This window comes from Equus caballus, chromosome 9 (assembly GCF_041296265.1).
Source record: "Equus caballus isolate H_3958 breed thoroughbred chromosome 9, TB-T2T, whole genome shotgun sequence".
In the NCBI taxonomy this organism is placed as follows: Eukaryota; Metazoa; Chordata; class Mammalia; order Perissodactyla; family Equidae; genus Equus; species Equus caballus.
In genome coordinates, this window is record NC_091692.1 from 2,682,885 (window position 1) to 2,754,973 (window position 72,089).

Here is a 72,089-nt window from a genome sequence, read left to right on the forward strand (position 1 = left end):
CTGTTCCACGTAGTATTATTGCATACAACTACCCCAAACTTAGTAGTTCCAAAACAAGAGCTATTTTATTACACTCTAGGATTCTGTGGGTCAGGAATGTAGAAAGGACTTGTCTAGACAGTTCTCACCTCGGTGTCATGCAGCTGTGGTCAGCTACTGGGCTTGGCCTTCAGTCTCTGACGGCTTAGAGGGGCCAGCCTTCCAAGATGGCGCTCTCACATGCCTGGTAGCTGATGCTATTGGTTGTAGCTCAGTAGGGACTGTCATATTTGCCTATTCTTGGCTTCTCCATGTGTCTTGGCTTCCTCACAGTATGGGAGTTTCAAGGAAGTTGGACTACATACCTGGTAGCTCAGGACTCCAAAATCCAGCAAGCAAAGGAAACTGCATTGCCTTGGAAGTCATACAGCACCACTTTTTCTGGATTTTGTTGGTTATGAGCAAGTCACTAAGCCCAGCTCAAATTCAAGAAGGAGATCCACACTTGCTAGAATGCAACAATAGTCTCAGGGGCACCAGAAGTCTACTATTGTCATAGAGCTACTCATCTGCTTTTGCAGCTTGTCAATGATCCTAGCTTTTAAATGGCATTTGTGGATCTGGCTGCAGTGGTCATTCTTTGCAGATGATTCTTTTCTAATATATTGATTTACACTAGTCTCTACATGCATCTTCTTAACTTAGTCTCCCTTCTTTCCAGAGAATTCCAACTTGCCTTTCCTTGCATAAGCAGCCAGATATTGTCCGTGTGGAGCGGTGCCATGATGACTGATTTCATTTAGTGGTCCAGCCTTCAGTTGTTGGTGGAAGCTGGCAACTGCGTCACAAGGGGACTGAGGAGAAAGAGGGGCTTGGAAAAGTGACCAATGGGAGGCCAGATGGGATAATGAAAATGGAAAAGAGGAGAAAGAAGATGGGAAATCACTTAGGGCAGGTGGCTTGGCCCTCATTATAGTTTCTATATCCTATTTTCATATTTATAAAGCTCATACATTTTATGACTATGCAGCAATACAAAATGACATCAAGGCTCCCAGTATCAGCTGTTGGGAGACATAAGCGGTGACATCGCTAAGAATGATACACTCTGATAATGTCCCATATATTCCTCAGCAATTCTATTTCACACATATAAGTATTAACGCTTCCATTTGCTGAAGTGAGGGGAAAATGACTCAAAATGACTGAAATGCATCAAACAGCAAGGAGAATGTTGTCTGCTCCTGAAATCCAGACATAACAGAGTGAAACTGTGGTTGTGTCCTCCCCCTACTTATACGTCTTATCTGTGATATCTGACATTCTGAAGAGCGTTAAGGGGTAGACTTAAGAGTTACTACTATGAAACCCCTCGGATCTGACCATCACCAAGGCTTTCTTCATCCTACAAAGATTTATTTAACCTTCTCAATGTCTTATTACATTGCCGACATGCTGAGGGAGGGGGTGGACACTTCCAAACAGTTAACTGAATTCCCTCATTGCCCAACAATAGCCTTGGTCCAAACTCATCCAGGTTCAGAGGGCTCCTTCCCATTTGCCCTCTGTCCATGCACCTCATTCCTAAAGCATCGGAACATGTGAAATGACCTCATTTCTTCTTGAATGTTCTCTAAATATCCTGAGAATTGCAACTGCTACTTTTGAATCCCATAGAGCACCACAAATTCTCCGGACTGCAAAACATTATTAGAGGTCTTACAAGTTCCTGCCCACAGATAGACTGATAAAGCACACGGGAACCTACAAGAGCAATGCCTAAGAGAGTGGGGAACAGGGACGGGTTGGCGTGGCCAGAAGTCTGTCGCAGTGCACAGGCTGCAGACTGCACGCAACGCTGGGTGTAGGATGTGCTGGAACACAATGTTCCGAGACCAGTTGCAGCAGACTACGGAGGTGGGAGTTTTAGATTCAGGGAATACTGCTGGGAGGAGGGTGGGAAAGACGATTGAGAGGTTTCACTTCACCACTTAGAAAAAGAAATAATCTTTTGCCTCATTGTTTTCTGTGTTGTTCTATATACCTGATTTTTTGGCTTCATTTTATAGAATTTAAACATTTTTTAAAGGTCCTTGTTCTCCAGTGTATACCAGTTCCCTGAGCTGTGACAGTGAAGTCAGATCCCAGCTCAGATGCTTACAAGCTATGGAAGTTCAAGGCAAGTTCTTTAACCTGCAGCCAGGGCATCCTCCTCCATGAGGGGCACATTCTGCTTGCCTCGCAGGTTATTGGGAAGTGCCTGTCTCCGCATTCACATGATGGTTAGAATTTGGGGGCTTGAAGTCAACTTCAGCCTGTGGCCCGTGGCCATGAAGGGCCCCACCCTTACACACAGAGGTGAGTGGGAAGGGGTTAGTCTGAGAACCGTCTCGATGGCTTTCTCTAAGCTGCTTCTTTCCTGTTGTCTTCTTTCCTCTCAACCTTTAAAGAAGCCGGAAGTCTTAAGCACCCACTCAAGACAGCATAGGTTAAAATGTAACCATTAGGAGTCTTCTGATCTGGGCCTGTGAGCGAAGGACAGCATTCTCAAGTGGCGCCAGAGCAAGTCAGGGGGGAGTCCTCCAGGCCAGGGGTGTACGTGTGAAGCGGGCTTTTGGGGTCCAGCTGACGAGTCTACACTGTAGCCCTCCATGGCACCGACCCTCAGCTGCCAGCAGGACCCAGGTGTGGGCTGGGCCTCCAGCACAGGTGAGGCACTCTTTTTCCTTAGGCTTAAAAATCCCTATCACTAAAATTACTAAAATATTCTCCAAAAAAGTTGGAGTTTTGCAGAAAATTTTATTTATTCCTTGGTCTATGCACCTAATTCTAGATACCCGTATTCTCTGTAAATATTCTCACTTGAAGCACTTTCAAATATGTATAAATGTTTAATTTTCAAAATATATAGAGCAAATACAGATTTTCTATTTAGGAAGGAATCTCTTTTATTTTTTTTAATTTAATTTAATTTTTTTTGGTGAGGAAGATTGACCTCGAGCTAACATCTGTGCTAATCTTCCTCTATTTTGTATGTGGAAGCCACCTCAGCATGGCTTGATGAGTGGTGTCTAGGTCCATGCCCGGGATCCGAACCTGTGAACCCCGGGCTGCCAAAGCAGAGAACCCGAACTTAATCACTGTGCCACAGGGCCAGCCCCATAATCTCTTTTACTTTTAAAGAAAGGACTTGAGCAGCGTTTGCTGCTTTTTCTTTCTCCTGGCAGTTCTATGCACCAATTCTGCTGAAGTTTTATAGAGAAGCCACATCCTGCAAACCGAATCTGTGATTTACGCTTCTGAATGAATAAAACACAATTACCAGGGTTATTTTCTTCTTGGGCAAAGCAAGAAGGGAGCAGAAGAAAAAGAGATATAGCTTTTATTTAAAGAATGTTGTGAGAAAGCAAGTTGTAAGTGATAACCTCAAGAACAAAGTTAACACTATTTGCATCCAGATCAAAGTGCATTAGAAAAAAAATAGAATATTTCCCAAGACGTGTGGTCCATGTTGGCTACATACAGGTCTGAATTTTTCCTTTGTCCTAGGGAAGGAACAGACGGTTAAAAAGTAAAGCAGACACTCAGTATTTGGGCCTATGGAGAAGTAAGAGCAAAACATATTTATTGGATCTGATTTTTTTTTTTTTTTTTTTTTAAAGATTTTATTTTTTCCTTTTTCTCCCCAAAGCCCCCCAGTACATAGTTGTATATTCTTCGTTGTGGGTCCTTCTAGTTGTGGTATGTGGGACGCTGCCTCAGCGTGGTTTGATGAGCAGTGCCATGTCCGTGCCCAGGATTCGAACCAACGAAACACTGGGCCGCCTGCAGCGGAGCGCACAGACTTAACCACTCGGCCACGGGGCCAGCCCCTATTGGATCTGATTTTTAATACAACCAAAGAGAATAGAAAAAGTACCATAGGGCTAATTAAAATTAATATCTAAGGCCAGGTGAGGAATGAGACATAAATGTGGAAATAAGATCTAAGGCTGCTGGAAGAAAAGCAAACACTTTGTTTCAGGGTTGGTTCACTGTTTCCAGTGGGTCTACAATTCATGAAGGTGCAGTGTGGCTTATTTTGGTATAACCTAGATAATAAAACATAATTCCTTCCATTTTCCTCAATAACTTCTTAACGTTTACGATGTTCTGCACTGGAGGCCCCTCACTGGCTTATAAAATTGGAATGTAATTGTTAATTTTAGTTCGATGCCTTTGTGAAATGCACTCTGCAATCCACACGATGTTTCTCATTTCTTGCTCCTTCAGCTTTGTGTACGCGTAAAACACGCCGTAGTGGAATTGCCTGTTGAAGGCCAGCACATTCATTTGTACCTGAGGAAGAAAGACAAAACAAAACAGCATGGACCACAGCTTATCTGGAGCACACGGTGTTTACGAAATAATATTAGACTGGCTTGTGCTTATTTATATTTAAGTAGACAATGTCCAAATTGGGTCCAATAGAGGAAAACGGTTCAACTCGGTAAGTCAAAAGAGAGAGAGAGTGTCACTCTGCAGATAAAGGCAGACAACAGTAGTGTTAAAAGGAAGCTTGTAGAAAAACAAGACAACAAGACGACAGATCTTAGCAGCACAGCTAGCACTAAGATTCCTGGGACAACTCTGGGGTACGTGTGTAATTTTGTAGCAATATTGATCTGACTTCAGACTAGTGGGCTTGGCTCATTCAGGTAAAGGATTTTTCCTTGGTCACAACTTGAAAAACTTTTAAAGGGTTTTCATGCTACCTAATCGCTTCCCAGGGCAACGGCACAGGCCCCAATTACTTGGAGATATTATGAGCTTTCTTAGGGTGCTCTGCAGCAACTTGACACAGAGTTGAAGGCTTTTTTCCTGCTGAAGGTAGATCATTAAAAGAAAATTAAAAAAAACTTTTTTTAACTGGTGTAAAATCTACAATGGAACTGTTCCTTTATTCTTTTCCATTTTGGAACAAAAAAAAAAGAAAGGTCCTGAGTCCCTCATGCAGGTCTGAAAACCTCGAGCAAAGCAGTCAGGAAGGGTCCCTGCTCGCACAGACACTCACTTTTCCTGCCCAGAGCGCCTTCCTTACCAGCCTCCTTTGCAGCAGTAATGCAATCGTGGGCTTTTTTAAACCATCCCTACTACAGGGATAACTTGCATCATTTTTACTTCTTTCTAGACAGCTGTTGGACCATGTCGAGAGGGGCCTAACAGGAAGACCCCCACTCTGCTTTCTGGAGCCCATGTGACCCTAAAGTTTGGGTAAATTTCACGGTTCTCTGTTAGTTCCAATCAGACTGAGATGGACATGCCAGTGGGTTTAGGGACATGAATGGAATATACTAGAATAATTCTCTAGATTTAGGGGACCTTACCTGGTAACTGAAAAAAAAACTCCTTCTGTTGAATAGTTCAGGAGCCCAGGAATTGGCTATAAATGGATTAAGTACTCTTCTGCCTTTTTAGGGAAAGAGAATAACCTAGAATCTCTGGATGGACTTCCATGCAGGTAATTCCTATCTGCCCATGAGATGTAATATAACCATAGATCATTCCTTCTTGAAGAAGGGATGGATTAGGGAGTGAGATGCACCCAACAGTGAGCACCATGAAGATAGTGAATATGTGATCCTGGGAATGTCCCTGCCCTGTTTCTCTAGTGAATTATGGAACAGCTGCGTTACTCCCACAGCTTCACCGTGCACATGTCTGTCGCATAAGACAATTCCACCAGAAGCCATCAGACGTGAGCCCCAGAGCTGTGGCTCTCCAAGGCGGGATGCTCATACCCCACTGACTGTCAGACTATGTATGTGCCTAATTAACTGGCCTGGTCAACGTGAAAGGAAAACCCAAAGTAAGAAAATATTTAAAACCTAGAGTTAGAAAAAAAGAGGATGCAAGCTAACAGCTTTTCCATTTGTATCATACCTCGTGCTCATAAAACACATCCTCCAAGGTCTTTCCCCCACTGCCGTCACCCACAGCCTCGAACAAAGGCTTGTAAACCTTAAAAGCAAAAGATTGTTTTTTTTTTTTAACAAATTCTTATTTCTTATAAAGATATATGAATCTATTTTCCTAGCAATAGAGAAATTGTACATCTATTTTAAAAAGTCTATCTGGAAGGCCTGAATGTTTTTTATAGGCTCTTTGGCCTCTTGAGGAAATACCAAAAAAAATCCAAATAACGAGACAGCGTGGATGAAATTCTAGCCTATTGGCTTGTTTAGTAGCCTCTTGGCTTATTCTGCCCTACACAGCAAGAAACAAAAGCAATTCCACTCTCAGTGGACACTGTGGGAGCTCATGTCCACATTCAGTTCTCAGGACCAGCTAGGCACAACGCGGGTCTCAACGAATGCTTGTGGTTGGATCAGCAGGGGCTCATGAGATCTTTGAGATGACAACTGATAAAATGCACATGGAATTTCATGTGTGGAGGAGGTGGAAATTGGGGAGAAGCTCAAATGCTAATATTTAATACTGCTCAAGAGCCTCTTGTAATGACATATGAGATGTTATGAAGCTTTATGCATCATTTGCTGACTTTTCTCTTTCCAGGAGGGCTTCAGAAACCCACAGGGAAAGACAAAAGGAGTGCTATTCCAGTCCTGGAAAAGTTATCTGGAGGGAATTACCTTACTGACGGTAAGTCAGGAGGAATGGAATTGGGAATGAGGTGTGTGACCTTGAGATGGGGACCTTCAGGAGCTGCAGTAGCGATCGGATGTGGAGGTAGGGAAGCGCATGGCAGACCCCTCTGCGTTCCCTATTTCTGGTCGCTGAGCACAGGGAGTGCTATAAACCAATAGGTCCATATTCCCCCTGGTAGTTGAAGCAGACATTCTGTCCCCAACCCTGTTTACCCAACAGGCACTTGAAAGGATGGCGGGTCAGGCTATTTTACATAACTTTGGCATGAGCTCACATTTCCAGAACACTGCCCCAGTCCCTCTGGGAGCCGGCTTTATCAAGCGCTTCACAAGAAGTGCTCAAATGACCGCTCCTTGGAGATTTCCACAAGCACTTGCTTGGCAGGAACCTTGAAAAACACCAGCTTGAGTTAGGAACTGGAAGGATTTCTTTGGGAGAGAGAGTTACAGAAAGAGACACTGCTTTCCACCATACAAACTGCTTTAGATAAGTAGTGTACATCTGACTGTGAACTTCCATGGCGTAAGGTGGTCAGGACCACGGTATCTCACGTACCCCGTAGTGCTCAGCCACTCTCTTCATCTGTTCGAAGTCTTCGGCCTGGGCCAGCAGGCGCAGCCCCTCCGGGTGGAGCTTGCCGCAGGTCGGGAAGAGGGTCTCGCGCTCCTCTTTGCTCAGTTCGGTGCCGAATGAGTTCAGAGTGATGATAAAAGCGCGTCTGTCAGCCTCAAACTGAATTTGCAAGACACACCATCAGTGAAAGCCAGCCATCTACCAAATGCTACAAACAGAGCCCTAAGTGGACACACTCATTTCAGAAGTGATTTGCTTTCCTTTCCAGATCTATGCCTAATTATAATACAGATATGTGTTATGAATGTTCCCTCAGTTTCCTCTCGTGACACTAACTTGCTTGCTGGGGAAGGACCATGCAGTGGTGACAATGGCCTCGGACTCTTGAACCCTACTAAACCTTAGCTCCCAGGCACGCTGCAATTAGCTACTCATGAGTCTCCATCATGTAGGCCACTACAGTCTCAAGTGTGTCTTCCACAAAAATGGGAATAAGGCCTCCTCACTGGGGTCCATTCCAGGAGAGAAGAGAAAGGGAGTGGAAGTGCCTGGCGGGGTGTTTGGAACCAAAAGCGAATGTCACACATGTTACATTCCTTTCTGGTGGTTGATGTCAGGATGATGTTTCACATAACGAAACTTTGTGCTACGTACCAGTTATTTGTATGTTCATGGTTTTGGTTTTCTTTTTTAAAGTCCTAGGTTAGATGTCAATAAATCAACTCTGTAGCTAAGAACTACTTGGCTCAGGGCAAGTTATCTTCCTCTCTGGGCCTCAGTTTCTTTACTTCTAAGATGATGGGGTGGGGCCACATGATCCTCCAGGTGGGTCATATACTCACGGCCTGTCTTCTCTGTGCTGAACTCCCCCAGGAACCTGAGTGCCCAGGCGCGGGTCAGGCCTCTCTAGTTCCTCTAACCACTCACTCTTTCTTGAACTTTCTTTCTATTCCTGTGGTCTTCATGTTTCTTTTGCCTCTTGGCTCTCCTCCTACCTGCTCTGACCGTTCCATCTCAGTCTGTCCTTTGTGGGCTCCTCTGCCTGTCATGGGAATCTGCCATGGTGTCCTTGGGCTAGGAAAGTCTTCTCTATCTACCCAAAGCCCCCTTCGCTCAAGGTATTTTAAAATCTGCATGGACTTTTTTCCCCCACTCCACTGTAAAATCTTTGAGGGATCATTTCTCTCTTGTTCATTGTTCATTTTTTAATACCCAGTGCCCAACACATGGGAAAATCTTAACTATTTATTGAATCCAACAGAAAGGTCTGTGATTCTACTACTTTTAAAATTCTCTAATATTCTGTACAATGTTGCTACTCAGGGTGCGTTTCATGGATCAGTAGCTTTGGCATCGCCTGGAAGTTTCTTAGAAATGCAGAGTCTCAGGCCGCAGTCCAGAGCTGCTGAACCAGAATCTGCATTTTAACAAGATGCCAAGGTTATTCGCATGCACGAAAGCTGACATGAATTCCTCTACAATATCCTTTGATCAGCTTATTTTTGACTAATTAATAACAAATCCAGACTTGCAGATTTTACTTCATTGATACAACGGGTCATCTGAACACTCCTCGCGCTTTCTAACTTCCAGTCTGTTAACGCTTCTCCCCTTTGCCTGTCTGCATGTCCTCCGTGCCGCAACTCTCCAGGTGGAAATCCTGCCTGCGCTGGAGGGTCTCATTAAATTTGAGCTTTCTCATAAGAAGCCCTTTTATTTCCTCTGTAACTGGATAGGATTTCCTTTCACCCCCTATCATACTTTAATTTCCCCCTTATTCTAACTCTCTGTATATTTATCTTCCTGCTTTCTTCCAGTCTAGAGACTCCTTGCGCGTGTGCGTATTCTCTTGGTGAAAAGCACTGTAATTTTGGAACTGTGAAACGGCTGTGCCGTCTTTGGCCATCCCCGGGCAGACATTTTGGCATCACCTCTGATTATGGAGGAGAGTGAATGGGGCAGGGTTAGTCTCACAGAAGCCCTGTGTCCTTCACAGAGGCGCATCCTGTCTGCACGGTGGATGCCAGATGTCCCATGTCTTTTCTTTCACTCCTCCTCGCAAACACTCATTCATTATAAAACCACAACTTCCGTTGTTGCAAAGCATAGCAATGTACTGGTGACCTATTCAAAGTCAGTATCATTGCTCACGATAGAGCTGGGCTGATCAGGTCTTGCAGGCTTGCCGGTCCCTTACAGGAGGAAGGGGACACCTGGTGGGAGCAGTGGGTGGAGGGGTGGACGGCGATGGATGAGAGTGGAGCACCCGTGAGTCAAGCCCCGCCTTGTTGGCTCGTGCACTGACTTCGGGAGAGTAAACATTCTGCGCTTATTTGTCACTGTTTCATTAACCTTACAGACGATCAGAAGAGCAGGGATAAAAGGCAAACAGTACACTCTACTGCATTTGCCTGGAACATGAGTCAAGTTTTTTCTTTAGATACAGTTACAACCATGTAGTTAGGTCTCATTTTCACATGCTAGCCTGGATTAATACTCTCTTCCACCATATCAAGTTTTTTGAAGTCTCCCGTGGAATGAGATTAAATGAGAATATACATGGAAGAACTTTAGAAACTGTAAGTGCCCCACAGTTGCTCACATAAAAGGGAGGCAATTACATGATCTGATATAATTACGTAAAACATAAACCTCTTCTGATCCTATCATTAGAAACGTTATAATTACATGCCATGTGTAACTGATATTTCTATACAAACGCAGAAAGATAGTTAAATAGATTTTTATTTTTAACACAGCTTGAAAAAAATCTACTCTGAAATGGCAGCATTGTGGGTATAGGAAGGGGTGATGAGAACACTGGGAATAGAGCAGTTTGAGCAAAACCTCTCGGGACAAGAATTCTTTTAATACTATACTTTCCTTTTTACCTCACCCAGGATTACAAAGACATAATTCTTTTTTTTAAAATTATTTTATTGAGGTCACATTGGTTTATAACGTTGTGTGAATTTCAGGTGTGCATCACGATATTTCAGCTTCTGTATAGACTGCATCGTATTCACCACCAAAAGTCTAGTTTCCATCTGTCACTATATATACGTGCCCCTTTCCCCCTGCCTCCCACCCCCTTCCCCTCTGGTAACCACTGATCTCTTCTCCTTATCTATCAAAGACATAATTCTTACCTGTTTCTGATTTTCATAGCCCATGCAGTACAATCTTGCTTATGAATTAGCACTTACTTTTATACAAGAACTGTGAACGGTGAATTTAATGTAGACGTAATATAACGTAGTGGATAAACATATTGGAACTGGAACCAGGCTGCCTGGGTTCAAATTCTGCAACTACCGTGTACTAGCTGTGTGACATCAGGCAAGTTACTAGCCTTCTCTGTGCCTCACTTGCCCCTTCTGAAAAATAGGTACTAAACTACCTAGCTCATTGTGCTATTTTTGAAGTCCAAGGGAATTCATGTACATAAAGCACTTAGGATGGTCTCTGGCAATAATAAATGCTAGCCATTAATAGTGCCCTTGCATATCTTTTGTAAGGTTACATGTTTTAACATAACTCTTATTTCACATATTTTGTGGACATAAAGCGCAGGAATCACACCATGTAGAAACTATACTTTTGAGCCATAGCTAATGTGGCTTCTGGTACTGTGGCTAGCAGTTAACTTTATGAAAACAAAGGGGAGAGAGCTTCGTAAGGTCCCTAGGTAACTTCTGTTATGTGATCACCATGTCTGACAGAGACCAGCTCAATTTCTGACACTAAGGACACCATGAAAAAAAGCTATTTATTTATCGATGCCCACTTTCTGTTTAATATTGATAAGGACAAAAACCAGTTTTTGGACTTCTCCAAGGGTTAACTTTTTATTTCAAGTATTTCTTTGGCTCTAAGAGTTTCAAGAGGGGACAAGAAAGTATCTTTAACTGTAACATTTTAGTGATTAGCTGTTTTGAGGGGAACTAATTTTATCATATACAGTTTCAAAACTTTCGGTTAAAATATATGCAGATGAAGGGAATCAGGTTGTTTTTTCCCCCTTTTTTGCCCAAATTATAGTTCTTATCAGGCTTTTCTTGAAATTAGAAGTCATTGAACTATTTAAACATCTACTCACCAGTGAAGTTTAATAGATAAACTAATGATTAAAGACAGTCTTTAGATAAAACTTCGTTTCACAGGCCAAAGCAAGGGCTTTTCTGAGCCCAGAATGGTATTTCCTTGAAAAATTCGACTGGACTAGGAAGCCAGCAAGAAAGATCTGTCTATATACAATGCAGTGCAGGGGGCCAGGCTGGTGGCGCAGCGGTTAAGTGCGCACGTTCCACTTCTCGGCGGCCTGGGGTTCGCCAGTTCAGATCCCAGGTGTGGACATGGCACCGCTCGGCAAGCCATGCTGTCGCAGGCGTCCCACATAAAGTGGAGGAAGATGGGCATGGATGTGAGCTCAGGGCCAGTCTTCCTCCAAAACAAAAACAAAACCACGCAGTGCAAAGCACTCCCTCAGATCCTTCGATCTCTGGCCTGAACCTCTCATGTGGAGATCGCAGATCAACATTTACAAGCAAAGGACCTCTGAGCACAGATGAAATCCATGCAGATGAAGAGGAACTAGAAAGAGTGTAACGTCAGTTAGAGTTAGAAACCAACGGTGGCATGTGACACACGATTAAGTGAGCCCACCAGCTACGAATGTCACAACTGAAAGGGTCTTCCCAGAGCTGGCACGCTCAGGGGGTGCTTGGGGCGGCCTTTATTTCAGGACTTATATAGAAAACAATGCCCACTGTGGACCTCAGTGCGAAGTTGTGGGGGCTCCCAGCTGCCCCAGGTTCCTTCCCTCACTGGAGGGAAGTTGAGTGATTATTCTAAGAGTACCTGTGGTCCAGCAGCTGCCCAGTGTCCTACATTGATAACTAACTATGATCTACTGTCTTCACACTGCATCAGAATCAATCACGACCAAACTTTATAAGTGTTATTCTTTCCTCATTCCAAAATAGCTCTTCTATGCAGAAAACACAGAAAATACTGCTCTTAACTGAAGACATTAAATGATACATATAATAAAATATATGGCTTACTTTATTGTTCGATAAAGAAGCTTCTAAGATAAAGAAATCTAAGTAGGATTATATAAATGAAAAGTGTGTAAACACATTATTTGGCATAAAAAAATTCAAAGATTCTTTCTTACCTCAAGAATGGGACACATAATTTCTGCAGTGACATCACCATGATTCTTACAGAACTTATAGAATGCCTCGAGGTAAGACTTAAAAAGAAGAAAGATCACCAAACAATACAATGAGTATATTTTCCTTTTGGAAATTTCTAGATCAGCTTTTCATGGCTTATTAAAGGCTTTAATGGAAATTGAATTACTTCTCCCATAGGAGACATTTTATAATAAATTTGATTCAAAGTTTCACATTGAAGCATGTTGCTCAGCCTAAAAAAAGAACTCCATAAAAGAACAGAATTGTACTTATCCTACCTTATAATTTCTTAATAAGCACTTTTTTGCGTGGTTCTTGGATTATTTCCCATGGTTAATTCTTGCTGTTCTAAGAAGAGTGCCAAACTCTGTCGTGAGCTGAACAAGTAAGTCTAGATTTGGTCCTGTGCTGACATTCAGTCTCTCTTAGTGCTCAGGGGACCCGTCTGGGATAGCTCTGAGCATCGAGGACACATGAGAGAGGCAGAGTCTGGGCTGTGGAGTCAGACTGCCTGTGTTTGAATCCCAACTCTCTTACTTACTAGCTAACTGACTTCCGCCAAGTAAATCTTACCTCTCCGTGCGTTAGTGTTCTCATCTGAGGAATGGGGAGAGCACGTAGGTTTACTGGGTGGTCTAGTGAGTTAATACCTGCAAATGGCTTACAACAGTGCCTTCTGTTAGCTACCTCTCACAGATGCCTCCTCTAAGCCTATAAGTCTCTTTGTAAAAAGGAAAACTGCCTGTGATGCAAAGCTTTTAAGAGGACCATATGTTTCAGCATAGCAGGCTATATAGATGGCGTGGCGGTAGATATTCATTCAGTTACTCTGTGAGATTGTCCAAAGATGCTATGGTTATATGAGTGAAAATGGACTGACTTTGCTCGGCTCATATCACATAGAGCCACTCAAATGGTGACTGCATAATCCAGACAGAGAGTTGGCCAGATTATATGAAGTGGTACCTATGACGTAGTGTCCACAAGTTGGTCATCTTGGAAGGCTGCACAGTGACAACAGATTAAAAGTGTGTGGACAGGCCAGCTGTGAAGTCCAGGGACTCTTAATAGGGTTGAGGGCAGAGATGGACACTGCGTAACAGAAGGGTCACTACGTATGCTGGCTGATAGATTGATAGGGTTCACTTCACTCATCTACCCATCCACCCACCACCCATCCATCCAGGCGACACCTTTTATGTTCCAGGCACCTTGCAAGGAGCTAGTGATACAGAGAAGAAGGAGGTGAGTTACCTCCCCTCAAGAATCTTGCTGGCTGGGGGACGCTGACACACATGTATTTACCTAGAAGACAGCCCAGGACTGTAAGAGTTGTATTCCAAGTATGCGCAACTTCAGAATTGTAGGAGTTAGCCAGCAGGCACAGTAACGTTTAATAAAGAACTCTGGCTATGACGTATTAGGTAATAAAGAAAGCCATAATATTTGGGGAAACAGTTACCTTGTATAGTTTATTGCGCAGTAACTCGATATTCAGTTCATCGAGAATATTTTCAGACATACAGTCTTGAAAGAAAGGAGCTGAAAGCAGAAATTACCATACAAATAAATAAATCAAAAGTGTGATCAGCTGTAGAGAATGCCTCCTGAATGCACCACCTCTGCTCGCCCCAGACGAGGACCCCGTGGGGTGGCCATCCAGACTCGAGAAGGCCAACAGTAACGATGACAACAGGAGTGTGAGCCCTACACCAAACACAGGGTCTACTTCAGTTTATTCAATCCTCACAATAACATCTTGGAACTATTCACTTTACGGCTGAATTTGAAGTCCCTCTCCTTTATCTAACGGTAACATTTATCATTTGCAACCTACTACGTGCCAAGCATTGAGTTGTACTAAAACGGTGTCGTATTTAGTTTTCAAAACTCCATTATAGTAAGATAGTGTTTTTTTAATTTTAATTTTTATTGTGAGGAAGATTGGCCCTCAGCTAACATCTGTTGCCAATCTTCCTCTATTTTATGTGGGATGACACCACAGCATGGCTTGATGACCAGTGCTAGGTCTACACCGGGGATCCAAACTTGTGAGCGTGTGAACTTAACCACTGCACCACTGGGCCAGCCCCAAGATACTATTATTTTTAAAACAAAGATGCTGAGGTGAACTGAATTGCTCCGAGTCAGCCTGTTGGGACCAGGCAGAGCCTGGCTTCGTGTTCATGGATATCTGCTTCCAGACTCACCCTCTTCCCACCATGCTGTACTCCCTTAGCATCGGACACTTAACGATGACACAAAAAAATGTTTTCTTTTTAAAATTTGTTTTAAGCGGCAACTATTTTGACAAATGATCAATGGTGAATTGCTACTATCCAGGTTTCCTGACAATAAGGCATATAAAACTACCTCATTAGCATTTTGAATGCTAGAACTATCGTCAGTGCCAAATTGTAATGAAATTAGCATTCATTTCATCATTGCTCCAGGTCATTTGACAGACACTCCTGAGCATCTCAGAAAAATGGCATTCCTCAACTTCCCCAGACAAAATGCTTCCTATATGTAGCCCTATTTACACAGAAGTTTAAAAGGAAAGGATAAGGAACTAATCATATAAAATCAAACTAGAAAATTAATTTTTTGAGAAATTGCAAGTTCTATCATCTATTTGCTATGACTTGGTACAAAGACAAGGGTTTGGAGGTTGAGAGATGAGCCCCAGTTCCTTCTTGGCTACAGACGGTTCATATGTGACCCAGGGCAGTTACTTCATTTGTCTTGATCTGACAAATGAGGGTGCTGGACTAGATGACTCCTTAAGTCCCTTCCATGTCTAGGAATCTGTGTAGCACGACACTGTCTTCACAGAGAAAATCGTGAACTGAATGGACATGTTCTAATTACTGTGATAACACACACAGAGGCAGCTATACGATTACTTATGCGTTCATACCTAACGGCGTTTCGATCAGAACGGCATTGAAGAGATCGGAGGGGGTCTCTGCAATGTTGACGGCTTCCATCTCTGTGAAACGGCCCAGCGGATGGCACTTCACCAGAATTTCTTTCACGGATTTTTTCTGCAGTGCCCCGTTCATCAGGAGAATCACGTTGTCTATCATGTAACTGCACCTGGTTTGGAAGAAGACCCACTCGTTAGGAAAACCAGCGTCCAAGAACAGGAAGCACGCCACAGACAAAAATGCTTTCGGGGTCACGCTCTTTCATTAAAGAAACGCATGAGTCTCCTTCTGTTTTAAATTCTGGTGTTTGAGAGATGTGGGGGTGGGGGGTAAAATTCCTGACTCTCTGGATGTATCATAGTTTGAAAAACTATGTTCAATGTTATAATAACCAATGATTGTTGGGAATATGCAGAGGCTGACTCCTGCATTGTAACTGTCAAATGGGGTGGGGTGGGGGTGAGGGTGTGAAATTGTTCGGTTTCCCGTAATGGACGATGGGCTTAAAAAATTGAGAAGCATCGACTTAGAATGTTTCATTCTACCTTAAAAACTGACTATTTCAGTCTGCAACGAAGCCCATCACTGAGGAATCAAAGTTTAAAATATTTAAAAATAAAATATTTATTAACTTTAATATTAAAATACTAAATATTTTATTTATTAAAACATTAAAACATTCTGTATTCTTTTCCTCCTACAAGACCAGATAGAGAACTTTCTAGCCCTTCTCCCTCCAGAACTCCCGGAGTCCATGGGTTCATATTTTATGTGGTTTCTTTCCTCAATGTCAGCTCCATCCAGGATATGCTGGGTGTGTGTGCTTGTTCACGCGTGCGCTCAGCACCCAGGATATTCCAAGCAATGAGGTTGGGAAGTAAAAGACACAGTCCCCTCCTTCACAGAGAATACAGTTCAAGGGAGGAACTGGGCAGGGAATCCTTTACAATAAATTGCAATGAAGCACACACGCTGCAAAGGAAATTACAGGCTGGTGTGGGGACCCGGGGCTGGCTTCCCAGGGAGGGACCTTCAAGCTGAAACTTGCAGAATGAGGAGGGGCTGTCCCAGCAAAAGCGCTGAGAACTGGGGGAAAGAGTCTTCAAGGCAGAAGGAAGAGCTTGTGAAAGCCCCAGAGACGAGAGCACAAGACGTTCTTCAGCCTGGGGCTGAGCCAGGGCGGTGGGGCGGAGGCTGGGCCTGCAGGGCCGTGAAAGACGAGACGGGGATGTGGAGGTTGAGGGCGATGGAGGATACCGAATGCCTTTAAGCAGAAGGGGTATTATGATCTATGGATTGAAACAGGAGAACAGGCAAACAAACATTTATATAGTGAGGGGCCTTACAAAAGTTATCGTATTTAATCATAATAACAACACTGTGGTGATTAACAGTAATATCATCATCTCCATTTTATAAATGAGGAAGCAGAGGCCCAGAGAGGTAAAAATCTTGCCCGTGATGACACAGCTAACGAGTGAGAGAGTGGAGAATCAAACTCAGGCCGTCTTCTTCCAGAATCTTTCTCTTAAGCCTCATTAAGAGTTTAGTTGTCAAGGATGACACATAGGTTTCTAGGTTTAACCTTAGATCGTGGAGCCTTTTACGGAGATGAGAGCGTTGGAGGTAGAGCAGGTGCAGTGGGAGCTGATGTTTTGGAGACAGTGAGTTTAAGATGCCTCGGAGATATCCAAGAGGAGATGCCAAGTAGGCCCCAGAAAGCTGAGTCCTGAAGACAACGTGGACCAGAGGCATTGGGAGGTGGGGAAGCGGTGGTTTAAAGGTGGAAGCAGAAGTCTTGGGAATGACTGAAGTCACATCCTAGAGTGTAAGTAGAGAGTTCTGCTCTGAGAACGCAGGGAAACCCCAACATTTAAGAGCCTTGATGGAACCTGAGCAGGAAGAACAGGATGGCAGGAGGAAAACCAAGGGAGAGAATCCTACCAGGTTCTGGAGCGTTCTCAGAAGGCGTGGTCAGAGTGTCAAGGGGCATGGGGAAGTCAAGGCAGATATGAAGTAAGTGTCTGCAGGAAGCAGCAGCTGAGAAGTCGTCTGAGAACAGAGCGAAAGCACTTTAGGTGGAGTTTGTTTGTGGAAGGGAAAGGGGAGAAAAAGGCAGAAACCTGATTACTATGTGTTTAAAATGAATAGGAAGTAAAGAGGTTCAAAAAAAAAGTTCAAACTACAAGTTGACGGTCAAAGAAGGGGATAACTATAAGGAGGATAAGCATAAGGAGGATAAAGGAAGATAACTATAAGGACACCCAGCTGCTGAGGGGGCTTTTGTCTTTCAGCTTTAGTAAGCATGCATGCATGTATGTATTTATGTATACGTGCATGCGTTTATGTATGTATGCATTCATGCATGTATTTACGTATGCATGCATGCATTTATGTGTGTATGCACGCATGTGTGTATGTACGTATTTTGCTGAGGAAGATTCATCCTGAGCTCACATCTGTGCCAGTCTTCCTCTGTTTTATATTTGGGTCACCACCACAGCATGGCCTCTGATGGTGGTGTGGCTCCACTCCTGGGAACTGAACCCAGTCTGTCAAAGCAGAGCAAACCAAACTTAACCACTAGGCCACAGGGCCAGCCCCAGTATTTATTTTTTTAAGATGGGAGTGAAGTGAACATCTTTAAGTGCTGAGGGACAAAGAGGCAGCTGAGAGGGTGAGGTTGCAGATCAGAAGAGCAGAGGGACAGCCCGTTGATGAATCCAGGCCCTTTAGGTTTGCCAGTGATGAGACTCAACCACAGTCACAATCCAGGCTTGAGAAATAACACCTTTCACTGGATAAAAATTAACTTAGCTGCTTAGAAAGCACTGTCACTTGAGTCTGGCCGCGTGGGTTACTGACTTCCTGTGCAAGAACGCATTTCCAGCTGGAGAGGAGACTCGCCCTCATTGTGGAGCTTCTCCAATTCGCCCCAATAAAAATTCTATCTGAAGAAGTTTTGAAGCAGGAAATTATCCCTTTATGAAAAGCACATGTCTATAAAGTTTCTTCACCTCCCAAAGAGCGATACCAAATTTAGACATAATGGAATTTTAGAATCCTTTTTATCTCTTGAAAATGATATTAAAATGGAAGTGCTTATTTAACTGTCCCTTTATGGCTCTAAAGCTATTACCTGAGAGGGGAATTGCCAGCACTTAATAATCCTTAGCAGGCTCCAGACATTTAATTGTTCCCCACAGCTCCCCTGTAATCTAAAAGCGTATGAGCTGCCAACATCCCCAATTCGCAGAGGACTATTAGACAGTGTTGATGGGCGACCAATGTCAATGCTGCAAGTGAGGATTTCGCCCCCATGGGACACCCAAGCCTATGCCTGTGGAGAGGGTAGGCCCATATTGCACAAACTAGGGGCTACAGAGATTGGATTCTATTCTGTTTCAACTCCTTATTCAAGCGGCCTTGTTTCTAAGGTAGGACGAGGATACCAGTTCTCATAACGTTGTTCAGGAAAGGAAGTGAGAACCCAGGGCTTAGCCCATGGCTGGGAGCAAGGAGTGGGGTGTCTCTCTTTTCTGCCCCCTCCCTCACCCCGTCACACATATGCACCAGGTATATAATAATAGTTGGCTGTTTGGGGTGGCAGGGGGACAATATGCCCAGAAGACAGTTCACTTTCTCCAGACTGTAATCCTCATAGATCTCCAGGGCCATGCGTATGGTGTTAGGAATGAATCTTTGCTGATGTTGCTTGAGCAATTTTTGAACTTAAAGGCACCTGGGTATTCCTCTAGTTCAAATTCCTCACTTTTTAAATAATTGTGTTCCGAAGTAGTGACAGAGCCAGGATGAATGCCCCTTCAGTCAGGTTAACTTTCCTTCTACTTGTGGCCTGGACAAACATCCTCATTTTTAGTCCCTTCTAAATGTTTTGTTCTATAACTCTGATACTGGCATCTGTGAAAATCATGAATCCACCTGAAAATGTGATGGAGTAAATAACGACTCAATTTCAAAAATTTTAGGTTGTAAAAATAATAATTTTTCAAAACGCTACCTCTTTTTGAGGTTTTTACTCTGTGCCAAACCTTATATGTGTGTTCTCATGCACAAAAATTCAGTGCTGTCGAATCCTTATTATTACCACTTTATACAAAAGAAACTAGACTCAGATGTGTGCATACTATGTCCCAGGTCACATAACTGGAGAGAGGCAGAGTGGGGACCCCAAAGCGAAAACTCTGGCTCCTTGTTAGGTTCAGATAAAACAGCTCAAGCCAGATGATATTTTAACATTTCCTTTGGGTCTTAGAGCTGTTCTTTCTCCTTTTACTCCCAAACTTCTTTAAGGATCTAGACAGGAGCTCAAATATATTTCCTGCATAACAACTATCAAATTCTTGACTGACAGAACAGTTGTTAAATGGTCAAGTAACCTAGAGCCATAATTTGGCGAGTTAAAGGAATTCTAACTCTGTCCATTTTCCTTGGATAAAAATTTTAAGTACTTAAGTGTCATTAGCAATAGCTGAGAAATGACTGTCATTCGCTAAGCACTCTTGCACGGGACAGAAAAAGAGAAACGTCTTCTAAGAATGCAGTTTGGTGAAGCTAATTCAGAAGATAGATGTCAGGTCCTTTGAGAAGACTCAGCTACCAAGATGGCGGGCACAAGCAAAACAGGATGAGTCACCGTCCTTTCAGCCTTGTCACCAGAGCTTGGACTGTGCTTATACTGGCATTATTTGGCTCTTCCCAAACCACCTTGATATTCAAGGTATATGAAAAAGAAGACATTCATGACCGAGGGGACACCAAGGGACCAGAGATTTTAATAAATTTCTTGAAGATCTAAAACAAATAGAATCTTATTGATGGATTAGAGCAAAAGAAGTCACAGGTCAGAAAGTACACAAGATAAAGCAACCACAAAGTTGGGAAATTCCCAGGAAAAGTGTCAAGTTTGGGCTGGTTCAGGAGCAGACACAAGGATGGGCTGTAAGGTGAGGAGTCGGGCAATTAACTACAGTGACTTTTGGGGGAAGGGATCTCCCCAGCGGGGTAAGGCAGCAAGTGTGCAGACTATTACCCAGACCTCTGTAAAATAATTGTTAAACTATGCACTCCTCATGTATTTTGAGTTGATAGGTAAATTTTTTCATCATAAGTTTAAATACTGTGAAGTATATAATTTCTGCTATGCTGTGAAGTCAATATTCAAAATAGAACTGCGAAATCACTCAAATGGAATTATCCAGTGAAGTATCTGAATATCCACTTGCTATGGACCGAATTCTGCTCCCTCTAAATTCATGCTGGAGTGCTGACCCCCAATGTGATGGTATTTGGAGATGGGGCCTTGGACTTCTCAACCTCCAGAACCGTGAGAAACAAATTCCTGTTGTTTGTCACCCAATCTATGGTACTTCGTTATGGCAGCCTGGGCTCTCTAAGACACCACCTCTATTCATTTTCAAATACACAAACAGAAGGAAATCATGCTATGCCTTGGTTTTTTTTTTGGGGGGGGGGGGATCTTATTTCCATTCCAATTCTCTGACAAAAATTTGCCCTAATGTAACATTTATACCCCTATGTTGAAAGCCTTTTAGGCCTCTCTATAACTCAGTATATATATATAATTGAATATAGATTTGTTTTCATTTCCTGTGATCATAGGCTTCAGATATTAAAGGAAACTTTATGTGAATTATTATTACTATTGTTATCATAAGGGCACAACAACACAGTATAAATTTTTTAAAGCTTTTCATCTTGGAATAATCATAGATTCACAAAAAGTTTCAACAATGACACAGGGGTTCCTGTGTACCCTTCATCCAGTTTCCAGCAGGGGTCACATTTTCATAGTACAGCACAATATTAAAACTAGAAGACTGACATTGGTGGTGTGTGTGTACTTCTGTGTTAGTTTATCCCGTGTGTAGATTTGTGTAACTACCACCACAATTAAGATACAGAACTGTATCATCTGAAGATCTGTAATGTGCTACCCCTGATGGTCACACCCACCCCTTCCACCCACCACCCCTAACCCCTGGCAAATACTATCTGTTCTGTAACTTTGCCATTTTGTGAATAACATGTAACTGGAATCGTATATTATGTGACATTTTGCAATTGGTTATTCTAATTCAGCTTAATGCTCTTGAGATACATATGACACACACAAGTTGCTACATGTAAATAACTCGTCCTTTTCCTTGGTGAGTATTTTCACATGGCACGTATCTTCCACAGCTTGTTCACCCATTCACCAGTTGAAAGACATTTGAATCCCCCCCTAGTTTTTAATGATTATAAACAAAAACTGCTATGGACACTTGTGTGTCAGTTTTTTTGTGGAAGGAAGTTTTAAGTTCTCTGAGATAAGTGCCTAGAAGCGCAAATGCTGACCTGTATGGTGAGGGTATGTTTAGTTTTTCAAGAAACTGCTGAACTATTTTCCAGGGTGACTGTACCAGTTTCAGTGAAGTGTATAAACCTTAGCTCCTTTTAAGGCCCTTCGCCTTCCCTATTTAAAATTTAATTATCTTAAATATTTCCTCTGCATACATTGAGGACCACATCAGACAACACAGTAATTTTTGCTTCGACTGTCAAATATAATTGAGAAAACTCAAGAGAAGAAAGTCTGCTGTATTTACCCATATTTTTCCTTTTTTTGTTGCTCTTTCCTGTTGTTTCAAGATTTCTTCTTTTATCATTTCCTTTCTGCTTCAAGAACTTTGTTTAGCCATTCTTACGGGGTAGGTCTAGGACGACAAATTCTTAGTTTCCATTGATCTGAGAATGTTTTGAGTTCCCTTTGGCTCCTGAAGGATATTTTCGCTGTACGTGGGATGCTGGGTTGACATTCCTTTTCTTTCAGCCCTTCAAAAACGTTATGCCACTTCCTTCTGAACTCTATGGTTTCTGATGAGAAACCTACTATCGGTCAAATTGCTTTTTCCCCAAAGGTGTCATTTCTCTCCCACAGTTTTCAAGACTCTTTTGTCTTGTCATTCAGAATTTTGATTATGATGTGTCTTGGCTTGGATTTCATTGAGTTTTTCTTATTTTGTGTTCACTTAGCTTCTTGAATCAGCAGGTTTGTGTCATTGGCCAAATTTGGAAAGCTTTCAGTCATTATTTCTTGAATACTTTTTCAGCCCCTCCCCTCAGCTCCTCTCTTTTTGGGACTCATTGCTGCCGTGCATGATCAGTCCCAGGAGCGGAGGAGAGAAGGGAATTGGGGGGATCTTAATCCTAAAGGATGCAGAGACAAGAACTGGAAGGTGCTCAGTCTAGGGCCTTGGAGAAGAGCCCTGTGCCCACTGCACCCCCACCCCCCAATGCCCCTGCAGACTACTTTTGCATCTCCACAAACCAAGCAAAAGCAGGAGGAGCCATTTTCATCACGACATATCAAAGGTACATACTATTAGCATAATTCAGGACTGTTGATGCTGACCCTGGTCACCTGGCTGAGGTAGTGTTTGTCCAACTTCTCCACTGTAAAATTACTGCCCCTCTTTCCATATTGTTCTCTTTGGAACGAAGCCACTACGTGCAGTCTATGCTTAAGAAGTGGGGATTTATGGTTGCCCTCCTTGAAGACTGAGTATCTACACAAATTATTATGCAAGGAAGATTCGTCTCTTCTCCCTCATTTGTTAAGTTATTCAATCACTTATTTATACCAGTACGGACTCATGGATATTTACTTTAAACTTGGGGTGATAATTCAATACAACTTCCCTTATTTTGTTGCTCAAATTCTTCCAGCTTTGGCCGATGGGAGTTGGGTCCTGCGTGTGTTCCTTTAACATACCCTTGTCATTGTGGGTTTTCTTTTTTTTTCACTTCCTTATTTTCTGACACTACAAGCTAGTTCAAGCTCATCTTGTATATTTCCTGCCCCATTCCTAGAATCAGCTATTTCTGCAGGGAATGCTGGTTCCTTTGATGGGAGAATAATATTAGAAACCAAGATCTCAGCAATAGGTGGGCTTGTTACAAGGGTGTTTTTTCTTTTAGGCACTCTAAGCTGACAGCAAAGAAATAGACCTACACACACATACTAACCAAGGGTTCCATTTTAATGTTCTTACTCAGGAGGGTCAATTTCAAAGACCTCATCCATGGCCACACTTTCTTCTACCATGTAGAAGCAGATTACCTGAAAATCTTCTGCTCCAGTCAAAACCTCTCTCTCCAGCCTCACATCTACATTCTCTTACTTCCTTTTTGTGGATATGGCTGCCTGATTTTCTCATAATTGCCTCAATCAACTTATCTCCAAACTCACATGCCCCTAATCTTTCTCTTTCTTCTATAATCTCTACTTTCATCAGCAGCATCACTACTCTCATTCCTAAAACTGTCAATGGCTTCCTTCTGCCTTTAGAATAAAACACAAATTTCTCATCGTTGTATACAAGGCCTTTTTCCAGGTAGTTTCTGATTGTTTCTCCAGCTGTGGGTTTCTATAAAATTATTGATAAGAAAGGACGTATTTTAAAGAGACAATAGGACAGACTCCCAAAAACCTCAGGGGCAGAAGGAGACATTACAAGGGAGCCTGAAGAAGGGCCAGAACGGTAAAAGGAGAGCAAAGAGAAAGTGTCATCACAGAGTGCGAGGGACAAGGACATCAGCAACTGTGAATACCACGGTGAGTTATGAGAGGGCTGACAGACCATCCATTGGACTTAGCAGCTAGAGTGGTTTTGATGGCATGACGGAGTCGGAAACAAGACTGATGTGGATTGAGTAAACAGCTGAGAAAACAGAGGACCATAGACTATCCTTCTCAAGAAGCCTGGCATCAAGGGGTGGGTCAGGGTAGACTATCACTGTCTTCACATGTCACTATGCAAATTAAATCAAATCACACACATGAAAACAAGCTGTAAATCATAAGTTGTCGTAGTACAAGGAGCCCAGGCTTTGAAACAGATAAGCCTAATTCTCAACCCAGCTCTGTCACTTAAAAACCAGTTTAAAAGAGCTCCATTTCCTTAGTCTTAAAACGGAAATACTTAATTCAGCTTTGAATGGTTGGCATCAGAATTAGTAACACATATGAATGCTCTGGTAGAGTGCCTTCGATAAGGAAGGAGGGTCACACATTCTTAGAGGAAAATGTTTTCCTATAAACTAGACTTTGGAGGAATGGGGGCAGAAAATTAGAAGCCACATAATCTTTAATGCAAAAAATTTGCAATGTTTCTATTCTTTTATTAAGCCTGAGATTTACACATCTCTGTCGTTGTACACTTAGTTCTAGATAATAAAATCCCTTCTAAACTTACTTATTACTCTTAGAAGATAAGGGGTTATCAATCTGAGTGTGGTGTGGAGACAAGAAGCTGAGTGGTAGTCATTTGGATGACTGGAACCAACTGGAACACCCAGAAGACCATAGAGCGTGTTACCTGTTGGGATATTAGCTCTCAAGTCTGGTTTAAACCTAGTTTATAAAACCTGGTACCATCCTATCCTGCCTCTGGGAACTCTAGAACTATCCTTGTCTGGTCATTATTTCATATGATGTTTCCTTTAAGATGTCTGCAATTCAAAAAGTTTAATGTTATCTCTTTGGGAATGTAATCTAATCTCGCAATGACGCTTGTGAACTGGTTGTCATAAACAATAACTGCTCTTATATATAAAAGGGCCTGAACCCCCTCGCTAGCTGCAGGCTCTTCAAAATTCAGTCTGAACTGCTCCCCTTGGGCGTGAGTGGATGGTAAATAACTTGGTGAACCCGATGATTACAACAGATTCCTTATCGAAAAGCACTGTCACTAAGATCTGGCTTCATCACAGGAGCCACATCCTGTATCAGGCCTTGATGGTCACAGATCCCTTTCTAGCGAAGAGGCTGAGTTAGCATCCTTTCATCTGCAACACGACATCGTGTTCTCATCGACAACAGCTCCGTTTGAGGCGACCAGAACTGTGACACATTTGATAGGTCACACTTGTACGTCCAGATGATACAGGGACACAAGACGCACCATCAGGACTAACTGCTCACAGACAGGATTGAGAGTGTGTGAAATATACTGGTGCACTTTAAGTTATTTCATTCCTCAGTGAAATTGCTCAGTGAAGGGTGCTGATCCACATTTAACAGGCTCAACAGTTATTTATTGGGACATGGAAAATAAGGGCCATGTTGGAAGTACTTCCCAATGTGTTAATTTTCAAATGAATGTTTTCCCTGATTACATTGGTAAACATTTCTGTTATACCCCTGATTTACTCAATCCAGTGCCATCCCGATATGCTCGCATCAGGCAGCCCTGCCATTTAGTCTGGTTTTCTAAATAGATTGTTGAGATTTAGAATGTCCCCATAAACATTTTGCTCCCTTTTGAAATTTGACATTTTTGGTAAAATTTCTTACTTCCCTGAAGTTTCCCTTTTTTTAAATAGAGGAAGTGAAAATTAAAATAATTTTAAAAAGCAATTAATTTTGCTGTCATACTTATTTTTCCTTCTAGTAAAATAAAATCCTGACAAATTACTCAGAAGTCAGCATTGCCTAGAATAGCACATTTTAGAACAAGAATGCTGATCATTATGCATTTCCCAAACCCGTGGTAGTTCTGGAATCTTTAGAAAACTCTTTTCTCTAGTGGATTCTCTACAATCTTGGTCTAACCCAACTGTTTGGATCAAAAATTCCTCACCCGTGTTTGTCCTTCTCTACATCGGTGTCTTTGTGCCTCATCTTCTCTGGATAGAAAAGCGTCTCTTCCCCACCAATTGCTGAAAGTTGAAATCTTTCTCTCCTTTAAGGCCATAATCAAACACTATACTTTTCACTAAGTTTTAAAAATATCTTCAGCTAGAAGCAATATCTTTTTTCTCTCTCTAAATTTCTGTATTTATGTTTATCCTGGGGTGAAATTTTCAACATACCCTGACAGCAGCAATGATGAATGTGAAGAAGACTGAGCTGCTCCATTCACAAATATTCATTGTGTGTCTAACGAGGTAAGACCAGGATCCCGGTACGAATTCTCCCACCATTCAGCTGTGTGGGTGAGTCATTTTACAAGTTCACTTCAAGTATAGTTACTTACAGATAATTCTTACCTGTCTTCATTAGTTATAATATCCTTAAAGACAGGGCCTTGGGACTCCCCATGGCCGACTGGTTAAGTTTGCGTGCTCTGCTTAGGCGGCCTGGGGTTTGCCAGTGTGCATCCTGGGCAAGGACCTATGCACCATTCATCAAGCCACGCTGTGGTGGCATTCCACATACAACTAGAATGACTTACAACTAGGACATACAACTATATACAGGCACTTTGAGGAGAAAAAGAAAAAAGAGGAAGATTGGCAACAGATGTTAGCTTAGGGTCCATCTTCCTTAGCACAGAAAAAAAAAAAAAAGACAAGGTTTTTGTTCAGTACATTTTTGGTGGCCTCTAAGAGGCGTGAACCCTACTTGCACAGAATAAGGACACGATGATCATTTTTTCAATCAGTCAATCAATTTTTCTCTATGTTCATACAAGGATGTTGACTCTGGTATCCCCTGGGTGTATAGAAGTGAGGATGTATAGAAACTACCTGCTATCTCGCCCTGAGCACTTTTCTAGGATTCACAGCTGTCTATTCCTTGCTTTTTCTATACCTTTTCCATTGAGGAGAATTATAGTATTAGAGAGATGGTTCCCATGTCACCCTTCTCTAGCCACACATGTGAGCGTCACAGTAACTTGTGGGAAGACACAGCAGAGTGACTCTTCTTGCCAGTTGGATGCGTTAAACATGCTGAGTGTCCATCACAGCCTGTTCTCCACGTGGGCAAGAACAACGGCAAGCGGATCTCATCTTTATTATACTCAAAACACCAGTCACAACAGGTTTTGGAGAATCTTTTTCTTCTGACAAGTAAGAAAACATCACTGAGAGGATAGGAGAGAAACAAGACTTCCACCCATTGCTGGAGCGTGAGAGAGCACTATGTTGATGTCTATCCAAATCTGAAACCTGCACATCCGTTGGCAAAGCAATTTCACTTCTGAAAACCCATCCTAAAGAAATTCCGGCATAAGAAAGCCAAGACACAGGTACCATGATGTTTGTAGCAGTGTTGCTGGAAATAGCAAAGAACTGAAACAACCTAGACGAATGAGTTATAAATAAATTATGGTACCCCCAAGACACGGGAATAGAATATATGCTTTAAATAAGATAGATCTATATGTACTTATGCAGAAAATTCTTAATAGATTACATAAAAAAGAAATCACATTTAATACATATAATATGATCTCACTGTTGTAAAACAAACAGAAAAGCCAACTATGAACGTAGAGTTTTATATATGTGTATTTATGTTTGTTCGTTTGCATTGAAATATTTGCATATGGATGCATAATTTTTTCCACAAAAAATTTGGAAACATATACGTCAAACCTATGAGTGGTTACCTCTGGGCTGTGGGAAATGGGTACTGAAGTATAGTCTTTATCTCTGTTTCCTTATTTCTAAAAAAGGCCACCTCATAGGGTTGTTGTGAATATTTAATGAATTTACACGTAAAACGGTTTTATAAAAGTGCTGGCTTGTAATGAACACTAAATAAATTTCAATAACCCCCCCCTTTTTTTTTTTAACACACATGTGCTTCTTTCCAATTAAAAAGTAAACAAGATAAAGTCAGATAAAACTAGGGCAGTGGATCAGTACCAGGGTGTGTTTCGTTCTCTCCAGGTTATGGGACAGCCTCGAATCTCTTTCATCAAACAGCCCAGGGGTGGGAGCAACACTTGGAAAGCAGGTTATGGGATCAGCTGTGCCCCCTGGCGGCTGGTTGACGGAGAGCAAAGGAAAGAACACACTGTACCCCACTCCCGGAGAACTGTTGTGGGGTGGCATCCTAAATTCTTTCACATCCATTGCCTTAACATCCTTAACCCTTGGACACTAACTTTGCTCATGTCATGTGTCATCAGCAGCCCAACAGCAGTCCCCTTGTTTCTGCCCTCTCTGCTGGAGGTGCCTCCTCCAGCCACGCCCATGTACGAACATGGTCCCATCCTTCAGGGGTCACCTTGGGCGTCACCTCCTGGATAAAACCGTCTCTCACTTTCCCGGGTGAATCACATGTCCTGATGCACAAATAAAGTTAGCTACCTTTTTAGATCACATGTTACATGTACGTGCGGATATAATTATATGCTGTATATGGATACATGTTTTCAACCAGCCAGTTTCAGGGGCGTGCAGTCTGTATGCAGTAGTCCCCCCGATCTGCAGAGGATACGTTCCAAGACTCCCAGGGACAGTACCAAATCCCATATATACTACGTTTTTTCCTATGCGTATGTACTTATGATAAAGTCTAATTTATAAATGAGGCACAGTAAGAGACTAACAACAAAATAACTACCGATAGAGTTGGCCTTGAGGCCATTCCTAAATGCAGTAAGGGTGACTTGAACACAAGCACTGTGACACTGCAACAGTCGATCTGATAACCGAGACGGCTACCAAGTGACTAACCAACAGTAGCATTTACGGGACAAAGCATATGCTGGACAAAGGGATGAGTCATGACCTGGGCAGGTCGGAGCAGGAGGGAGCAGGACGGCGCAAGATTTCATCATGCTACTCAGAACAACGTGCACTTTAAAACTTACGAATTGTTTATTTCTGGAATTTTCTGTTTAATATTTTCGGACTGCTGTTGATCACCAGTAACAAACTGTGGAAAGAAAAACTGTGAATAAGGGGGGACTACCTCAGTTGCACTGGGCCCCATGCTTGGTTTAAGTCTCTGCTGTTGCTGTCTTGAAATTACTACATTTTTTAACAGGGACCCTGTATTTTCATTCGCACTGGGCCTCGCAAAATACGTGGCTGGCCCTGTTTTCAAATTAAACTCACGATTCTATATTGCATATTATTATTATTGTTCTAGATGAGGAAACCAAGGCTTTGGGTGACTAAGGAATTTTTCTCAAGGTCCCACAACTGGGGTATTGTAGACGCAGGCCTCAGCCTGCTTGCTGGTTTTAAGAATTTCCCACCTGCTTCAGGGTCACCTGGATACCTTCTTAAAAGTGCAGATTCATAGACCACATTCCAGGACCTGCCAGAACATAATTTTTAGAGGTGTGGTCTTGGAATTTGCACCATGAGTAACTCTCCACTGGCTTAGAGAACAAAGCCTGCATTAAGTTCATGTCTACTGTTAGAATCTAACACAGGCCTTCACGCATGGAGTCTCGAGTAATAAATGTATGCTAATTAAGTGAATGTTATTCAGTTACAGCTAGACCACACATTGCTTCTGCAGAATAGCACCTGTGTTTTTCAATTCACAAAGTGCTTGAGAGTTTTCAATTCGGACGGCCTGGTTAGCAACTGCAGTTGAGACATTTTGCCCTGTACTTGCCCCTCATTGACAATTCATGTGGAATCTCTGGATATAAAACCTTTCCTAGGGGCCAGCCTGGTGTCTCAGCAGTTAAGTGGGCGTGTTCCGCTTCAGCAGCCCAGGGTTCGCCGGTTTGCATCCCACGTGTGGACATGGCACCACTTGGCAAGTCATGCTGTGGCAAGCATCCCACATATAAAGTAGAGGAAGATGGGTACAGATGTTAGCTCAGGGCCAGTCTTCCTCAGCAAAAAGAGGAGTATTAGCAGCAGGTGTTAGCTCAGGGCTAATCTTCTCCCCCACCCTCCAAAAAAAACCTTTCCTGTAAGACAATGCAATCTTTATGATTTCAGAAGAACTTTTCTGGCCAGAGATTCAGAATCACAAATGCCCAGTGGGGTCAAATAGTCACTCTCATAATATTACTGGGAATTTGATACTTAAAATCAGAATTTAACAAGTTAAGCACTGTGCAGACTTCGAGGTAAGGAAGACAAAACTCAACACATCTAAAATGTTCACAACCAGATGAAAGGCTATATAGTCACTCAAAGATGTTAGAGAATATTTTGACGTGGGAAAAATGCTGATAGTATATACAGAAAAATTAAGACTCGAAATTATATCTACAGAGTGATTTTTTGATTCTCTCTTTCCTTAACTTAGAATTTCCAGGAATCATTGCCTGTTTTCTCTATACTCATGATAAATCAAGAAACTAAATTCTGTCAATTCTACCTCCCAAAAGTGTCTAACCACTGTACCCTCCTTTCTATCTCTACTGTGGAAATATCCAGTCTAAACTTTTAAATTGGCTTCCTCTATGGTTTCTCTGCTTCAAGCCCCATCCCTTCAATGCATCTTTCACAATACCAACAGAATCATCTTCCTAAACACACATCAGATCAGTCCCCTCACCTTGCAGGGAAGTAAGAACTGAAGAGTAAAAACAAACAAGCAAAAAGAAAAAGTGGCCCCTTGCGAATGCTATTTGGAGTGACCTGGTGTCACATCTGTGCTTCTCTACTTACTAGCTACAAGGACTTGGGCGCTTTATTTTTAAATCTGCCCCAGGAAATAAGCACAATAATAGCAATTACCAATTATTGAACAAACACTATATGCACAGTAACCCAAAGAAAAGGCGCTCTCTTGTTGGTTAGATGAGAAATTAATGCTACGTTAAATTGCCTTCGGCCACACAGGCAGAGGTGATGTAAGTGTTCAACCAGGTATTACACGTCCACATGGCTTTCCAGTAGGAGGCCAGGCCCCCGCTTTCAAGGTGGTGACCGTTAAGCGAGGGGTGCAGTCTGCAGCACGTGAGGAGCTGCAAACGGTTGCACCCTTCCTGCAAAGCCACCCTTGACTGACTCTTACTTATAGACACTTAGAATCTGGCCAGGCTCTTTCCCCTCGTACCCCAGCCCATGTGCTGGCTCTTGTCTAGACTCCAGCCGTATCTGAGATGACCTGTCATCTCCAAATACAAGATCCCTTCACGCCTCATTAATGCAGAAGTTACTCTTTCAACCTAAGGCCCATTTTAAATATTAGTTCAAGTTCTACTTTCTCTGAAAAATCTTTTAAAATCGGTACTCCAGGCTCCTCCAATGGAATGTTCAAGCCTCTGTTATAGCTGTTGCTCAATTCTATCTTCTTTTTTTTTTTACCATTTGTGGATATATCGGCTTGCTCCATTGCATGGTAAGTTCTCAGTGACCCAGAATTATGTTATTGTTTTTTGACTAACAAGTGATGGAGCAATTAGCTTGTCCGGTTTGCCGAGGACTTCCCTGGTTTCAGCTCTGAAAGACCTGCATCCTCAGTGCAAACCCAGGTGAGCAGCGCCCTAGTGGACCGCACGGTGAGAAGCTCGTAGAAGGTTTATAACACATCACTGGGGAGTCAGAAACTTCCATTAGGCTTTATGAATCTTTAAAGATTTCTTCTGTGTGTGGTCCTTACTCTACGATTCTCGGTTCATATTACTGTGTAAGTACTGAAGACTATTTCCTTGGTCATCCTACGTTCAGAAAATTTGTAGCCCCTGAGACGGGATATTTTGAGTATCAAAAGATTACTTTTAGAAGATAGCTAATCTCAAAAGAGACAAGAAGTCGAAATGCCGCTGGAAAGTGTTGAGTAGGAGAGAAGAAAAATAAAACAACCCAGGCGTATATTAAACAGTCCCTTCATTAAAATGCTATCCGACTCGTTCCTTTGTTTCACACCACTGTGTATAATTATAGTCACAAAACCTCCAGATCTGCCTTCCATTAAGCATCTAAGAATATTCATTGCAGACTCCCAAAACAAGTTTTACATATACAATAATTATATCACAAATGTGCAATGCTTAGATTGTATTTATTATACCAACTTAAACTTAGACCACCTCTCTTAGGGTTGACTTAATCATTTCCATAACGATGCCCTGGGCATTTCCTAATAGGACAGGAAGGAATCCCCTTTGATGGAAGTTTGTGGGTGCTAGTTAGACACTTGACTGTGCAAAATGTCCTAGAAGAGAAATGAGAAAAATGGTGTCAGAACGGTGGGACACCTCTCCTGCAAATGTACACATTTTGTTATGGTAACACGTCTCCAGGCTCTGCGGAGAGCAGCTGGATGCTGGCGGGCTGGCAAGTCACACATGACACAGTGGGACAAAGGATGGACTGAGATTCAGAAGACCAAGGTTTGGGCGCAGTTGAGCTCTCTGGTCCCTGAGAGCGAGGTAACGCGGTCTGTGCAGATAACCATGGAGAGAAGCTCAGGAGAATAACTGTGAAAGTGACTTCCAGGTCATAAAGTCGAGGCATGATGATAAGACATTTTCATCAGAGGTGCGCATCAGAACATCCTTGGCGGCTTCCAAAAGAGAGATGGGCCCCACTCCAAGGCCAACTAGATAAGAATCTCCCGGGGTAGCGAGCAGGTATACACTTATTTTTTAAAGGCCCACAGATGTTTCTGATTTACTTGCCTTTCATTAAACTACCCAGGCAGTGCAAAATCATTAGCTTTCTAGACTAATGGGCTTGGAATCAAATCCCTTCCAGATCTCTTAATAATATTGTGACTTCGGAAAATTCATTAATTCATTGGTCCTCAGGATCTCTAATTTAAAAAATGGAGACACAAACACCTTGTTTGCAGAGTTCTTGTGTGGAGATGTACGTAAAACATCTAGGTCAGAGTAAATATCTTCAGGAGTCTGATGAGTAAACTAAATACCTTAAGACTGTAAGACAACAGGGAGTGTTGGAGACTATGGCTAATTGGAGAATACAAAGTCTTGACTAAATATATTTTAAAAAATTATTTTAAACACTAACCTGGTCACACGAAATGTTTCTTCAGGCATGACATCTGGTTTCTCTCCCTAACATATTGGCCAATAAATAACTAATATTCAAGTGCTATATGAAATATAAAATCCTGAGTTCTCTGGAAGTATTCTTCTAGCTCTGTGTAAGGTGCTACTAAATATAGGATTCTATTTTGATTCAACAAATATTCTGCACCCTTTATGTACTACTGAATGCAGATAGAAATACTAAAAGAACTAATTCAAAGAGTTTACAGCTGAGAGAGAGAGCAGATGAATTAAAAGATGCCCATTAGTAACGCTCGGAACAACACTAATGCCGCCAACATGACCTTTCCACTTCCAATTTTGCATTAACGTTCTACCCAGGGATTTAGGGAGACCTGTATTCCTATATACAATTTTTAAACATTGCTAATGACTAGTAGTATTTGGAATTTTAAGTAAATTTTTTAGAAAGAGTATATTTTAACCGGATCAACATGGTGGCTTGTTGTGAAATAAGGATGCTTGCTTAATTCATGCCAAGGCTCCTTCCAGGTTTAAGATTCTATAATTAGGAAACAACACAACGTGAATAATCACATAAGAGGAACCTTTGACCAAAGGACTCAGAGTCATTCTTAGCGCTAGAGCATTTCCCAATATATTTGGGGCAAATTTCCATCATGTGAGAAGTGTTTGTCAGCTCAAGAAGTACACAACTTGGCAGCTTTCTGACTCAGTTAAAATTGGACTGTCCAGGGCTGGTCTTGTGGTGTAGTAGTTAAGTTCGCATACTCTGCTTTGGCAGCCTAGGTTCAAGGGTTCGGACCCTGGGTGTGGACCTACACTACTTGTCAGCCATGCTGTGGTGGCATCCCACATACAAAATAGAGGAAGATTGGCACAGATGTTAGCTCAGGGCTAATCTTCCTCAAGCAAAAAGAGGAAGATTGGCAATAGATGTTACCTCAGAGGGAATCTTCCTCACTAAAAAAAAAAAAAAGAAATTGGACTGTCCTCTGTCATCATCATGGGTCAGACTTTCTGAACTCATTTAAAATCCGAACAAAATAATTTTACAAAGCCTGTTGCTAACATTTATTTCAAATCATGATTCCTCCACTTGTTAGGTCCGTGGCCTGGACAAGTTACTGCACCTAAGGTTTAGTTTTCTCAGCCTTTTACCCAAACTGAGTAAGACTCATCAGGAGGGTCAACCCAACCGAGGCAATGCTTGTAAAGCACTTGGCAGAGCCCTGACTTATAGTAATATTCCAGAAATACTGTCTAGTACTTTGATTGTCATTTCAACTTCTAGACAACTAGGACCATCTTGTCCTTCATCTCAGGAATCTTCCCTGTCTGCATAGTCACCCACGCCACTTCCACAGAAGACATCGCTGCTCGCAAAGCCTCTCCCCAGGCAGCCATCGAGGGTCAGGCATCAACTCGGATCTGACTCAGCTCAAAGCCTGAGCACTTTCTGCTTCACCCCAACCATTTCGGGGAGGGAAGAGTCCTGTGAACAGACCTGCCCTTCTCTTTCGTCTCTTTTACATTTGCGGTTTCTGTTTAAGATTTTTATTTTTAAGCAAGAGTCTTACAGATACCAACAACACACACACACTTGAAAAATGCTCTCCGATGTGACAAAGCCCAACTTCCTTAGCCCGCCATTGAACACTATCCGTGATCTGGCTGGAACACACTTCTCCAGTCTCCCTGTCCCATTTCTCCCCTTGCCTTTTTGCACTCCAGCCCAAATGAACTTATTATTCACCACGCACATGGCGTCTTCCCTTCTACATGCTTCAACTCCAGATGCCACCTCTGGCGTCTCCAAGCCCTACCCTATCTCCAGGCTCGGCAATAATGCCAGCCCTTCTGGGAAGGCTTTCCAGCATCCTTCTCCAAGAAAGCGCGTGGGCTTCCGACTGAGTCAGACCCAAGTTCATATCTAATCTTCATCCTTGACTAGTTGTATTTTCGTGGATTCTTAAAAAAAGTCGGCATCTATGTCTTGCTGTAAATAAAATCCTACCCCACAGGGCTGAGAGGAGAACTGGCTGTACAAACAAGGAGCAGAGGCACTAACCTCAGCCATCACTTCCTGCCTCACCTGTGGACACTTCTCTTATTTGCTTCTTTACAGAAACGGTATAGGAACGACTGCATTGCTATTAGGAAAAACAACCAGAGCTGGATCCCTAGTCCCATTCCTTACACCAAAATAAATTCTAGACGAACCAAGGTTTTACATGTAAAAAATGAAACATCAACAACAACAAATGAATTGAAGAAAAGACAGATGAATTTATTTATGAATTTGGAGTGGAGAAGCCTTTTCCAAGCAGAGTACAATAATCAGAAGTCAACACAGATCAGTGGAACAGAACTGAGACCCTAGACGTAAACCCACACATTTATGGACAGCTAATATTCGACAAGAGAGCCAAGAGCATACGATGGAGAAAGGAGAGTCTCTTCAATAAATGGTATTGGGAAAACCGGACAGGCACATGCAAAAGAATGAAAGTAGACCATTCCCTTACACCATGCACAAAAATTAACTCGAAACGGATTAAAGACTTGAATGTAAACCCTGAAACCATGAAACTTCTAGAAGAAAACATAGGTGGTACGCTCTTTGACATCGGTCTGAGCAGCATATATTCAAGTACCATGTCTGACCGGGCAAGAGAAACAAAAGAAAAAATAAACAAATGGGACTACAGCAAACTGAAAAGCTTCTGCACAGCAAAGGAAACCATCAACAAAATGAGAAGACAACCTAACAATTCGGAGAAGATATTTGCAAACCATATATCAGATAAGGGGTTAATATCCAAAAATATACAAAGAACTCATACAGCTCAACAACAAAAAACCAACAACTCAATTAGAAAATGGGCAAAATATTTGAACAGAGATTTCTCCAAAGAAGATATACGGATGGCCAACAGGCATAGGAAAAGATGCTCAACATTGTTAACTATCAGGGAAATGCAAATCAAAACTACAATGAGGTATCACCTCACTCCGGTCAGAATGGCTATAATTAACAAGACAGGAAACAAGTGTTGGAGAGGATGTGGAGAGAAGGGAACCCTTGTTCACCGCTGGTAGGAGTGCAAACTGATGCAGCCACTATGGAAAGCAGTATGGAGTATCCTCAGAAAATTAAGAATAGATCTACCATATGATCCAGTTCTTCCACTGCTGGGTATTTACTCAAAGAACTTGAAAATACAAAGGCATAAAGATACATGCACCCCTATGTTCATCACAGCATTATTCACAATAGCCAAGACATGGAAGCAACCTAGGTGCCCATCAAGGGACGAATGGATAAAGAAGATGTGGTATTTATACACAATGGAATACTACTCAGCCATAAGAAATGACGAGATCCGGCCATTTGTGACAACATGGATGGTCCTTGAGGGTATTATGCTGAGTGAAATAAGCCAGAGGGAGAAAGTCAAATACTGTGTGATCTCACTCATATGTAGAAGATGAAAACAACGACAAACAAACACATAGAGACAGAGACTGGACTGGTGGTTACCACAGGGGCAGAGGGGGCGGAGGAGGACAAAATGTGTGATTCGGCGCATGTGAGGGGATGGAGTATAATTAGTTTTTGGATGGTGAACATGATGTAATCTACACAGAATTCAAAATATATTACGTGTACATCTGAAAGCTATATAATGTTATAATCCAATGTTACTGCAATAAAAAAAAAGAAAAAGAAAAGAAAAAACAAAAAAAGAAGTCAACAAGTGAAAAGACTGATGATTTTAGCTAATTAAACATTTTCAATGTTTCTACAGCAAAAAAACCTATAAAAATGAAATTATATCAAACTGAGAAAATAATTTTGCAACATATATTATGAAAGGCTAACATTCTTAATTTACAAAGAGCACTTACCTATCAACAGAAAATGCAGAATTTTGCAATAAAAAAATAGACAGAGTATTTGGTCTCAGGTAGCAAATATACACGACTGAAAAATGTGAAATGACGTTCAATTTTGCTAACAAAAAACATAAATTAAAGCAAAGAGATACAACTTTTAACCTAATGGATGGATAAAAATTATAAAGATAATATCCAACGTCAGTAACAGTGTAAGGACACAGGTCTTCTCATGTGCTGTTTTAGGGGTGCAAATTGGTGCTACTTTTTTTGAGTACAACTTCGCAAAATTTACCAAATTTATGAAAAAGGAGATTTCTTGGATTCACTACTTACACTGCTAGAAATTTAGCTTAGAAATAAATTCCAGACCTACACAGTAATAGTTGCAAAACTTTTTGGAATGGAAAAAAAATTAGTGATTTGTTAATAGATGCCCAGTAAATTGAGTCATGATACATACCAAACACGGAATTCCATGCAGTTATTAAAAAAGAATGATGCTGACAAGAATATTTCTAAGAAATATTAAGTGAGAAAAAAGTGCAGAAGGACTATGATTCCATTTGTAATAAATTTAAAATATGGGGGTGGGGTGAATTGAGTGTGTATCAATACACATACACAAATGTAAATATTTTTCTAGAAAAATACATAAGAAACTGAAAAGTGGTTACTTTTTTTGGTGAGGAAGATTGGCCCTGAGCTAACATCTGTGCCAGTCTTCCTCTATTTTATATATGGGACGCCTGCCACAGCATGGCTTGATGAGCGATGTGTAGGTCTGCACCCAGGATCCAAACCCATAAACCCTGGACCGTGGAAGTGAAAGGCGCAAACTGAACTGTAGGCCATGGGGCTGGTTACTTTCGGGGAGAGAAAGCGAGCGGGGATGAAGGGGACATGTGGAATAGAGAAACATTATTTTATGCCTTCCCAAACCAGTCTGGGGCCTGAATCCGTGATTCCTAACTTTGTATATTACACCTAAATTGTATACACATAATAAACAGCTCATCTACTGCAGACGTTAGTTCCCATTTGTCAGCTGGGACGACTGGAGAGGTACAAAGTTTTGAACACTGGGCATAATTTGTTAACTAAATTAATAGAAGTGCAGTTTACTGTGGTGTGGAAGTTCAAACACTCGGGGGTGAGGGGCCTTCACGTTGAAAGACTGGAGCCACTGGCGATGGAGAATGAAGCACAGAGAACTCCGACGGGGGCTACTTATCCTTCTGCCAGGGGAATCAGGAAAGGGCGGATGTGGCTTTCAGAGCAATTTGTGATATTTCAGCTGCACCCTGACCAGCGATCCAAAACTGGCACGTAACCTTTACCTTCAGTTCCAACAGCCGGAACGCTTGGAGCGTCAGCACCACTTATTTTTGAAAACGAAAACTGAAAACACCGTTTGATACAGAGGCCACCACCGCCTCCATACTCGTGTTTATAAATGAACGAAACCTAGTTTCTAACAGTGAAAATGTGGCTCCAGGAGCCAAGATTGAGTGCATTCAAACCCACGAACGATAGAAAGGTCTTAAGCCTCACCCACCCATACCAGCTGGATACCCCGCCTATGATGTCAGGGTCACGGCATGGTCACACTGGGGTGAACAGGGCCCCCTTTGGTCACTTACGTCATGTAGGTGAAAAACGTGCTCAGGGGCTCCAAGGAATGATTCCGGAAATACTCAAATTCGCTGCATAACTTTTTTCTCATCTCGGTGTCAATTTTGGAAACAGTAAGTGGATTCGTTTGATTAGCCAAGAAGTTGCCGTAATCAGTGGTCTGGAGATGAATTTTTAGATCTGAAATTAAATGAAACCCCAAGTCAGGTTAAACTTTGAACACGCGTGGATAGCCTTTACAGCATTAATTGAATTTATGGTAACTTTATAATAAATGCATATTTAATAATCATTACCTTGTTAGACCTTAACATAAGGTCTATATACGATTTAGACTTGAGTATTAATATCTAAAGCAATAAAAATCCAATGCTAATACTGACAGTCTAGCACAATGTAAAAGCTTTCAATTACCCGAGAAAATCTAGAATGATTTAGCACAGCTGAAGAAAGGAACATTGACCACCACCCAGTCCAGAGATGACGAACGGTATCACCCAAGCTAGTTTTAGTCGTCTGGAAACAGCTGCTTGGAAAACTGTTAAGAATACTCAGGCTCCACCCCGGTTTGATGGAAAAGAGAAATTTATTAGTAATATTTACCATGAGTACAGGAGGCGGAGGGGGCAGCCATCAATCTTTTATAACAGATGAAGAAGCTGAGTCTCAGTGGGGCTAAGTGGTGGCATTATATAATAGTAGATCTTGAACTAGGAGATGAGTCTCCTTGCTCTTAAAATCCAGCATCGTTTCCATCTGACCCCGTCAGCCATCCTTTAAAGGGCAATGCTTTGGTTGCCAGACAACTGAATTGAATTCCAGCTTCATTTGTTGTCACTTCCTCCTGAACAAACCACGTGCTTTCCAGCATCCAGATTTTTTTTTTTTTTTTTAAAGATTTTTTATTTTATTCCTTTTTCTCCCCAAAGCGCCCCGGTACATAGTTGTATATTCTTCGTTGTGGGTCCTTCTGGTTGTGGCATGTGGGATGCTGCCTCAGCGTGGCTCGATGAGCAGTGCCATATCCGTGCCCAGGATTCGAACCAGCGAAACACTGGGCTGCCTGCAGCGGAGCGCGCGAACTTAACCACTCAGCCACGGGGCCAGCCCCACCAGCATCCAGACTTTTATTAAGGTTGACCCCACTCTGCTCTCTAGAATCTCCCCACTCTACCCCTTTTCAGATTTGCTCATTGCAAAGTATCCTTCAAGGTCTGGGTTATAACATTAAAATAATGGTTCCTAGTGACTGAGAGGTTATTATGTACCAGGCATTGTACTGAGGGTGTATTATCTCATTTAATACTCATGGCAATCCTATGAGACGCGTATAATTTTTATCACTTTAGCAGATCAGAACACACAAGCTCAGAGAAGTTAATACCTTGCTCAAGATCACATTGATAAACTGGGATTCCAAGCCAGGTTCATCTGACTCCAAAGCCATCTAAAAATCTGTATTTTATTGCCAATCAATTAAATTAGATTATCAGTTGTGACGTGAAACCTTAGTTCTGTCAGGCAGAATGATTCAATCTGGGACGGTCCCATGGCCGAGTGGTTGAGTTTGTGTGCTCCACTTTGGCGGCCTGGCGTTCACTGGTTTGGATCCTGGGCACGGCCTACGCACTGCTTGTCAAGCCATGCCATGGCGGCATCCCACACAGAAGAACTAGAATGACTTATGACTAGGATATACAATTACGTACTGGGGTTCTGGGAGGAAAAGAAAAAAAAAAGGAGGAGGATTTGCAACACATGTCAGCTCAGGGCCAATCTTCCTCACCAAAAAAAAAAAAAAAAAAAGCATGCCTAAATACTTAGGGGAAAAAAGAAAAGAATTAGTCAATCTCACTCATCCAAATTTCAAAGTACTTTGTAGTACTTCTAGCACAACACCTATCAGAGCATGTTAGATGGTCTTAATTATGTTAACTCCAAAAAAGCAGTATACTATCTTGGTGTATCTTTTTTCCACGGCTCTTTGCTCAGTATTCAACATTTAAGGGTTAACGAATATCTGAGCATCAGAAATGTCTTTGGCATCATCTAGCACACAACTGGAGCCAACATAGCATCCTTGAGCTTGCTGGACATTTCATTCAAACACTTATTAAGCATCTATTATGTGATGTTAACTACAGGAAACCCAAAGATAGACCAGACATATTCCTCGTTCTCAAGGAAACTCACAATCCAGTGGAGAAGGAGGCGCCACAAACAGATGATTCAAACAAGTGGCTAAGTCCAGTGATAAAGAGAAGGATCTTGATTTATGGGAACATAGAAAATGAGAGCAAGATCTATAGAGATGGGAGCAAAAAAGTCTAGGAAGGGTTCCTGAAGTAGGTGAAACCAGGGCTGAGCGCCTTCAGGCGCTGTGTGGGAGTGGGAGGGAGGCATTCCCTGAACTGATACAGGGATGGTATGTGCAAGAAGCTCAAAGCAGTCCTAAGTGGAAGAGAAGGAGAGGAAAGAAATGAAGACAGAAACAAGCAGAGGCGGTCGTAAGGAGGACGCAGTGTGACATGTCTTATCCTGAGCATAAAGGGGAGCCACTGTGGGCCATGAACTGACGGCCCTGGATCCTGAGGGCAGGTGGGTTTGCAGTTAGGGACAATGTGCATCCGAGGGTCCTTGAGCATCCGAGATTCAGCAGGCAGGCATTCTTCCCGAGCGTCTGGAGTAGATTATGCATCAGAAATGCTCTTTATCTGACTGCAGAATTAATTTGTTCAATTACCTATTTAATTAACTTAATTTTTAAAAATTATACTTTTTTTTTTTGCCAGATCTTGTTTGGCTTTTGTTTTGGCAGTTCAGATTTTTATGCAATGTGACAGTTTGCATCCTCAGCACTGAGGAATACTTGCCAACAGAAGGGACACAAATGGTATTTCTTTAAAAACCATGATATTTTGCTCATGTGACATATGTTTCTTTTAAATGAAATAACTTCCAAACCTTTCAGCTGCCAGGGAGATCCTGAAATTAAATGTCTCACGCGTTTCAGACCCTGTGGGAATCTCGTAATCCGGCAGTCGGTGGAGAGGCAAATGGGACAGAACCAGCCGAGTCCTTTTATCTAGCACCAAGACCACCCAAGGGACACTCGCATCCAGATTCTAAGAAAATCTTAGGGTCTGAAACGTTTGCTCTGAGATAATGATGGATTACCATCAATGCTGATGGCTTCATAGTGTTCAAAATCAGATCACAGAATTTTTTCCCTGCATTTCCCCACGCACCTGCCTACATAGCACTTTGTGGCCAAATATTAAATTTGGAATAAACAGGCTTCTTAACTACAGGAACTCAAAGCCTTTAACCATTAATTTGAGTGACTTCTTTGAAAAGAGCCTGGTCCAGAGCCTCTCAAGCCACTAGAAAAGATGGAACACTCGGGAAAATTACACGACTCCCTTACCCAGAGAGGCACGTGGCGAGCGGTGTTTTTCCTTGTTAATTCAAATGAGGAAATGAAATCTGTTCCAAACCACGAGATCGCTACCAGCGACATCAGTTGTATAGGTCCCAAACAGCAATGGAATAAACATGTAGACTAGGCTGTCATCACCAATGTCAGGGTACATCACACAGAGCAGCACATATGGACTGAGCGCCCACATGTGTGCACAGCGCCATCGTGGAAACCTGTCTTCTGTGGGTGCAGTCCCTGGGGTCAGGGAATTATCCCAGGTCACCTGGCTTGTGAGCCGGGACAACGATCTGGGACATCATGGTTGCCTTTTCTCTATTAATTTGTTGGGCGAATCAGTATTGGAGCATGACGAATTTTTTTCTGTGCAGCTTCCTGCTCGGGGCTCTCTTCCAGACCCTTCACGTCTAGGCAGGTGAGGCGCAGGAAGCCGCTTTGGAGGTCCCTGTAAAGGCTGCTCTCCTGGAGCAAGCCCCCGCCTTCCCCCACACTCTGCTGGCAGGTCGTCTGACCTTTCCGAACTCACTTTCCTCGTCTGCAAGAGGCATGTAGAATCTATGCTTCCGGGTTGTTGTGGGGATGAAACAAGCTATGGAGGCAAGTAGAATCTATGCTTCCGGGTTGTTGTGGGGATGAAACAAGCTATGGAGGCAAAGAGCCCGCAGATAGAAGCCACGACATAATATTCTGTTCTCTTCTCATTTGTCCCCACCTCCTTCCAAAATAATTTGATTCAGTTGGCTGAAGATGTTGGTTTTTATTTTCTAAACCAGCATTTTCTCAACCAATATATTGGAATCTACCATCAGATATTACAATTACTCAAATTTTAATAAACATATCAACATCTATAAAACCAGCCATTTCTTCCTCCGTTTTTGCTAATTTACTGCCATTCTTACAGTGATGAAACTTCAAGTTCTCTTTGGTGTTGGATCACTCCAAATTCTACATTGTTCCTTAATGTCTTCTCTGATTTCCACTCCTTACACCCCTGGCTTATAAAGGGCTATCTGACACCTCGATTACGGTGGCAAACTCTTAATTGATTCTCAGGCTCGTTTCTCCTCACGCTTTCCCAGCCTCAAGTTTAATCTTTCCTAAGGTTTATTTTGATCCGTAAGGATCCTATAAACAGCTTACAACCACTGAGTTTTATGCAGATGAAAAACAACTTTCATATATTTGTAGTGTTTTACCACAGACAGAACAGTTTTAATATACAATCTCTTAGCCTTAATAATAATCTCCATTTGACGGCTGCAGAAACTGAGGTTCAGAGAGATAACCTTGTTTACGTTTTCCATGAAACCTGTTATGTTTCCATGAAGATTCAGACAGGTCTCTTGTCCTCACTCACCATCCATAACCAGACCTTCAGGGTCCTTCAGAATTGTCCTCAGCCTCATTCCAGCCTCATCTCCAGGTATTCTAGCATTGCAGGCAAACTGCTTTACTCCCTACCATACGCTTTTATTTTTTCCTACCAGTACTTCGCTAGTTTTCCCTGGGGGCCTAGAATGTTGGCCATTTCCACTCTCGTGCCCCCACCTCCCACCCCCATCTGATTGGCATTTTCCCAACATACCGTCCTCCAAGATTTGGTTCACTTTCTAACACATCTTCCATTTGTAGGTTTGAACTATTCTTGTTTTTTTGTTTTTACTTATTTATGATATCTTCTCAACTAGACAGCTGTTTAGAGAGTGAATGTCTTACTCTTTATCATATTCTCCACACCACCTAATACGATTTTTATCACAAAGATGAGCTTAGGATATTAGTAGATTTAATTTGTGATTAAAACCTGGTACCAATATCCCAGCCAGCGGTCACACAGCACTTTGTTATGTAATTTAGTGCATGTTGCTAGGATGGAAAGTCCTTATTTTGATTCTTATTCACCAGACTATTTCCAAAACAAACTGGTGTTCTCTGAGGATAGAACCAACAGCACAGAATCGTATTCCAAACACCATTAACCATGACCACAAATGGGAAGAATTGTTCCAGGAGTTCAAAAGTCTAGCAGAAGAGAGTAAACTAATTCTTGTATGTACACCGCAGTTCAGGGGGTGCTTATGGTTTCCCAGGAATTCTTATGATTTACGGTTTCAAAAACATCTTTAGAAATTTCTGATGTTCTTGGTACCTGGGAGGAAGGCCAGGGAGATATCATCTAAGCATCGGATAAGAAACTGCCACGCTAAAAGTTAAGCTGCTGGCGTAACATCCCAGAGCCAGAAAGGAGAAGTCCCAGGACTTGAACCCAAACATGGAAGCATTTCTAATGTGTATTTTCAGATTCTTACTATGTGCAAAACACAGCCTTAGGCTAGGGGAGCTGAGAGAGGGAAAAGTATAGACTGTAGTTTCTGCCCTTTTATTTTGCTGAGGAAGATTAGCCCTGAGCTAACATCTGTGTTAATCTTCCTCTACTTTTGTATTTGGGCTGCCACCACAGCATAGCTGACAGTGGCATAGGTCCACACCCAGGATCCGAACCCTGGGACCTTGGGCTGCTTGTTAAAGTGGAGAGCACCAAACTTAACTACTATACCATGGAGCTGGCCCCGGTTTCTGCCCTTTTTGAAAAAATGGCATTTCCTTATTTTTTTAAATTTCAGCTTTGTTGGGGTATAATTGATAAGTAAAATTGTAAGTTATTTAAAGAGTCCATTGTGGTGATTTGATGTAGGTATAGCTGTGAAAGGACTTCCCCCGTCTAGTTAATTAAGACATCCATCACCTCACATATTTATAGTTTCCGCCCTTAAGAACCTCACAGTCTACGAGGAGATAGATTCAGTTATTCCTTCCAGTTAAGTCCTTAACTGGGATCGTTCAGGGGGGTAGAGAGAGAAGTGAGATGAACGTCCTTCCCCAGGGGGACACACCTACGCAAATGTCACAGATGCTACACAGGAGTAGGTCCATTAGAGGCACAGTGGAGTACAAAGTGAAGGCTTGCCAATTCTACCCCAGGAGAGACACAGCGGAAGGGGCCGATGGTGGAGTGACTCTGGAGGGGAGACTTTAAAGCAGGACGGGCTTTCTCCGGGCACAGGGGACGGAGAATGGGACTTGTGGCTGAAGGAATAGCTTTGGAAAAGGCAGAAGGCTCTGAAGAAACACTTATAAGGTAGAGATCAGCCAACTGCCTGAGCCTTTCAAACTAAGAGGGAAGTTGATTCTGCCTGATAAAAGCCATTGAAGTGGTGCCTATGTGGATCAAGGCTGCCCCAGGTAGAGAAGCCCAAGGTGTCCTGGCCTACATGCTGATCTATATGACCCAATACATATCTAAAGTTATACCACACAATAACTGGACCCCACTTACACTGATACCATTTAATGACTTTTTACATCATCTTTCCTTTGTCTAGTAAAAATAAGTCATGTACTCATGCCTCATAAATTTAGCCCTAACCCTCAATACATTGCAGCTCTTACTGCCCTTGGGTCCTGTCCCCATGCCTGCAGCTCTTCACTGACCGTGGGTCCTGTCCCCATGCTATTCTGTACTATTCTCTGAATAAAAAAGCACTACTGCCAGACGTTGAGAGTCCAAGAAATCTTTCTTTCGACTCCTCGACTCACCAAGCCCGAATCAGTACAACCTCCTAATCTCAAGTTCGTGTGCCTGAGGCACAGCAAGCCGATCACTGAGACATCGGTGCTGGAGGTGGAGAAGGGTTTATGTGAATTGGTCGAAATGAGTAGTTGGGAGCATAGGTTCTCTCAAAGCCACCTTAACAAGAGAAGAAAGTAAGTGGTTTTATAGAGCTAAGGGGGTGGCAGGAGGAGTTATGGAGAAACAAGGGGGAATGGTGTTTCTTTCGCTCCAGAGGAGCCCCTGGGCAATCTGACCCCTGGTCATCTACAGCAGCTGGGGCTGCTTGCCCGGTGGTCCTTGAAGGCCTTCTCTTTCTTCTGTAAAACAGGCTCATAAATCCTCGTGACCTTTGAGTTACCCCTCAGGTTAAACAGAAAAACAGCACATTGACAGGACTAACTTCTTTTCATAACAAGGTCGAAATGTAATCTTACTGAATATTTACAACAACCCTCAGGGACCCGGCTTCAGAAGTATTTCTGAACAGAAAAGTGACAGTGTGGGATATGCATTTTTAACAAAAAGGCATAGAAAATAAGTGCTATAATTAGAGGTAGAAATAATGTCTAAAGGAGCACAGAGAAAGCTCTTTGAAGCAAGGCTCTTCCTGCTCTGTGTATTTAATTTAAAAATAGGTATTATGCATAAATACAGGTAAACAGTGAAAAGTCCCCTATATCTGCCATCCCTAGCCCCAGGTGACTACTGGTTTTAGTTTCTTTTGGAAGTGTTCACAGTTTCTTTGTATCCAGACAATCATACAGAAAACATATTTTACAATTTATCTGCTTTTTTTATTAAAGAGAATCATGCCACACATATTTCTTCCCCTTACTTAATATATCTTGGCAATCTCTCCATATCAGTCCTCTTAGAGTGCATCCTCATGCTTTTTTCTTTTTGTATAGTTGCAGAATGTTCCGTCATGATTTATTGGACCAGTTCTCTCCAGATGGACGTTTGATTTGCTTCTATCTTTTGCTCTTCCAAACAATGCTACGTGAAGCCCCAGGCCAAGGGCACAAGCATTTGAAATCTAGATAGGTACTGCCCCATCGCCTGCATGAAGGGTTCATATTTTTCCAATATTTTAATTCTCTAGAGTGGGAGCCCTTCTGGGCAGGGGCTCTGTCTTACTCATCATTCCTTCCTTGGCTGTAGCTAGAAAGTGCTTAATATACGATTGTTGGATTAATTCTTACTTGAAGGCACAGCTAGAGGGGAATGAAGGTTACGACCCTTGAAAGGGACATAATCGTTAGTGAGCTAGATCAGCTCCCCTCATTCTCTTCCAAAAAATTAGAGGAGAGAAGACAAAGTAAAGGCTCGAGTCAGGGTCCTCCCCACATCCTGAGAGCCAGCGGACACGTTCACTACATACTTTAGAAAAGACCATTTATTAGTAAATTCTAGAGCTCTAAAGTTTTAATTTTACCACCTTGGAGACAGTGAAAAGATCAGCAGTCCCCAGAAGTGGGGGTGGGAGAAGAGGGATGAATAGGCGGAACACAGAGGATTTTTAGGGCAGTGAAAATACTCTGCATGATACCAGAATGACGGATACACGTCATTGTACACTTGTCCAAATCCACAGAATCTACAACACTAAAGAACTGTGATGTCAACTATGGACTCTGAGTGGTTATGATGTGTCAGTGCAGGTTCATTGATTGTAACAAATGTACCGCTGTAGTGGGGAATGTTGATAAGGGGGGAGGCTATGCACGTGTCGGGGCACGAGGTATATGGGAAATCTCTATACCTTCCCCTCAATTTTGCTGTGAACCTAAAACTGCTCTAATAAAGTCTTAATTTAGAAAAATAGCATTAATTCTTTAAAAGAATATTTTATGCCCCTTTAAGGTTATTATTTTGGTGCAAAGTCACTTTTAAAGACTGTAAAGTTTCTATGGGGATACAGCCTTCCAGAAATACCAACGGTAAAGCCACGTGAACTGGCTTCCCTCTTTTGTCTCTGGGAAGGACTGAGTCATAGAGGGTCCTAGCAAATGTTTCAGGTCACTGTTAGTCAGGGGACGGTCTGGGAATAGATGAGTATTTCTGATCACACGGGCACAATGACGCATCGCGTTAAGCGCAATTATGAACACTAGGGCTTTCCAAAGCTTTTCTGGACCATCTTCATTTTCTCTCTTCCAAATTTACCTGAAACCTTACGTGTTCCTTGTAAGTGGGTCTAAAACAATTTGTTGATATCAGCACACTTTTCTTTGAAAGTCTAGAGGACTAGAAAAGACTAAATGCAAATTTAATCTTTGCCAAGTTAGTTTTTCTTTTACAGAAAGTGCCTGCTTCAAAACATACTCTTCTTTATCCATAATTGGTACAGCGCATATTTTGTGCAAAAGTAAACAGAAACCCCAAAGTCCTTAACTTCTATTCCAATAAAAGTCCTTGGTTTCTTCTCTTCAATTCTTAACCCAGCTCAGAAGGTGGCTGGGTCTCTCTGAGTGTGTTCACAGACACAACAGTTGCACTGCTTTCCACAGTTAGTTATTTCCCAACATCCTGTGAAATAATCATATAGGGCAGCCCTCATTATGTTCTATATCAAAATAGAGCTGACATCTACAAGGACTATTCATGTAGCTTCAATGCCTACTCAAAAGGCAGAGACATTTTGGTGAAAAAAGACATGCAGTTATCTCTGTCTTCCATCACTAGCAGCCCACGCGACTGATCACAGCCGTTCTAAGCCTCATCGGCCTCAACTGCTAACTGAAGACGTGAAGTCTTATTTAGATTTATTTTCTCAGCAGCCATTATAACCCATAGTTTGATGACTCACACTTGATATTCCTGGGAGTCTCCAAATAGTAGACTGGCACACAGATTCAAACACAGTTGTGAAACAAATGGTTGAAAAATATATATTATTGGGAGGAAAGAAAGACAGAAACCATAAGATACAATGATGATACATCAACAGTGTGTACGGCAGGGTTTCTTAACCAGGGTGCCAGGATGGCTTTGGGTGGTCCATGACCCCCTGATATTACATGGTAAACTCTAAATGTACACACCTATGTGTATTTTTCTACGAAGGATCATTCTTCAAGTCTTCAAAAGGGTGTGAAACCCTTCCTGACCCCCCAGATGGAAGAGGAGGGTACCAAGTCCAGTTAAGTTCCTGTTGCGATGATGGATCTGTTCACTTCATTCCTTCCATCTCTTCCCTTTCCTCTTCCCTTAACTGAATCATTGATCAAAAGGGCCCTTGGCTGAAAATATTTGAGAGCAACTTTCAAATTCCTGATTTTTTTAATCTTTTGTACCTTTTTATTTTCTAGAATTCTTTATATGTCTTTAGAATGGCTGCCTGTGGTTTCTCTCTGAATTCTTTAGTGAGCTGGCTAAACCTTGCTTTGTATCGCGAAGATGTCTGATGTATTGTCTGCGTTTAAATTTGCATTCCAGAGTCCGTTTAAAAGCTGGACTGAAAAGTAAAGAGAATTCATTCAAACGGCTTCTCTCAGAAGCACTCCTTCTGCCCGGTGTTAATTTTTCTACCTCAATTTTTGCAGATTTTCTATACATGATGAACATTCTCCAGTCACCAAACTCCTCATTTGATACACTGGAGTGAGTTAGGATTGGGGATTATAGTGTAATTATTTGTAACTAACAGAATTAGTTGCCATCTGATTTTTCTAGCTGTTTCCATTACTTATCTCAGTTTGGGTCTTTCTGCCTTAACTCTGGCTTTAGCTGGTCAGAAGCATAAACAAGCGAACTCAGGGCCCTCAGCCCCACTTGAGAAGCTGGCAAGATCACCTTCAGAAGGTTTTTGCCCTTTAATACTCTTCCTAGCAGTCTCGATCCTTATTACTTTCTTGCTTTTTCTAGAATAACCTGGAAGTTTTAAAGCACCTTATTTTTGACATATATTGAGTTTATAAGGACATTTCAAAATGAGCAAGTGTAACTGTTTTTAGTAATAAAAATGCCATCTTATAGATGTGAAATCTTTGGAGGGTTTTGAAAATATTGTGGCTTAACTTAATTTCCAGAGAGGAGGTGTTAGTCAAAGGATAAACAGTTTTGGTTACATCAGATGACCAGGTCCTAGAGACCTACTGTGCAGTAGTGTTTGTAGTCAACAACAGGGTATTGGATGCCTGAAAATTTGCATTGAAAGAGGTTCAGTGTCCTTCTCTCTTTCTGTCTCTCTCACACACACAAATAATGATAACAAATGAGAGGGCAGGAGGCAACTTTTGGAGGCGATGTATAGGTTTACGGCCTAGATTGTGGGGATGGTTCCACAGGTGTGTACTTATCTTTAGACGCACCAAGTTGTATACATTAAATATGTACAGCTCCTTGTAGGTCAATCCCACTCAATAAAGTGGTTAAAAAGGACATAATTCCCTTCTGTGAAGTGCTTTGAGGTTCTTAACTCATTCTCTCATGTATTATCTCATTTATTTCTCCAAACAACTTGGCGAGGCTGGCGTTACCCTGGCATTTTACAAATGAGGAATCTGAGGCTGAGAAGCTTTGAGCCCTGGTCGCCTGCCTACCTGACCTGGCAGAGGCCAAAGGCAGGACTGGTGAATCCAGGACTGGCCTCTCCACAGGCCTGTCTCTTGATTTTTTTTCTTAAGCTTCAGTTAAAGACAAACCTCAAATAAACTCTCAAATTACCAGATACTGAGAAACTAGTGATAGAATAAATTTCTCTAGTCTAAGGTTCTTAGGTTGTTTTTTTTTTCCCCCATAGATCCCTGGGCAGTTTGGTGACGTTCTTCTCAGAATAATACTTATAAATGTGTAGAATGAAAATATACAGGATTACAAACAAAACCAAATATATTAAAATACAGTTATCCAAATATTTTTAAATGTGCAATACTGCACATCTGTTAAATATCAAGATGAAAGGATAAATGCAATATCTCGCGTAAAATTCTAAAATAGTGAAAACATAAAAGCTATTTCAGGGTATCTGCAAGAGCTGTAAAAGGACATGAAAATAATGAATTTCTGTTGGTGACAAAGTGCTAACCACGGAGATCTGTTGCCTACCTTTATAACGAAAAGAAATGCTAAATTTCACTTAAAGAATATTGAAAATAGGCATGCAATATTTTTCCTCGACCAAGTTCGTGGAACTTGAGGCCCCGAAGTGTGGACCAAGGGGCAGCACCTGCTCTGGACTCGGAGGCCGTGGGAACAGAGCGGCTTCTGCATGCTTCCCGCGGGCGGCATCATTGCCGTTTTAGGCGGTGAGAAGAGGGTGCTTACCTTCCAGGGTCTCGCACTGGACCAGGTTGACGTAGTCCCGCTCGGTCAGGAGGCCGGCTTTGCATCCTCGCACCAGGCCCTCCAGGTAGCCGTGGTCCACGTTGAAGTACAGCTCGGCGCCCTCCAGCATGGGGAAGGGTGGCCCCGGTTCGGGCTGAGACAGCTGCGCGTGCGGATGGGCCTGGAAGGCTCGCGCCGTCTGGGAAAGGTGCCGGCCGTGGTCAGGAGCTCCACGGGGCAGGCGGTCAGCTGACAGTCAGGGTTTGCATGACCAGTCTCCTCCGGCTTAGGGGCTTTCTACAAGGGTGCTCAACCTTGTTTTGTTTTCACAGCAACAGTGAGTCAGCTCCATGATCCGCTAAACCCAGAAACAAGCCGCCTGGGGTAGGAGGGGGAGAGTGGGAGAAGGTCAGGCTGGCTTCCCTCCCAGAGCCCTGGGCCCCCTCCCAGCTTTGCCATCGAGGCCTGAAACCTCCAATGTTTTGTAAACATTCCTCCCCATCAGTTTCTGAGCTCTCAGTTGCAAACCCCACTGGTCCTGATTTTCTCCAGGACTATTAATATGAAGAGAGAGAAGGTTTTTGGTTTTTTTTTTAACTTATGTAAATAGACCAAATGCCAGCAGACAGTTTGAAAAATCCTGAGAAGCAAATAGCAACACAGTTGTTTGCAAAACAAATAGTAATGTCTTAACATTGCCAAAGGCTGGTAGCTGCCCCCACCCCCCAGGGTCAGAGCCCAGAAAACAGTCCCCAGGAAGCAGATACACAGTGCCGTGATTCTCCAATAATAAGCCACTGTTGCAAAATTTGACCATTTCTAAGTTGCCCTTAGTTTTCTTTTTCCCATTTGCATCTCATGATTCCTCTGAGACGTGTATCTGAACAAATAGTGGTATTACCCAAATCATCGACGAGAAACCAGCTCTCAGAAGCTGGGAGGCAGCCCAAAATGCACAGTGGCAGTATAGTAAGTATTTAATGAGGCCAGGATTTAATTGTGGAGTTTCATGCTCCAAAAAGGAGGGCTCGTTCTCTCCTATACTTAGCTGAAAAATCGTGTCAAATATCCTGAACGCTATTTTACATGCATAGTATTTCACTGTCATGTATATTGCGTCAAACTCTTAATTGAAGTTAAAATGCGAGAAATTCTCCAGTCCCTGTCTCAGGGGTTTCCAGACTGTTTAGGAGAAGCTAGAAAAGATTAAATCAACGGAAATTCTGCTTTAGTTATTGAAAATCACAGAGAACCAAATTTAGCTTGGGATGGTGCCCAGCAATGCGAAAGTATTCAATAAATAGTTGAGGTTCTTATTATTTCATTATCATTATCCACCCTCTCCCATAACATACTCAAACTCAGACCTCAAACTCGAACTTACACTCTAAACTCAAACATACTCAAGCTCCCTGAGTACATTTTAGGTTGAACCATGTGAACATACCACTTTTGTAGGTCAAAAAAATGGTTGCATATCAGCAATTTTATACAGTTCGAACTATTACAAAAGCACTATTAAATAAATGATAAAAACAAGCTAATTTCCTAATTGTTTTACAAGTATTCATGTGTTTGAATAATTATGTGTGGTTGGTAGATATTCTATATAATATGTGCTACCAAGCATTTCTTCTCAATTCTTGGTTTAATGATGCCACGATGGTAGTTAGAATTTGACCATGGTGGAAATATTGACACCATGGAAATAGGCAAATACTACCAAGCAGGGCATAATTCATTGTTGCTTGTTTATCTGGACTTAAGAAAGTGATGGAGAAAATGTTAATAAGGCAAATTAAACTTAGTGTGTGGTGTCTATAGCTGTTACATTCTGAATTGCAAAAAACTTGAAGAAATAGTCTTTCAGTATTCAAAAACTGTTATGAGTCTGCAAAGAAGCCACTCACATTGTACCTGACATGTCTTCATTGTTTCACTTTTGTCCTACTCTTTAAAAGAAATAAAAATATCAACCAACATTCATGTGGGAACTACACTTGTTTATCAATTGCAGCCATAGTTTGGCTACGGATACGAGAGTCGAGCAAAGATCAATAAAAGCATTCTGTGAAAATCAGTTGACTATATGCAATTTACAATAAAGAGTATTATTTTATTCTTATTAGTAAATTGGGTGATACACATCCTTTATATTAGTAAAACTTATAACAAATAGATACACATATTTTTTGTGGGGAAAGCTAGTTAAACATGTACAGCACAACACAAAATCTTCAAAGTTTTACCTAGAGCCAGTCTTGCATGTCTACATGCTCATAAAAGAATGGACTGTGTGTATGTGTGTGTGCAAAATAATTTTCAATTTGCTGTATATTAGATTTATGTACTTTTGATTTATGTAGAGACAAGGTCCAATGTTTCTTTAAAATGGTAGACACCTACTCTCTCTGCTATTGGTATTTCCCCTTCCTTCACGTTATCCCTTCAACCTGGCAGAAGCAACAGCATCTTGTAGGGGAGGAAGACAATTCCTCTATCCTCCAGGTTCTTCTGGCTGGTCTACGAATTAAATTGATATGAGACAGAATTACAGGAGAAAATCGAAGATAGCTTTATAATGTATATACATGAGAGAAACCCAGGAAAGCTGAGTGACTCACCAGAATGGCTGAGGTCGCCACCTTAAATACCATTTTCAGCTAAAGGTAAAGGAGGATGCTGGGGGTACTGATTTGGGGCTTCAAAGGGAGGAAGGCAATTTACATGGAGATGGAAATGCAAATGTTTGGTAAACAAGTGTTTGCTGGGCCGTCTGTAGACAATGTTATCTTATGGTATTTGCTCCTTCCTGGAACAGGCCTTCTATCTTAAATTCCTTTAGGCAGTTAGGGGGGAAGGTCAGAGTTTCTTTCAGAGTCTTTTGTTCTTAAAAATAATCAACCCAAACAGACACATTTTGGGGTGGCCAATTCTGATCCTTCACAGTCTCCTTTCTGCTAAAGGTACTTGTCAAGAACGGGGTCAAACTCGTGAGCAATGAGAGGAAACCCAGTCCAGTGACGAGCATACGGAGCTTCTTCATAAATGGGTTCTTATGATGGGAATGAAATAAAAAATGTTCATTTCCAGGTTTAAATTACCAACGATGCTTAGGAGAGTGGGTTCAGGGTGTGAAAGTGTGGGTTTAAGTTCCTTCCTCTGTCTGAGCCCAGTGTTTTCATGTGTAAAATGAGGATGATGACAGTTACCTCATAGTCTGTTAGGATTAAACGAGATAAAATTCTTAAAATGGTTAAGACGTGGGCATGTGTGCGAAGCAGATAATAAAAGAAGCTACTGCGATGGCTTCTCCTCTTCCCCTGTCATTACCAACCATTGTGATCCTAATCTCTATCACTAGGTTGCATTTCTTGGAGCCAGGAGCACTGTTTTGCTCACCTTTCTCTCTCAGGTGCTTAGTAGCATGCTTTGAGCAGAGCAGATATTCACTAGCTCTTTGCTGGATTAACTAGAGATGGACTTCCAAAATGACCTGAAATCACTCTGACAGAATCTTTAGTTCCATGTTTCTCTAGGAAACGCGTATTTGGTAAGCATAGCTGAAGAATGAGGGTATTTTGTGGTTTTGTAGCATGATATACATATATATGTGTGTCTGTGTAGGTATGCTTCTCTGTGTAGGAATATAGGATTTGTTGTGACTTTCTGTAAATTTTAAGAGCTCCCAAGAGTCATTAGTTTCATAGCATTAGAGGATCAACTTACTCTTCCAAGGAATGGAGAAATTCCTTGGAATAAAAGATATAAAAACTCTTTTTCTAGATGCAGTAGGCCCTCCAAAGGACAGTGAGGAAGCAAAGCAGATCCAGGCTGCTCCCTGTGAACATTCCTCTCGGTGTCAAGATGCAGCCGACTGAGGCAAGCCCAGGCCTTACTGGACTCTGGGGTAGTTCTCAAGGTGGACAGCCAAGCCCGCCCTCACACAGTCCCTGGGAGTGTCTTCAGAGGTAGAGTGCTCTGGGGGATGCACCTTGGGGGCCCAGGATGTCATCTTCAATGACCTAGTCAAAGGCCGTTTTTTTTGGTTTTTGCTGAAGAAGATTCACCTGAGCTGACATCTATTGCCAAGCTTCCTCTTTTTGTATGTGAGTCGTCACCACAGCACGGCCACTGACAGATAAGTGGTGTAGGTCCATTCCCGGGAACCAAAGCCAGGCCGCCAAAGTGGAGCATGCTGAATTAACCACTAGGCTACTGGGGCCAGCCCCCAAAGGCCTTTCTCTTAAGATAATGCAGACTTCCCCTCCCATGCCCTGTTGGTAACACCCTATTTGTAATGCCTGGGTTAGTCCCTTTCCCAACATCAGGGTCCTGTTGACCTGCTAATTTGCAACTAAACAGCTCTTTGAGAACTTTGAAAAAATGTATCCTGGGCATGTTTAATATATGTTCTTTGTTCTAAAAAGATACAAGGCTGTACTGAAACCCATGCTTCTCCAGAACCCTTTCTAAGCCCTTCCTGGGTTATAATTCTCACCCTGGCTCAAGTAAAACTCACCTTATTTCGCTTATCTATAGAATGGGTATTGGTTGTTTTGCGTTGACATGGGACATTTCAAACAATTACAAAAGGAAACAATACTATAATTAATCCTCATGTGTCCATCAACCAGCTTCAATAATTATCTGCTCACATCCAATCTTGGTTCAGCTTTACCACAGATCAGGGAGCTTTTTCTGTAAAGGGCCAGAGTCAATATTTTAGGCATTGTAGGCCATACCAGCTCAGCTGCAACTACTCAACCCTGCCATTGTAGCGGGAAAGCAGACATAGACCACTCATAAATGAATGTGCATGACTGTGTTCCAATAAAACTTTATTTATAAATCTGATGGTGGGCCAGATTTGGCCTCTGGGCCATAGTTTGCCAACCCCTGACCTATAACCTTGCCCACTGCCTCCTCACCCTGAATTATTTTCAAGCAAATCCAAGATATCACATTATTTTAACCATAAATATTTCAGTATCTATCTCTAAAAGACAAAGATCCTTTAACAATATAATCATAATTATATTATAATACTTAAAGTTATTCCTTAACAATAAACACCCAGTCAATGTTCAAATTTTCTCAACATAATTTTTATTTTTTTACACTTGGTTTGTTTGAATGAGGAGGCATTACATTTGGTTTACACATCTCTTAACTTTCTTTTAGGTACACCTCCCCTCCCACTAGCCCTGCTTTTTAAGAAACTGAGCCACACAGTTCTAGAATTTTCTATGGTTTGGAATTTGCTGATTGCATCCTGAGTGCCATTTGACCTATTGCTCAGTCTCCTGTAAGTCCTATAAGTTGGTAGGTAGATCTGGAGACTAGATCATTCTTATGTTAGATTTTTTTGCGAGAGCACTTCCCAGCATTATCGAGTACTTCCATCAGGATGCACGTGACATCCGTCTCTCACTTTTGTTTAATGTCAGCAGCCATTTATGATCACCACCCAGATCCATTGCTTCATTCAGAGTAACAAAACGATTATTTTGCAGTTTATCTTTCCTTCTTCATTTATTAGCTGCAATACTTCTGTAAAAAGTAACTTCTCAACATCGAATATTGGTTACCCTAGTTTACAGTTCATAAAGAAAGGCAGGATAAATGCTTACCTCATTTCATTTCCTTACCAGTTTTCCAAATAATGAGTTGGTTCTCTAACATCCTCCAAAAGTGACCAATAAAGGCTTTCTTAAAAAATAAAAAATATTATTAACTTGCGTGTTTAAACATAGTCAGCATGTTCTTTTGATATAAACTTGGTCGTCTTTGGTGACTTCCTTGCTTTCTGTAACAACAGGATGTTCCATGCTCATTTTGTACCATTTTTGCCCAGACCCGGAATCAGCTGTTTCTTCGAGGAGCTGTGGTTTAATTTTGCGGTTCTTGATGTGTGATCACGACACGGCGGCCTCTGCAGGGCGGTGGGCAGCTCAGCAAGGGGGTGAAGGCCCACACTGCCCACTGGGGGTGACACCTGTGCACACACATGGAGGCAAGGCTTTCGCAGACTGTTTGCATAACTTTTCTCCCGGGTACTTAAGTTTTTCTAATTGGAACATGTCAAAACAAACCTCCCCATCAGTCCAAGAAAAACATTATGCTGAATAAATGGAGTTTTCAAGCCCCGTGAACTTAACTCCTGTGTGTGTTCTTCAAGAATCCCAACTTGATTCAAATGGATTACAGTGAGAAAACCCAGAGATTGTGGGACAGGAACAGCTCCGGCAACCAGGACTGCTCCCTCGACCTTGACTCAGAGCAGCATCGCATCACAGGCTTCCTACAAACAGAGGAGGATATGAGAACCGTCATCAAATCCATTGACGCTCAGGGCTGCTGCAGCCAGAAGGATCCTTCGGTGTGAGGTTAGAAGTGGGACCGTTTGTGCTTTGTTGACTTTGGATAAAGTTTTAAGGGTGTTTTAATGTTTTCTTCTTCTTGAAGAGAAGACTAGAAGTATTTCTGCTGTCGGCTGGCTATGAAATCTGCCCTATGAGTGATTTGTAATCTGCCCTTCACCCTAATGGTTCACCTTCTGTACTTTAACAAAATAATATGTACACTTTTGTAAGTTAATTAAACCTGGACCTGACACAGTACGTCTTTCTTCATAATATCCCGTGTTCTTCAGTGACCCTATTTAATTTCTTTCTATAAGTCTGTTCTATGGCAAGAATTTTTAATCTAATTGGAAAAGTGCAAAAATCAGTAATCACTCATAATATTTAGATAAAATATTCACATAGGTGTAACTATAAAGTGAAGGTAAAAAGTTCAAAATCCTGGAATGGCCGTTTATTTCAAAAGCTTAAGGGCATCAATTAGTACTTTAATCCAAATTCTATAGTCTGACTTGCAGAGAAATGAATAATTACTTGAGAAAGAAGATCACTTTCCCTTATATTTTACGTTTTGTTCTGTTGCTGTTGTTTTCTTTTCTGCTCCCCAGAGGAAATGCATACTTTTTGCAAAAATTCAACCATTAAAGAAATACAGAGATGTAAGTACCCCTAATACGACTCTGAAGAGATAACCACTGATAACAGTTTGGGTGAACGCTGAAACAGGTTTTTTAAGCACATGTTCAGGGTGCCAGAACTAGTCTATCAAAGGGTCATTTTGGTTTTGAACCACAAGAGGTCACCATAACATTACAGCAAGTGACTTTTCATTGGATTTACTTTCCCTGTAAATGTTTTTCATTTGAAGTGTCACATCAAAATTTAAACAAGTGACTTCCAGTTGTTTACGTTAAAAGACTTTTTTAGCCATCACAAGACATATCAGGGAGTTCTGCTCTTCCTCATCTCTTCCTCCATTCCCCAAACCATCACTGGTCCTCGTCATAGGTGCAAGCCTTTCTTCCATTCCCCATAAACAGCATTTTTTGCCTTTTCATCTGTTATTTCACAATCTGGCTTCCTTTACCTCACATGTGCACAGCGAGTTACCTTATTTTAAGCATTCCTGAGAGATTTTCTGGGTATGGGTGTGGGGGGAAGAAAAGCACTGTGAACAGATTTGAGAAATGCAGGAGGTCGTACATCCCATCTTGGATGGTCAAAGGGTGTGTTAACACAGGAAGTCTCCGAGACATCCTTTGGTGATTAAAGCTGCTTAACTTGAAAACAGCACTTTCCAAACGATTGGACAATGGCTCCCTTTGTTTGGGCAATTCAAGCCTTTAACAACCTGAGGAAGTAGCATTCTTTAACAGATTATTTGGGAAATTCTCATTTATAACATTGACTATTTTAGAAATGTTATAAAACTCATCTATCACACTATTACATAAGCATTCAATTCATTTGTCACTTGAGGAAATGATATATTTGTGAATTTACATGTATTTTAAAATGTAATAGGCTCACCATGCTTTTGTCTCTCTTCCAAACAGTTCTAGTTTTTAATTTTTGTTTCTGTCCTGGTGGCAGAGATCCCAGGGCCTGTCTTGCTACAGCAGTAGCTTGTATGGTAATTAAATGAGCTAATGATACAAAACTCACCAGCCGGAATAATAAATGGCATTATTATGCCAATTATACTATTTCTGTGAGAATGTATGAACTAAAAAAAATGAATCAAATCATTATAGGTGGAAAGATCATTATTTTACTTTATTATAAGACTAGTAAAACATCACAGAAGAAAGATTTGTAATCAGAAAAAGTTTTATACCAATAAACCTTACAATCTTAGAATAGGAAGGGACCTCAGAGATAATTTGATATAATGTCACACCAACTGCAGAAATAAGGAGGACCTCATGGCTTTTTGAGTCTAAACCTTACTTTTTAGGATATCTCCAAGTATTAGAAATATCTATGCCTAGTAAAGAAAAGCATGCTCCCATGGAACTCCAATCAACTAGTTCTATTTCTATAAGATATAGTGTTTTTAAAAAGATCATTTTATTGGGCTTGCCAAATTATCTTTAAAATTGTTACAAAATGACTTTTTAAAAACATTTGAAATGACTTTTCTTTTTTTCTGAAAAAGAAATTTCTTGATGTAAGAGTGCTTCAAATGCCACATAGAATACACATGTAAAACATATTGGAAATGAATGAGAACTTAGGAACATGACAAACAGCTTATTTACCTTAAAGAAAGAGGAACTTGACTTCAAAAAGGTTGAGGAGTTATCTTTTTTTAACAAGCGTCACAAATCAGTGACGGCAGAACTAGGGACAAAAAAAGATATTCTGACTCTAGGTTTATCATCCTTTCTAGTATTTTAAAAGTCATTTATAAAGTATTCATAATTTTATGCAAATATGAGGTTATTATTCGATTAACCTTAGATCTATAGTCTCAAGAGCAGTTATTCTTCTGGGGGAAGAACCTTTCCCCAGAGTGTGCTTCTCTGTTTCCACCACTAGGCTACTGAATGACACACAGTATGGGACCTCATGTAGGCCTAGAGTGGTGAACTGCCAAGTCACAAAGGGTAGGAAGTTCCAAGGACTCGGGTGAGTAGAGGTTACTTGAGGACAGTGAGGTCATCACTTCCCACTTCACTTTACTTCTAAAGCAACAAGACCCAGTTCTAACTATTCATTTTTTTTTTGAGGAAGATTAGCCCTGAGCTAACTACTGTCAGTTCTCCTCTTTTTGCTGAGGAAGACTGGCCCTGAGCTAACATCCATGCCCATCTTCCTCTACGTTATACGTGGGACACCTACCACAGCATGCCTTTTTGCCAAGTGGTGCCATGTCCACCCCCGGGATCCGAACTGGTGAACCCAGGGCCACTGAGAAGCAGAACAGAATGTGGGCACTTAACTGCTGCGCCACCGGCCCAGCCCCTCTAACTATTCTTGAAGCCTGAGATATAATTTGCTTTGGTGGTCTCACCTCTGTTTCGTGAGTAGAAAAGGAGAGTGTTAAGTCGAAAGTACTGAGGCTAATTATACGGCGCATTTCAACATCAGAATGTATCCATAGGAGGCCTTTCTGAGTACAACATAAATGGTAGAAACAATAAGGGAAAAATGGGAAGACTTCTACACAAATATTTAAAATGTGTTGAGGGGGGATGGCAGTAGTGCATGCCAGTGTCCACTGCACAGTGGAACTAAAGATGCGGTAACAAACGAATGCTTAATTAAATTGGGGAATATCTTCATGACTGACACTAGTCAGCCATTTAAAATTGTCTTTTAGGGGCCGGCCCAGTGCTACAGTGGTTACATTTGCATGCCCCACTTGGGTGCCAGGGTTCCCAGGTTTGGATCCAGGGCATGGACCTCCACACTGCTCATCAAGCCATGCTGTGGAGGCATCCCACACACAAAATAGAGGAAGATGGGCAGAGATGTTAGCTCAGCACCACCTTCCCCCCACCCCCCACACAGATCATCTTTTAGATAAATGTATTTTTTTGACTTGGGAAAATAAGGATATTGTCAGGTGGAAAAAAGTGTTACACTGCATTATATATACCATGATTTTTTTTGTAAATAATAATATATAAATATGGAAAGGAATGACATTTATATACATCCAAAAGGTAAAATTATTTTTCAATAGTTAGCTTTCTTTTTGTGTTTTCAAAAATTTTGCACTAGGTATGTGTAAGGGGATCAGAATTGGCCATCCCAAAATGTGTCTCTTTGGCTTGATTATTTTTTAGAACAAAAGACTCAGGGAGAAACTTTGACCTTCTCCCTAACTGCCTAAAAGAATTTAGGATGGAAAGCCTGTTTAAGGAAGGAGCTATCACCATAGATACCCATAGTATAATATGGACCAGGTGTGGTAGACAGGGAGGAACCTAGCAAGGCCCATTTCATCAAAGTCCTCTCCACGTCCCGTTGTCTGTACAAGGCATGGCCAACATTGTTGACGAAACATTTGCTTTTCCATCTCTGTGTGAATTCCTTCCTCCCCTTTGAAGTCCCAAACCACTATCTTCAACATCCTCTTTTGTCTTTAGCTGAAGATGGTATTTAAAAGGTGGTGGCTTTGGCCATTTTGGAAACGCTCACTTTTCCTTGGTTTCTCACATGTACATGTTATTAAGCTTGCTTGATTTTCTCCTGTTATTCTGTCTCATGTCAATTTAATTCTTAGAACAGCCAGAAGGACCTGGAGGATAGAGGAAAATTTCTTCCTCCTCTAGACATATATTACCTCTGAAATTGGAAAGCAACAAAACCAAAGTAAACATAACAAAGGGTTGGTAAAGCAACTCCTTTGCAATAATGACTGTGCAATGCTCCCCAGCCTGCCTAAGCCAGTCAGAGCTTGCCAGACACAAATCTCTCTCTCTTTTTTTGTCCCAGTGACTCCCTCATCTTCCTGTTTCCCTGAAGCTGAGGCATTTGGGGTCCATGAATTTACTGCTTAGGTGGCCAGTTTTGCCATTTGTGAGTTGTACACAGAACACGGCTATGAATCTTTGGTTTACATGTGAATGTCTAAAACAATATTTCAAATTGTGATTTGTAGATCATTTACATTGGATGCTTGTTAAAAATGCAGGCTCTTGGGCTCTTTCCCAGGCCCAATGAATCTGAAATTTTGGGAATAGTGTTCTGGAATTTGCATTTTCAACCAGCTCCCTGAGTTACTTTTATGCTCACTAAAGTTTGAGAACCCTTGGTAATGGCTGAGATCAAGAGTGAGAAAAATTAGAGCAAAAACACTGAACTGGTGAGTGCTTTTCAACTCTGGGTTTTATTTATGAGGCTTCTTGTCTGAGCTATTTTTTCTGGCAGGTGTTTATATACTTACTTTTAAAGGCACAAAAATATAGGGACAAACCAATGATGTAATTTCAATAAGCTGAGAGATTTTCCCCTCCCACCCCAGAAATTAACTTCATGAAAACATCCAGCATGTATTTAGAGATCAAAGTGAATAAACCAAGAGGCATTGTCTTAAAAAACAAAACAAAACAGCATTTCAGAAATAAAACTTCACATAATGGAGGAGTAAAATCTGGATTGAAATATTCTCTGCTTTCCTGAGGCCAAACAGCACCTAACAAATTTGGACACCAGGTGAGTTGATAATAGGGTGGTAAGAATTCGATCTTGAAAGCTTTCATGATGGGCTTCAGCTTGACCACAGGCTCCTCGCGGGCAGCAGGGCTCAGACTCACATTCTGAGAACGAAACTGTGACTCCAATTTCAATCCACAGCAGGTTTCTCCAAAATGTTGGAGAGAGAATATTGGTTACAGACTAAGAGTTGGAGAGAAAAGTATTGCCAAAGATGCAATTGATGGTGTTCTAGGCAGAGAAAACTATCTCCCTGGAGAGAAAGGCTTGTGTGGGAATTAGAGATATGTGAGAAGGATCTTGTACATGTTGTAGAAATGCCTTGAAACCACAAATCAGTCAAGAATCAAGGTTCTTTTCCCTGTTAGCTTCTTTTTTAGAGTCTTATTTGAATTAAACACTGCATCAAGGAAATCCAGGGCATGTTTTAGTAAATAGTTAACAAATCTTGATTTATTTAAGTCAGAAATTGGTCTCTAAGCCACTGGTTTTTGAAATGTCTATGAAAACTATGCAAAAATTCTTTGAATAAAAGTTCTGATTTTTATTTGTTAAAGTGCTCATTTGAAGGTAGTTTGTCCAGCTCTTCAAATATTGTTTTCTTCTCATCATAATTATACTGACACTTGATTATCTGTGGCAGCCAAGGGAATTGTACCTTGAGGAGCTCCTGCTGTGGGGAACTCGGCTACCTGTGGGCCCAGCCCCTGCGCTCCAAGATCCTTCGCTCCCTGTGCACAGAGGCCACGCTGTGCCCCCATGTCTAAGTGTGGTGGGGACACCAAGGCAGGCCCATTCCTGGGAGACAAAGGACTCCTTTCTGAGCTACCTTTGTTGTTTAAAGGCTGCTAAATTGGGGAGAAAATTGTTACTCAACAATAGATAAATAATAGAACCCTCAAAGCCATTTACTTAAGTTAGTTTTTAATATACTATGTAATTATCATATATGATATATAACAATAATGGTATTTGTTGAGCAGTAGTAATGTTCCAGATACTAAGTGCTTTACCTGAACTAAGTTGTTCACAACAATCCTGTGATATTTGTATTATTGTTATTAATTTATTTCGTGGAGGTCACACGGGTTTGTAACATTAGATAAATTTCAGGTGTACATTTGTGTTATTATTATTTCAAGTTCACAGAGAAGAAACCTGGAGGAACCAAGAGGTGAAGTGACTTTCCTAAGGTCGTCGAGCTGGTGAGTGGTGTCACCAGGATTTGAACCTGGGGAGTCCACTTGCAGAGCCAAGCCTGAGCTGGGGCTGGAGAATCTGTCCCCACGTTCACTCCCACAGTTGTCAACGGGCCTTCACTCCTTCCTTTCCACGGGAACTTACCTCCCGTGAGTTTAAACATGAGATCACGCTATATGGAGTTTTGTATTTTTTTCCACCAGCAGCATTTCGTAAATATTTTTTCGTGTAACTAAACGTATTTGTAATCATCATTTCTTTACGGCTTTGGATGCAAAAATGTTAACTTGAAAAGCAGAATTCCTTTTGGCAAATCCGCTAAAATATAGTGAAAACCGTCTCTCTTTATCTCTTTAATTTACGCACTAAAACAGGGAAACCTCACTCACCAGTTGGCTGTTGGCTTCTCTGATTCACGACAATAAAAAAAAAAGTGAAATTGGTGTTTTTACTTGAGAGGAGAGATCTTATCTGCTTTTAGTACTATATACTCACATCTATCTTCCTTTTTGTAATTATAAGATAAATAACTTGTAAAATTTGAAATTCTACAAAAGGTAAAAACTCTTTCTTCAGTGCTAAATGTAGAGATACAAAGTTAACACGAATAATTCACTACTGTAGTGAAGAAAAAATACTATTTTCAGTAATTGAAAAATTCTTACTGAGCTGTCTGAATTATTATGGTCTTTTTTTTGGTAAGGCGTTGTGATATGGGAAACAGTCTGCCAAGGGTAGCAGGAAAGTCTCTCCCGTCTCTGAGTTTCACACAAAGGCTTCCTGCTTGGAGGTCTTCGTTGTTTATTTACGGGAAGAGAGCTTGAGGGGGGCTCACACTGTTGGCTCCACACATCCCTGTGTATGTGACGTTGACTTAAAAGAGCCCCACGCTAGTTGTCATTATAAACACAAATCCTCCACCTCGGGAGAAAGAAAGTCAATAAGACGGAGGCCTTCAGAATGATGTCTCAGGCCTGAGAGCACCTTCGACAAAATGCATCCCGTTAGGAGGGCTCTAAGGAGAAGGAAACTTGAAAATCAGCAACGAAACTGCAGCTATGCCAAGAGGAACTAATTCTAAATGAAGTAAATTCTTCGTGCTGTCTTTCAAAAGCGTCTTTTGGTTATAGCTTTTCATTTTCAAGATCCAGGAGGGTGTAGAACCGTGTATCACTCCCGGCGATACCCCTCATTTCTTGTGTTGCTTCCTTTCTTTTACTGCAGACGACTAAAGACTGACAATAGAATAGAATACAACACGTTTATAATTTTTTTTTTACATTTTGCACCAATATTGTTCATGTAAAAGAGAAATGAGTTTTCCCTAAATGGTAGCCTTAGCCTTTAATGAGTTTTCCATTTGGCACAATTCCTTAAGTCCTTTCAAGAGAATCTTCTTTAGGCGTCGGGTTATAACTTAATTCAATCAATTTATGGAATACAAGCGGGGCCATTATTCTAGGAAGTTTCCATGGGTTCGGGATCTCTATTGCCCAGGAAACTTTCTAGGATTTAACTTGATGAGCCCGTCTAACTTTGCTTTTTATAAACCGGCTATAGAGTGGAAGCTGGCACTGAGCGATTGGAGCAAAGTGTTACGTTACACATTGTTATGAATGTTAATGGCTGACTATTTAGCAAGAATTTGTGACTTTTGGGCAATGAATGGAGCTGAGGATGAGGTAAGATTTTTTTCTTTAGAAGCTGAAGGCTCAGTTTATTTAATTCACTTCAGAGAATACCGCTGGAGTAAAGTTCAGCACAGAAGCAGGTGCTAAACACCACTTCCATTTATTCAGCTGGTGTGAGTGTTACAGGAAGCCACTTACAAGCGGTAAACACACGGATACAAAAATAAAAGTTCCTTTAAAACTGGCCTTAAGTCTAAAGCTTATTTCAACAATTTTATTACTTCAATTAAGTTAAAATATATGATTTAAATAACTATAAATAGTTAATTAATGTGTGAAAAGCACATGGTCCCAAACGATGCTGGAGTGGTCTCCCAAATAATGAAGCAATTATGCACAATAAAGAGAAATACAGGCAGAAGACTCTTATGGAGTGGGATGTTATTCTACATATTACTTTAGGTGTTATTCTTTCTCAGGAGTTAGTTAGGCTAAAAGAACATATCTATAATGTGTTTTTAACATTTAAATATTGTAACCTGTCAAAGTTTGATGAAGGCCCTTGTAAAAACTTTGAACGCCTAATAGTTAGATTTTGTCTCCAGGCGCAGAATTTATACTATCAACAACCCTTCTGGTTAATAATTGGTGTTTCAAAGAAGAGAACTAATCAGTGGTGTCTTTTCCTGTTTTCATTTTTTTTTCAAAGATTTTTTATTTTTTCTCCCCAAAGCCCCCCGGTACATAGTTGTATATTATTTGTTGGGGGTCCTTCTAGTTGTGGCATGTGGGACGCTGCCTCAGCGTGGTTTGATGAGCAGTGCCATGTCCGCGCCCAGGATTCGAACCAACGAAACACTGGGCCGCCTGCAGCGGAGCGCGTGAACTTAACCACTGGGCCACGGGGCTAGGACCCTCCTGTTCTCATTTTTAAAGGGCTTCAAAGTCGATGACCGTTGTTACCAGTTTTGGAGGAACCTGGTTCAGGCTTGGCAGGAGGCTCTGGACAAGCTCTCCGTGTTGTGAGGCCAGCTGAGGCCAGGACACCAGAGGTTTCTGGAGCCGGCTCGTTTCTGCAGCTCCTGCCGCCCGGAGAACCCAGACACATGGGGGAACGGGCTCATGGAAGCGTCTGAGGCCTTCACTGCTGCCCAGGCCTAGCACTTACGGCGGATACGTCCTACTCGTTGGGCCACAGGAGTCCATCGACCCTAACGCCAGGCTCTCTGGGACGCGCATGCTGTTCTTGGAGCAGCACCCCAAGAGTTGACTTCCCTCCATTTGTTCCCTTTTCTTCTCTTTTCCACTCTGCTCATGTTGCCCATTCTGCGAGTTTCTTCCAAAGCTTGAGACACCAAAGCACGAGCTGTCCACCTGCTTAAACCCACCCTTCTCCCTGTTTCCTAGTCCTTGAGAACTCCCCGGGTTCTTGACCAAGATGAGTCGGTTATCCTGTGGTTCCGCTCCCTCTGCAGGATTGGCTTATTTTTTCTCAGCTACAGCCCAGTTGTATTTCAAACTTTCCTCCAAAATACAGTGCTTCTGGGCAAATCTGTGACTAATTGACTCATTACAGATGTTCTTTTTTAAACCAAACTAAAAATTAAATGCAATTAGAAAGGAAACGACGCAGTTGAAAGAGCACTGGACGGGAAGATAGGAGACAGCGACTACAGGCCTGGTTCCACGATTGCCGGGGCGCCTGAGCTTGGTTGCTTCCTCTTGACTGGGTTTCACTTCCCACACATCACTTCTGTAAAATTTATCAATGTAAATTACATATAATCAATATATTGGTATCTAATCAATACTTAAAAGATCATTTATCAAAAATATAATGTATACACATACAGATATAGATGATTATGAATATAAGGATGAAATGAATAAAAATACAAGGTTATATATAACTATTATAATCAATAATATAATAATTATATAACTGTACCTAAAATATATAATTGTATAATGATATTATATGATATATCATATACAGTCTTTTTGCACGGATTTTACCCTCACATTTGCACAGTGTGTTGGGCTGGCTTCTAGACGTCTGGTTTCCCCCCGAGTTGCTCTCGGATGAATCTCCCAGAGAGCGAGGCTCACTCTCTCCTCGCTGCGGGAGGTTAGTGGCGTGCCCGACACAGACCGGTGTGCTTAATTATTGCAATAAAGGACAGTCATATTCTATACTTTAAATATCACAGGCTCTTAGTTTTACATGAAAACGCATCTAACGTTCGTGTCATCTGGATACACGCTCAGCCGTGGAGAGAGTCGAGTCCTTTCAAGGGACGCTATCCATCCTAGAACGACCTACTTTTGTATGTTCCCGTTGTCATTTCACAGATGAGAGCAGTGAGGCCCGGGATCTAAGCCCCGGCTCCCGCCTTCTGGTCCCCTTGCTTTCACGGTGCCTCATTGCACTGACCCTAAGGGGTCGGTGACGATGGGGGCGGCCTGCCCCTCCGCCGCCTGCAGACGGCTATCTACCATCAGAGACCCCACAGCGGGGGCTCGGCCTCAGCCCGCCCCGGGGCGGGTCCCCGTGTACCCCGCGGTCCTGGGGACAAAGGGCGGCGCGCCCGAGCGCAGCCCTCTCGCGGCATGGGTTGCGGCGCCAGCACGAAGGTGGCCCCGGGGCCGCGGGGCCCGCGGGAGGGTCTGGGCGCAGGCAGGCCGGAGACAGCGGCGGAGGCGGCGCGGAGGATGCGGGTGGCGCGCTTCCGAGCGCGGTTCGAGCCCCGGGTCCTAGCCAGGTGAGGCGCGCAGCAGGCGGGCGGAGGGGACCGCTGACAGGTGGGCTCCTTTCCCTAACCCCAGACGGGCTCCTTTCTGATGCCAGGCCCCTGATGGACCACCCGTGACCCTCTCCGCTCCTTGGCCATGTAAATCTACAGCCCGGGGTGTCTTCTCAAGGACCTGGGCGCCGTGCCTTTGAAATGCAATCAAGAAGGAAAGCTAGGGCCACTGTTGAACAATGTGTGCGGGCAGGCCGGATTCTAACTTCCACAACGCTCAGAAGTCCTCATCACACTGACACCCTCCCCTAACGTCCTCCGGGATTCTCTAGGAGCTCACTCCAGCCTTCAAACTCTCCTGCCTTTGACAGCTGAGTCCATCTCTCTCCCTGTCGCGATGGTCTGGAATACAGCCTTCCTTGCCCTTTCAACCAGTGTCCAGTGCAGCCTCTTTGACACCTGTGCAGGCAGGTCAGAGGACAGGGCAAATTCAGACTGAAAGGAAGAGGAGCAGCCGCAAAGAAAGGGAGGGATGCCTGGGGTGGGAGTAGGGGTGGGGAGGGCCTCCAGGCCCCCATCGCGCCTAGGGGGCCTTGCCACAGCCAACCGGGGCTGGGTTCAGACAAGCCTGGTTTGTGAAGGATCTGTACGAAATTCTAGAAAAGGAGATCACAGTTAGTGGAATAGAAACAGGCCTTCCGATCAGCCAGACTTGAGATGCTCTCCTGTCTCTTCCATCGTGTGTCATTGGGAAAGTTCCTCAGCCTTTCCCCTTCCTCAGTTTCTGCCTCTGTAAAATGGGAATGCTGATATCCATCGCATAAGAATGCGGTGAGGATAATTAAAGTCAGACATGTGAACCTTGCTGCACAGTGCATGGCACGAGTCCTCATTTAGATGTCAGTGTGATGCTTACCGTTGTCTTCGTGAAGCACACGCAAAACCTAGTTGACTCTACGTAGGAAATGAGCAAAGAGGGCACCTTGGTTGGCCTGAGGAGCAATTTCCTCAGAGTGCACCATGTTGGACACACTGAGGAAGGAAATCATGGACCACCCCCCCCCCCCCCCCACCTTCCACTCTGCAGTGTTTGGTGAAACACAGTGGTGGTGGCTCCCCTGGCTTCTCAGAGACCCTTCTAGGCCTACAACTGCATGCTCACTTCATCACAGTGCTCTGACCAGGGTCTACGCTGAGACTTTTTCTGGCCTCCTTGGGAACTTCTAGTCCAAGGACGACTTGAGGATCAGTCCAGTAGCTGCTAAGCTTAGAGAAGAACAGAGCTGGCTGATCCAGCTGAACTTGAAGCAGAGTGGACACTGGGTCTTGTCAAGACTGAATTGGTTAAATGGCATTGCTGGTCGTCTGTAGCCAGGGAGATGAGGGCCACTGGGTGCTAGTCTTTATCCACTCTTATAACCTCCACCTCCAGGGTGCTCCCAGCCCCTCAGAGTGTGAGGGGCCATAGAAGCAGAGGATCTCAACATTGGAAGGGTTTTAGAGACTAACTCAAGGCCCTTCTTTAACAGATGAGGATTTGAGCCCCAAGAGATGAAGTGATTTGTCCAAGTTGGTGGCAGAGTTGGGCGTAGAACACAGTTGTCTTTCCTCTCTGTTGTGATTCCACTATAACTCTTGCAGAAGGGGGAGGATAGAATTTAAACCTGACTATATTCACTTTCTTCTTGGGAATTCATTACAATTGCTTCTATCAAACAGGTTGTGATATTTTTATTGTTTCCACGTTTTATTTTTTTATCCATGTTCAAAAGATTCCCAGTTGGTGGCAGCTGAGGTTAAAGTGATAATTTCAATTTCCATCCTCTTTGGGATGATGTAAAATTGCATCACCTACAAAGTTGACTTTGAGGTGGCTCTGTAGGGACTGGAAGTGGAGGAAATGGAACAGCCTTGTAAATGCGTTCTCCCATGCTTGATTCAATCCTTAATGTTTTCAAAATGTATATGATAATTTGGGAATAATATGTATTCAGTGAATGATTCCTTCAGTCATCGTTTACTGCTGTCTCCTTTGTGTAGGGCATTGCACAAGATATAGCCACTCAAGTCATAAAAATGGTCAACATCCATAGCCATCAAGGGCTCAGAAGCAAGGTTGCAGCTTCAGGAATTTGTTATGGGACTTTTGTTATTGTCTGAAGCCATTTATTTCCACTGCTCTAAATCTTGGCTTAAGGCCTACTGTTTCCTCCAATGTGAAATTCCAGGCGTTTTTTCAAATATTTAGTATATGAAGATCCTTAGCAGTATTGAATAAAGCTCCTTTTATTTGAGCAAAAGAGTGTAGTTCCTCAGAAATGGTAATTCATCTGCTTTCTGATGATTAATTCTGTGAGCAAATGAATTTGCCTGTGGTTTTGAGGGCGTAGTGATAAATTAGTGTTTGCAAGTGCTTCCATCCACATTAGACGTAATGTAAAACTAGGTTGGTCTGCAAAACAATAGAATTTGAAATGCCTGTGATCATCTTTAAAATCACACTGAGAGTGCATGTGAATAAAAATCAGATCTGGAAGGAGAAGAGGGGACAGAAGCTGTTTAGGATTACTAAACTGCAATCTGTTTTGATAAGGTAATTGGCCAGAAAATTAAATGCACCATATAGAACAAAGCTGTTTTCTGCAGGCTGGTATAGCCAAATGCCATTTTTATTTCATAAGCACCAGAATATAAGGAACAAGTAAGTAGACAAAAAAAAATTTTTAGGAAGACTAAGCTCAGCAAAAAGAAATAAGGGTCTTTAAAGCACGATTGGTGTTCCCGTTTGAATCTTTGGCATTGAGGATGTCACTTAAAGATTTACCTTCTCCTTGCTTACTCCCCGAGTACGTTCCATTCTCTGGCATCCTTGTGTGGAAGAAGTTTTAATAAAGTGGGAAGAGCACCGAATTATGATCCAGGTAAGGATATCTGGATTCTAACCCTGACTCTTCAACTTGAATGACTGATTAGCCAACCTCAGCTTCAAATTTCCTCATTTGTAAAACGAGGAGTTGGATTAAATCATTCTCTATATTCTTTCCAGCTGTAAAAGCATGATTCTAAGTCAGGCACTTTCTCAATGTTTCTTAAATAAAGGTAGAGGGTTACATTTGGTAGGATTCTTAAGTTTACATAGACACTTACACAGGTAATTCAAGTTTAAGATCCCTAGCCTTTGAAATCCTAGCTGACTTCCTGGCCTTTCTGAGAGATAATTGTTTTACACATTATTGACATACGACCCGTGTTAAAATTCTGTTTGCTGTGTAGAAATTGCAAGTGCAGGAGGTGACTGGATGGTGGGGGAGGGAGAGTGTGGAGATGCAAAGCTGCTGGCTGCAGGGTGGTCCTAACTCCACCCCCACCACTGAAACCGTACGGGAAACCTGCCCTAATAACAGGCAGGCTTACTTTTCCAGTGGTCATCTGTTACGGAGCTACTGTGGACCAGACATGAGATGTGCCCAGACCTGAGAGCTCCCGGTCAAGCATCCAGAATAAGCCTACTCGTTGTGCCCTGTCTCCTGATATGGTTTCTTCTCTCTTCTGAGAAGTTATAAACAAGACTAAGCTTCCTTTTTATTCTCTCCGCCTGATTTGGTGGTTGTTGTTGACGAATGATAAAAACAAAAGCTGGAGGGAGGAAAGAATATGGTAGAGGGAGGTCCTGAAATTTCTCAAGGAAATTTTGGTGAAAATCATTTGAAGGGTTTGGATTTAAATTCCATCCATTTCCACTACAATCCGTGTGACCTTGGGAAATCACTTAGCTTCTTTAATCCTTAATTTCCCTATCCGAAAGAGGGAGATAGTATTATATCATCAGTAGGAATATCGTAAGGATAAGAATTAAAAAAGAATGCCTAGCACATAATAAATTGATAATAAATGGTAGCTATTAAGATTACTTATCTTTCTACCAACTAATTACTTTTATATCACTTGCTTCCATTTTTTTTTTTTTTTAAGGAAGATTATCCCTGAGCTAACATCTGCTGCCAATCCTCCTCTTTTTGCTGAGGAAGACTGGCCCTGAGCTAACACCCATGCCCATCTTCCTCTACTTTATATGTG

At 42.0% G+C, this 72,089-nt stretch overlaps 2 protein-coding genes and 1 long non-coding RNA gene across 9 annotated transcripts in view; 2 read left to right on the forward strand and 1 right to left on the reverse strand.

Moving 5' to 3' along the window:
* The first annotated feature begins 2,429 nt into the window (after positions 1-2,429).
* On the forward strand, positions 2,430-15,968 carry LOC138915357 (uncharacterized). Of its 5 annotated transcripts, XR_011421184.1 has the most exons (7): positions 2,523-2,688; positions 4,252-4,468; positions 5,150-5,232; positions 5,437-5,479; positions 5,663-5,827; positions 6,535-6,621; positions 15,290-15,968. It is a non-coding gene; the product is annotated as an uncharacterized lncRNA (long non-coding RNA). The 5 variants fall into 5 exon arrangements; XR_011421185.1 differs by lacking the exon at positions 5,437-5,479 and having other exon boundaries at positions 2,430-2,688; XR_011421183.1 differs by lacking the exon at positions 5,437-5,479 and having other exon boundaries at positions 2,430-2,688; positions 15,206-15,616.
* Positions 3,307-56,719, reverse strand: ATP6V0D2 (ATPase H+ transporting V0 subunit d2). Of its 3 annotated transcripts, XM_070221380.1 has the most exons (9): positions 56,558-56,719; positions 50,907-51,285; positions 38,592-38,763; positions 15,322-15,500; positions 13,864-13,943; positions 12,380-12,457; positions 7,183-7,359; positions 5,902-5,979; positions 3,307-4,317 (listed from the first exon to the last, which is right to left on the reverse strand). In XM_070221380.1, exons 2-9 carry the CDS (start codon positions 51,034-51,036, stop codon positions 4,156-4,158), a joined length of 1,056 nt encoding a protein of 351 aa, XP_070077481.1. In that variant the 5' UTR covers positions 51,037-51,285; positions 56,558-56,719; the 3' UTR covers positions 3,307-4,155. The 3 variants fall into 3 exon arrangements, with proteins under 3 accessions (XP_070077481.1, XP_001488467.2, XP_070077482.1); XM_001488417.5 differs by lacking the exon at positions 56,558-56,719 and having other exon boundaries at positions 50,907-51,444; XM_070221381.1 differs by lacking the exons at positions 50,907-51,285; positions 56,558-56,719 and adding an exon at positions 39,187-39,427.
* An 11,159-nt stretch (positions 56,720-67,878) lies between these two features.
* PSKH2 (protein serine kinase H2) overlaps positions 67,879-72,089 on the forward strand; it is a 16,558-nt gene continuing 12,347 nt past the window's right edge. The window contains exon 1 of the mRNA XM_023649339.2: positions 67,879-68,030. Coding sequence (XP_023505107.2) covers positions 67,879-68,030 — 152 coding nt within the window. The remainder of the gene's footprint in view (positions 68,031-72,089) is intronic.

Coding starts and splice junctions, on each gene's coding strand:
- ATP6V0D2 (XM_070221380.1), bottom strand. CDS start 51,036: ATGCTGGAGGGCGCCGAGCTGTACTTCAACGTGGACCACGGCTACCTG. Junction 12,458..13,863: donor TGCGCAATAAACTATACAAG/GTAACTGTTTCC, acceptor CTTCTTTTTAAG/TCTTACCTCGAGGCATTCTA. Junction 7,360..12,379: donor TTATGTGTCCCATTCTTGAG/GTAAGAAAGAAT, acceptor TTGCAAATTCAG/TTTGAGGCTGACAGACGCGC.